Source organism: Pipra filicauda, unplaced genomic scaffold, assembly GCF_003945595.2.
Source record: "Pipra filicauda isolate LSUMZ 115617 unplaced genomic scaffold, ASM394559v2 scaffold179_size1759329_pilon, whole genome shotgun sequence".
NCBI classification, from domain to species: domain Eukaryota; kingdom Metazoa; phylum Chordata; class Aves; order Passeriformes; family Pipridae; genus Pipra; species Pipra filicauda.
The window spans coordinates 1059133-1131221 of NW_024104286.1; the positions used below are offsets into that span (position 1 = coordinate 1059133).

The 72089-nt window shown below is 38.8% G+C and overlaps 1 protein-coding gene across 2 annotated transcripts; it reads left to right on the forward strand.

Annotated features, from left to right (window-relative positions):
* The first annotated feature begins 9111 nt into the window (after nt 1-9111).
* Nucleotides 9112-57816, forward strand: GUCA1C (guanylate cyclase activator 1C). 2 transcript variants are annotated; one of them, XM_039379861.1, is made up of 8 exons: nt 9112-9191; nt 9270-9441; nt 10843-10966; nt 13341-13445; nt 22209-22378; nt 49087-49236; nt 52335-52422; nt 55318-57816. In XM_039379861.1, the coding sequence occupies exons 3-8, from the start codon at nt 10891-10893 to the stop codon at nt 55446-55448; spliced, it is 720 nt and encodes a 239-aa protein (XP_039235795.1). In that variant the 5' UTR covers nt 9112-9191; nt 9270-9441; nt 10843-10890; the 3' UTR covers nt 55449-57816. The 2 variants fall into 2 exon arrangements, with proteins under 2 accessions (XP_039235795.1, XP_039235797.1); XM_039379863.1 differs by having other exon boundaries at nt 13344-13445.
* The last annotated feature ends 14273 nt before the right edge of the window (nt 57817-72089 follow it).

Sequence of the window (72089 nt, forward strand, 5' to 3'; positions counted from 1 at the left end):
TGACAATACCACGGGTCCCCACCCTGCAGCCACGGCTGTCTCCTGCGCTGACGCGGGGCTGGGTTTTTACGCAGCTGCCTGTGGGCTCTCTTGGGACCAGCTGCTGTGCCCCCGTGGTAGCAAGCAGTTGCTTCACTAAAGCTCTGTGGGCTAAATACCAAGAAATTAAGGCAAGACGAACCTCCAACAGGTGTTTGTCATAGGGCTGAGGCTGATGTGAGGGGGCAGTACTGAATCCTGCTTGCTTTAGACACGTTGAATACTGGGTTTCTTGAAGGAGGAATTGCTCTCGGTATTTTTAAAAGGGTTCTTGCAGAAAAAAACCCCTGGCCTTAAAATGCTGTTGGAGTGTATTTAGTAAATGATTTTGTTTTCCTTTCCGACAACATGAAAAACCTTATTTCAGGTTCTGAGGCAATTTTTAAATAATTAAGGAACCATTGATTTTACTCAGGGGAATCTGCATTTTTGTGCACAGGCTAGACAGTCACTGAAATACAAGTTTTCCCTTTGTCATATGACAGAAAGAGGCATATGGAAGAGGAGACATAGTTTAAAAAAAAAAAAAAAATCTGTTCTATTAAATACCACACAGGGAAGACTCAAAAAATCAGATCAAGCAAAGAGCTGCCTCAGGTGCAGTTACAGAAACTTCTGTACTCTGCAAGAGGCATTTGACTTTCTAGGAAGAATTAACACATTTTATATTAAGCTGGTTAGGTTAGGTTTTAATGCATAAATTATAGCATACCTTAGCATTGCAACGGGTACTCACTTCCCTGGAAGAATCTCAAAGCCAGCAAGCAGTGTGTACTCCTATTGTTGTTAAACACCTATTTTCATGTATCTCTTCATTTGTTTGACTCACATTTACTGCACAACAAAACACAAATCCATGGTTAGCTGTTGCTGATTTTATCACAGTGGTCATTCAAGGAACCATTATTATTTTTCCCTCAAGCATACACAAGTTGGTCTGTCTTTTAAAAAGTTGCTCTCCTAATACCTTTATCCTGCATGCTGATTTAAGAATTGTAAATATGCTGATTAAATTTTACCGTATTTCATGTCTTAGTGAAAAGTTTCCTTGTAATTATAAGTACCTACTACAGGTTTTAACATCTTCATTCTGAAATCAGTTGCCAGTTCAGAGCAAGACACTGATTTTTTAATCGCCCTTGACATGGCTGTGTGAAATACTAGGTTCAGGAGCATGTGTTTGGTATATACAGTATAGTTAGCAAGTGCTTTGGAAAAGGATGTTGGTATGCTGAACCACAAATATTTCTACACATCTTTTAGCTCACGAATGATGATGAAGCTTCTCTTCTCTGATGGTAATTTTATTACAGTGATTGGATCAACTCAGGATTAAACCTTCTCAGATTTGACAATAGCCTCTTACACTGTGATACTATAGGTCATGCTTTTGACAAGAGGACTAATTGCATTGTTTCTGTGAAGGTTTGTTCCTATTTATGTTTTTTCCACTAAAATAGCACCGAAACCATTTTTTAGACAATTAGCTCACAGTACTTTTTTACCATTTTTTATTCAGAACAAAAAACTAACTTTTCTTTAATTAAGTTGTTCTCACATTCCCTCAAGTGTCAGAAAGATAGAACCACGTTTGTTTCAGATGGCTGAAAATTCCACCCCCACATATATCTTCAAATTTTAAAGGTGGGGGAAGGGTGTATGTGTGAACTAAATAAATGGCTTTGTCTTGGATAGACATCAGGCCTCTAGCACTACAGGTTTCATTCAGAATGTTAACGTATACAAAATTGGGAAAATAATGTGATATTATGGCTCCTATAATTCAACTTGCCCAACATTCCTGTGTTTTGCTAGAATAAATAGAATGTCAGAAAGCAGTAAATAAAGCTGTATGTTAGTACAAGTCTAAATTATAAGGCATGGCATGAGTAATGCTTTTAGTTAAACTGGCTGGGATAAAAACTTATTGATACTGTCAGTCTTCGTGCTTCAGGATGCACATTGATCACTCAAAAAGGCTGGGAAAAAAAGTGTGCCCCCATAGCCCATTCTTCCTCCTTTCACTGCAAGTTTATTGAGTATTAGCATCTTAATTGCTTTCTGGTTTATTTGCTTTCCCCTGTTGTTGACTTCTGCTGAAGATTACATTAAATATTGGTTTAACCTGATAAAATAATTCCTGTTCATATTAACAGCAAGATGTAGTGAGGAATTATGTGGCCACGTGTGAACTGATTAGAATTTTATTTGTTTTCTGATTTCCTTAAAAAGAGGTGTCAGATCTGTCTTAGGAAGATTAACCTGTCATTAACCTAAGTGCTATCAAGAAGATAAAGGCTTGGCAGCCTATAAGCTGTTAATTGAAAACTTTTTTTCTATAGCAGTCACTTAGCAAAAAGTAAAAGCATCCAATTTCACCCACATTTTTCTACAAAAACTGCAAGCAGGGTGTTGCACAAGAAAATGGTGCTTTAAAGATAGAGACCTCTATCCTGAGAGTTTGTTGCTACAATCAGAACTGTGAACTGGGGTACTTTAGCTCTGAGGTATGTTCATTCCCCAGAAATGCGATTTAAGATCTCTTCCATGCATCCTCGGCACAGAGGTGTAACTCACATCTGGAATGTCCTCTAAGAAACTCAAGACCTTTTTCAAAAAGAACGTATTCTGCAAGGTGACACAGAAGGAGACATCCCAGGATTGATTTCAAATTGTTAAGGCATTCAACATACGTGTTGCTAAGGTAAAAATACTTCCAGCCTAGCTTCTTTCCTATATAATTTTGCAGGTACCTCTTCCCAATCTAAAGGAAAACACCTGTTTTGTGAACCGTGGATGCTGTTACAACTGATGTGAAAAACAGTGATCCAGAAATTATCTCTGTGAGGAATTTATTTAAAATACCAGAACTGTTGTACGAGAATAAATCATATCAAAATTGGACACAGGGATGATGCTAAACCGCCTGCTGCTTAAAAAAAACATTTTTTAAACTAGTGTCTTATAGTACTGTACCATCATTGAAGATTGAAAGCAGTTGTGCACAAATACGAATCTACCAAGTTTCTTTTAAAGCATGATAAAAGGTCGTGCCGTGGCAGGAAAAGTAGCATGGATGAACTTTCAGTGTCTTAAAGCCAGTAATACTCTTAGTACGGTGACTGAGCACTCCAAATATCTGGCTTGGGATTTAATTTGCCTTAATTACTACTGGATCTTTTGTCTTAAAGTGCTGACTTCTTCTTGAAACCATAAGGTTGGGGATGTAGTGAAAGTCAGTCTACAAATCTGATGATGACTTCAATTAATACTTTCTTACAATTATTTACACAAATATAAACAACTTAGAAAAATATTAAGCCCTTTAAATAGTAGGTTTATCTTTTCCTCTCTTTCTCTCTCTCTCATTCTCTTTCTTTCCAGAAAAAAAAAAAAAAAAAAAAAAAAAAAAAAAAAAAAAAAAAAAAAAAAAAAAAAAAAAAAAAAAAAAAAAAAAAAAAAAAAGAGAAGAAAAAAGCTACTGATACAGTACATAGGAGGTGAAGACATACCTATTAACTTTCAGAAATGAAAATTTCATAGCCAGAGGCTAATTTACAAAATTATAAAGAAATACAGGAAAAGTAGTTTCTTGAAAATAGTGTGAATTGAACACCTTAGAATCAAGAGGGTGAAGCGTAAGAGGAAGATAAGTCAGGCAAAGCTTAGAAGGTATTAGCTGGTTATGTTCATGAATTTGTTGAAGAATTTCACTATAGTACAGAATGGGACTTTTAGGGTAGAAAGAGTATTAAAAAAATCCTAATGTCATTTTTAATTGAACAAAAGAAACCTGCACCAGTTTCTGGCACCTTTGGTGGAGAAAGAGAATGACTTTCAAATCAAGGAGCAGTTTATATAACAGAGTATGGATGCATAGTAGTCTTGCATTAGGAATTAGCAGTCAATTTAAGAGCAGAATATTCCTGAGCTGATTGGAAGCAAAATAATTCCATTAAACTAAATGTCAGAAACATTTTGAGTGCTTATAGCACACAACTGTTTCTCATAAGGGATACAAAGTTTGGCACTGAGCAAAGCTCCAAGGGCTTATGTTATTTATTATCAGATCTTGGAGTTCATCCATTTTGGGGTGATATCCCAGGAAGCTGTTTAGATTGCAGTCCTTTTGGTCAAGATGAATCATAGTTGGGTTACTTTCATTTACACTGTGTTCCATGTTTTTCCTGCAACTGAATACCTGCTCTATGCAAATAAAGTGATTTTTAACAGGCAGCATGCATGATAGAGCTGGATTATAGATTAGTATCATCTGGCCCAAGTTTGCAGATCTTACTTAAACATGTTACAAATGAAATCACCCACTCGCTGTTTCCTTTCTGCAATAGAGGGTCTGTGCTGCTGATGTGCAAGCAGAAGTTGAGTCTATACACTGTACTTAATAAGCTAAAACAACTACATTATTAGGACACCTGTTTGAGTTACACCAAAATTTTTGTTTTAGTGACCAAGGATCCGCCATAATACAAGTTTTACCTAATATGTATCATTTGACCCCAATCTTCCTTTAATTTTTGTTTGATAGTGTTGTGGTTGTCCGATAAATCATGAAGAGCTATAAACTCACTCCAAATGGTTATGCTTTGAACATTAATTTTAAAAATTACTGCATAATTCTCTCCAGGTATGCCACCCCTCACAATGCTTATCTTTTCTGTTTTCATGTGAGTTTCTTTTAGCTCTTATGCCACTGTCTCAGTTTGTTTAACACACATACACCTCTTACACTATGATTTGCCTTTCCTTGCCTAGCTCTCTGCACACAGTCTTTCTCTCATTTTCATGTTTCAAGCCATGCAAATTCTGGCATTTTGTCAGAATAAAAGTAGATAGTAATATTCACTAATACTAGGCCCAGGCTCTTCATAAAAACTGGGCTGGGTCTTCTTAAGTTCTTGGATATCTGGCAATTTTAAATGCACTGAGATCAGCCATTTAATCTGCCAGGTGGAATAATGTAGGATAGGTTTGATGGATAGTTTACAGAACACACATTATCCCTGTTTCATGACTAGCTGAAATGCCTGATACTCATTATACCCTGCTTTACCTCATTCTTATGTGTTCAGATACATAATTCATTACTTTTAACAACTTTCATCATGCCTGAATGGTGTCAATAATAGCTTCAGTATTGCTTTCTATTTGTAGGAATGTGTTGTTAAGAACTGGAGTAAGTTACATCTGTCTTGATCCTTTCCTTCCTTGGAAAGCATGACATCGCTTCCTTTCCTCATCCCTTTAATCATCTCTTTGGCCCTGTTGGCATTAGCTACATCAACACACTTCAGGGAAATGGCATAGCTAAGGCTTGTCTTAACTGAATTGAGAACCTACCATGGCCACAAGAGATGAACAAGAGCTATTAGTGCTCTTCATCTTGCTGGATCCTTTTGATCCATTAGCATCACCCTGCTCTTTTGGAGCATTTTGTTTTCTTTTCTTACCTCTTCTTTAATTCTGGGGAACTTGAGGTGGGATTTTTGATGTTGGGTTTGGCTTTTTGATGTTGTTGTTTGGGTTTTTTGGGGTTGGCTTTTTTGGGGATTTTGATTGGTTTGGTTTGGTGTTTTTTGCTTTAAGCTAGAAGCTTGCCTGTCTCCTTTCATGAGCTAAAATTCTTGACTTTCCATGACTCCTATAAAGAGATAGATCCATGATTAACTTTTGTGGCTGATCTGATTTCATTGTAGCTGATAATCAACTTTCTTTTGCCACAAAGAAAGTTACAGTACTGTTCAAAAACACTTCATAAAACCATTTTTCCAGGGCATCTGTACTGATAAGCAAGAGTGCACATGGATAGAAGATAACCAATGCCAGTTACACTGTGAAAAAGCCTCTATTATTCTCAGATGGTAACTCCTATCACCTCTATAATAAAGGCCTGCTACTAGCTCTGTTATAAATCCCTGTTCTTCTGAAATATATAACAGTTCTCAAAGTATACTTTAAGATAAAACTTGGTATAATAAACCTAATATTGAAGAGCAAGTGTGAAATTACCCACTCACTTTTCAGGAGGCAATCAAAGAGGGACGTTGAAGCAGTTATGTGCTATACATAAATGATAGGAAATTGTAGGCTAGTATGAATCTATACCTCTGATTCAACAGGGAATTCAGATTCTGTCTCCGATAGTCTGCACCCCACTGAGCGCTTTCCCTGCAAAACCAGCCCTGTTGCTTCTCCTTCCTTTTGGAGTTTGCATGTCGAAGGGCAGAATGAGTGAAGAGGCTGACCTGGTGCTGTCTTGAGCTGTTGGGTGGGAGGTTTAAGCTGCTTCAGTCAGCTTTTCACAGTGGCTGTGAATAGGTTTCTTCCACTCACATCAGTTCAATCACTTCTTTTAGAGATCTCTATGTCTGCTTATGATGTTATTTATTAACTGTCAGCTGATAGACATATTTAAGATCACTAAGTCAAGTTAAAGAACTTACAAAAAGCTTGATCTTTTCACCAACTCTGGTGAAATGCTTTGTGTGACCTTATATATATATATATATATCTTTGTTCTATACTGTGGCCAGCAATTGGGTACCCACCAGCCACTCGCTCACACTTTCACCCACCTCAGTCCCCCAGGACTTCGAGGAGGGAATGGGAACAGCAAAAATGAGAAAAATTTGTGGTTCAAGATAAAGAATGCGTCATAATCTGTTTCACAATAATGATGAGCTGGTGTCTGAAAATTTATTGGATTGAAATGGGAAATAACCTCTAAATATTTCTGTAAGGAAATATTTACACCTCAGCTCTGCCATTTTAAACCCAATAACATCAGTGGACCTGTTTCTGATGAAAATAGAAGCAAAGATAAAGTAGGACGCAGTTGCACCTGATGAACCAGTAGCACCTGACTCTTATTAGCTAAAGCCATGTTTTTAATCAAAACTTTGGTAGATTAACACAGAAAACTTGAATTTATTGTAGATGGCATTTTATAAACTTTGCTTCAAGATCAGACTGAAGATTTACTATAGCATGAGGCTTTTCCTAGATTTGAGTGTGATCTTGAGTCTGATGCATGGAATTTTTTCTTCCATACCCATTGAAATGATTATTTTATTCTTTTAACGATTTAAATCACGAGTGTAGCTAACTTTGAAAAACTAAAAATAATTCTACATGCAACATTTTTTGGAAAATAAATGCCTCTTCATGTAAACGACATCTATAGAATTCTTGTTTATTCTTGTTGTTCTTCATTTCCTGGTAATTTATTTTATAAATATAGTGTTAAGACAATAAATCTGACATTTTTGATGAAAACACAGCCTCAATTATTTTCTGAAAGAAGACTTTAAAAGCAGTGATTAAACACCTATTCCCTAAACTGCCAAAAAAACCAGAAAGGGTTTTTCTAAGTCCCTGCTGTTCACCCATATTATTAGAGTCAAGGACTTGTCCAAGGTTTCAGATCCCTTAATCGTGCTAGCTTAGCTTCAGTGGTACATTTTTAGCATGTAGTTAGAACAATATAACTGCTACTTTGTGCAGCTGTGAGAAAATGTAGCTGCTTAACTCCAGTGTACCAAACACAACATGTAGTCTTGTAAGGCTTGTAGCAACATCTGCTCTCATAAATTTGCTATAATAAGACTCTCTGGGCTGGGGTGCTGGATGTCTGACCCTAGTCCTGTCAGGGTGGTTAAATGCAATGTAGCATTCAGCCAACTGTCTTGTTCTTTGTTGGATAAATGTGTGTAAAGACACATAGAGTGTGCCTGCACGGAGGTAAGATAAATGCAAAAGGCTCTTCAGTAACACTAATGCAGGTACTAAAATAATGTTATATCAGAAGGGGGTGGTATCTGGACAAATAATTTTCCAGCAGTACCTCAGTCATTTATCTTTATGCGGCATCTTGAACTGCTGCTGTGTCCAGTATCAATTTCTGCACTTTACAATATGTATCAAACCCAGGAATTTTTGCTTTGAATTTTCTCATGTGCTTCTCTTAAAAGTCAGTGAAAGGAAGCCCACCAAATAAACCTTTATTTTAGCAGATTTCTCAAAGTAATTTAGTTTTTCTGGAGATGGCAAGAGTCAGAATATTGGCTTGTCAATACTGAAATACTAGATATTTTAGTGTAAAATATCCAACATTAAAAAAATCCAAATACATAACACTAGGTGTTTCTTAAAAATTTTAGTCTGTTTCCCATTTTCCTTATTTTTTGTGCAAAAGTACCTATTCACCTGCTAATTGCTCAATTTTGTGTGTGTGAGTTAATTAAGTTCTAAAGTTTCACTCCACCGACCACTTCATATTTGCTCTTTAACAAAATTTACAGCTCTAATTCACTTGTCTTCATAGTACAAATGTACCTGTCTCCTGTTGGATGAAAGAATATATTGAAGGATGCCTTCTGTCTATCCCTGTCTGACACTATTAGACTCCAGCGGGCAAAACAGATGATTTAATCAACATTTTCCTGGCTTACACTGTGTGTATCACACCCTACCCTACACAGCCAGGCTGTCAAGGAGACCATGTTTTTCAAGAAACATATACTCTTGTTCCCAAAGCAAAAGCAGATGTTTGATACCTGAGCTACTTTTGCTCCACTTCTTTCAAATTTTTCCAACCCTTTCTCTTCCTGAGAAGTATTAGTACTGCTATCATTTGGAAGGGTTCAAACCTACTTGACCCTACTAGCAAGCCTTTCTGTCAGCTCTTTGTTTTCACTTTGCTCTTACACTTCTAAATGCACTTTTTCTGCTGAAGAGGCTGGGGTAGCCACCCCTTCCTTAATCCCTGCTTTCAGGACCAAGTGAGCTTTAGAATCGTGCTGCAGGGTTGGAGAAAACCAGAGCCCTGGGACCAGTGCCCTAAGCCCAGTGGAGGTTTCACCTGCTTCCACAGCCTTGACTCAAAATTAAGGACAGTGTGGTTTCCATGATTTCAAGTTTTAGTTTGACACTTACTGTGGTCAGCTTTAGCATGTTAATTGCTAAGAAGGCAATAGGAAGAGTACCTCTAACTTTCTTTAAGTTTATTCTGTTCTCTGCTTGCTTAGTGTACTGAAGAAGTCTGTACCATTATATGGGAAGCTGGTGCAGTGACAGCATTCATGGGATTTGGGATCTTCCCTGTGCATGTGGAAGAGCTGAAAATGTCATTTAAGGTAAGCTTTTCTATGCAAATACTTAAGCAATCCTGCTCTGCTCATCTTGTGTGCTAGTGAGTTTGAATCCAATTTCAGTTTGTGTTTCAGAGTCTTATGAACAAATATAGAGAAAGTTTGAGCGCTGCGCAAAATGTCCAGAACATAGCAAACCTCTGATCAAGTTTTCACCAGCCTGGAATCAGTGCCCTGAAGTTTTACTGCAAGCAGAAATCCTCAGGTGCATAGAGATCACCTGGACTGTGCTTTTGTAAGTCTATGCGTGGGTGACAGTTGCAGTTTTGGGGACTTGGCTGCTGTTTGTTCCAATAGGGACAGTGCTGTTCAGCTGTGATTTTAATAAGGAACTGAGAGATTCCTCCCTTCGCACGCTGAATTCCTCTTTTACAACATTACATAACTCTAATCCTGGTTTCAGCACTTCAGCAGGATGAAAGTGGCAGGTATTTGGCTCTTTTCCTGTCACATCACCATAGTGTAATGGTGGATTTAGCAGGGTGAAATGAGGATTTTCATCTCTTACCACCTCTTATGTCTGTCTCTGAAGCCAGTAATAGCCATGCCCCCTGTGGGTGTTCAGGACTGTTTTTCAGGGGCTGAAAGACTGTTCCTTTTTATGGACAGTGAGTTGAATTAAAAGTGAAGCTGCAAGTAGTTTGTCCTTGGATGAGGGAGGAAATCTTTGGTTTAGTGCTGAACTCAGCAGTCAGGAAATTGTGTAAGTTGAATACATAAGTTTTTGGCAGATGCTGTGTTTCTATGAGATTTGGAGGAGGAATTGGGATTTGAGAGTATAACTTTGAAACACTGCGCTTAGAATTTAAACTGGATGCATTGCAGCAGCAGTGCTATTAAACTCTCTTTGCAACTCTCTTTCACTTTTTACTGCAGGAGCTTTAGATATTTTCAGCCTGAAAATATTATCTCCTGAAACAAAAAGAAGTCGTATACTAAGCAAATGACAGAATGAGGGACATATTCCACACTTCTGTTAACATTGATCATTAAAACTAAGAAGCTCTAGGTCAGGTCTAAAGACCACCTGGTCCCATAGTAAGTTTCTACTCTCCAAGAGTTTTTTACACTGAATCACTGGATATAGTTTAGTATAGTCTTCTTAAACTATTGAAAAAAATATAGGCTGGAACTAAGATTAGAACATCGAAACTTAACCAGGTTTCTTATTTAACAATTATCAACTTGTGAAGTAAAAAAGGTGGGGATTTGGAGAAGTTTTACAGGTAGTTATTAGCAAAGTGGTGACATTTCCAGTGAATATAGCTGCTGTGTCCAACTACCTCAGTAAGATTGTTAATATAATTACTCTGTCATTTTCTGAGATAAGAAAAATAATCTCTAAATTAGAAAAAATGTTGAAATCATTCAAAAATATTTTAGTGACTGATAGAGAAAAAGCTGTTGTGTTTTGTTTTGTTATTCTTTTATTCAGTAGATACAGTTTGTAAAAGAACAAGAGCACACTGCAGTTGAACTGCCAGATTTTAGTTCATGCGTCAAATGGTATCTTCAAATGTGTGTTCTAAGCATGATAAAGCAGCCTTATCATTATTATGTGTCTGAGACTGAGCAGATGTTCAATAAAATTGCCAGAAATACCAATGGCTCCCTAAAGTGACTTTTCTGCCAATAGGGAGAAATGCATTAAACACAGCCTTTCAACGCTATTCTCTGGGAAAAGATGACAGCCTTAAGGGCAGAAGTACACGCATCTGAAATGCTACCAGTGTTGGCCTTTCCAGTGAGACTTTTTGCAGGTAACATTAAGCTTGCAAGAAGCGGCTTCCATTACTCTCTAAGTGCAGTGGCATAATAACTGAATGTATACGGTGGGGTCTCACACAAGCTTGCAGTACAGTTTCCAGGTGTGTTAACCCTCTGTCTGTGATTGTGGCTGCACTTCATTTATTGAAATTACATCCATGATTGTTTTACATCCATCTTAAAACATTCAGTAATTCGAGAAGGATTATTAGGTAATGTAGACGAGGTAACATGAATATTCTGTCTGAAAGAAGTTCCTCCTTCATCTCTCTTCTCCTTTGCAACCCTTCCCTTCCTTGCTGAACTCACAAGCACTGTGCATGCAGTGACATGAGTAAATACACTGTAAATTGTTTAATGGAAGCTGTCACATCCTCACAGCAGGAGGCAGCTCTTCATCACCCCTTCCAAGGATGGAGGCAGAGAAGTGGGAGGGAATCTCATCCACAAAATGCCAAGTGACTAAGTCAGGTGTCAGATCTACACACACTACTTCTTGGCCCCACCATGGTTTCACTGCAGCTCTAAGACAAATCTCTTTCTGTGCTCCCACTTCTTATCTGAAATAAAGGAAGTGTTTTTTTAAAAAACTCTTTCCATCACAGATGTAAAATTAAAATAAAAAAAGCTTTCTGTTCTTCTGCTGGCACTGTGCGGAAGACATATTGATATCACAGACGCATAGTGAAGACAACAAAGAGTTGGCCTGCAGTCCAGTTCCTTAATTTTAGTCACAGCAAATTATACGCTATGGCTGCCAGATGCCATTTTATACAGCTGGTTAAAAAAAAACTGAACGAATTATCATAAAATTGAGAAGTTTTCAGCTACTTAAAAGTGTACTTATTTAGAAACTGCCCATTAAGGAAATTTTCTGCTAGTTCTTCTAATGGAATGGTGTGCACTCAAGCCTTGTAAGCATGCTTTGTGTGTATGATTTTAATCTTTCTCCATAAAAGCTCTGACCAAGTTACAAGAAGTTAAAGCCTTGGGACATTTAAAAGCATCGGTTTCATTTGTTGCACATGGTTTGTTTTCCTCCACTCTATCAGGGGAAAGCTGCACTGTGGTTGTCAGTAAAGATGCCCTGTCTGAGTGACCAGAACACATCTTTCCTGGCCTTGGCGCTTTAGAAATCTTCATCCCTCATATGTATTTGCTTTTATTGTCATTGAACTTAGACATCTGCTGTAGTTTTTTTCCAAGCATAAGCTATTAAGAGAACAGCTTGCCTGCACACCCCTAGGGGGTCTTACATCTATGTTCACAGTATGGGAACCTACAGCTGCCTGACTGTATTCACTCAGAATTTGAGTATCTTCCACTATAAAAGATCCAGAGTGATGTAATTTGGAAAAAAAAAAAAATAGGGAGAGTATCCCATTCTCTGACATACAGATGCAGGCAGAGTTCCTGTTTTGTTGGAAACCATGGTGACCCTGACTGTGGCAAGCCATACATAGACAAAATTTTTCCAATGAGTTTTGTAAGGGAAGTGATTGGCTCCTCCTGTTTTTCAGTGCAGACAGTGTTTGCTTTTGTCCCCATCCTCAGCTGCACTGAAATTTTGGTTGAAGCAATGTACAGGGGTACTGGTGGGGGGCTGCAGGGCTGGTGGGGAGTGGCCAGGACTGCCCCATGCCGAGCACAGCCGGTTCCAGCTCACTCCACTGGACCTACCCAAAGGCTCAGCTGAACCCTGCAGCCACAATGGCAGTGCCTCAGGAAAAGCCTGTGTGAGAAAGGGCAAAATGCTGCACAGCCAGTGAGGAGTGGGGGGAAGCATGTGAAAAACAGCTCTTCAGAGAGAGAAGTCAGAGAAGGAGGAGATGCTCCAGGTGTCCAAGCAGAGACTCCCTGGCAGCCTCTGGAGGAGATCACGCTAGAGCAGGTATGCACACTGAAGCCCATGGAGAGGATCACACTATGGCAGGTGGACAGACCCTGAAGGAGCTGTGGCCTGTGGATACCCACGCTGGAGCAAGTTGATCCTGAAGAGCTGTATCCCATGGGAAAGAGCCACCCTTTTTGCAGGAGAACTGGAAAATAGTGCAGAGAAAGGAGAGGCAGAGAAGAGCTGCTAAGGACTTACCACAGCCCCCATTTCCTACACTGGTCATGGGGAGGAAGCAGAGAAGTCAGGAATGAGGGAATGAAGTTGGGCATGGAAAAAAGAGACAGGGTGGGAAAGGTGTTGTTTTGTCTTTTTTTTCTCAGCACAGTACTCCATTTTAATTGAGAATGAACTAAATGAATTTTGTCCATGTCAAGTCTCTTTTGCTCATGACAGTAATTGGTAATCAATCTCCCTCTCTTTACCTCGACCCTTGAGCTTTTTCATCTTATTTTCTCCCCTGTCCTGCTGAGGAGGCAGAATGCGAGAGCGGCTGGGTGGGCACCTGGCAGCTGGCCAGAGACAACCCACCACAATCATTTACAACAGAAATTGTTACGCTTTAGGAGTCACTCTGGGTAAGTACAGCTACTCAGATTTATTTTTACCACTCCATGTTACATGTGTTTAGTTGCCATGTTTTGCCTCTGTGGACAAATTGCTACCCACTTGTTTCTACAACTGTGCAGATGTAGAATAAACTCAGAAGACAGGACTACAGTACCATTCAGAGAAGCTGCAGCTCACTCTGCCCCCATTAATAAGCTGCTTTTCTCCAGCTTCCGCATATTGCTAATTCAATTTAGAAGTAAAAGCTTTCAGACACCTTTAATGTGAAAAGCAAAGATCAGATAATTTCATGCAAAGTTTGAATAGCTTCCCCATCAAGGGCCCAAGAAACTTAGAGATTTGTTTTCAGGAATCTTTTTATATTTTGTCCTAATGCTGTCTTGTAGCATCAGGAAAGTCTTCTACCTGTGCCTGGGGGGCTTGTGTTACTGGGAAATGCCAGCAGCTGGTTGTCCAAGGTGCACATTCACATTCTTAGAGGTTTTCCTCAGCAACACACTTCAGTTTTTCAAACTTTTCCAGGAACTGTTCTAGTGTTAAACAGCCTGTTGTGGTTCTTCTGGTGAGTTTCATTTTAGATCAAAAGATATGAAACTTGTAATAGTGCTAGAGGGCAGGTTTATCAGTTGCCCTGGCCTTTTTCTCTGGTACTGCAGACTTATTATTTTTAGATACTCTAATGACACCTTTAAGGCATAGGAGGACAAATCAGCTATGAAAATGTCGTTATTCACCAGCTGATGGTAAAGAACTAGTTTTCTCAGTTAGGGCTTTCTTACCCTCTTGAGTTTAATTAGTGTTCTTTCCTTTCTCTGTTTGCTTTTGTTCTGTTGTTTCTCCTCTTAAATCCTTTTATACACACACAATACATTGTCAATGTAAATACTAATTATTTTTCCTTTCAAATAAGAACAGAGATTCGTCCTGAACAATTAAAGAAGTCAAAATCATGCCACACCCATGTAAAAAATTTTCTTTAAAATTCACTTCTATTCCAAGATGAAGTGGCACTATATAGGTGTTATTATACCTTGTGGATGCTTTTTCAAAAAAAAAAAAAAAGGCATTCTTTGATTTATATTGTTAAATTTATTAAGGAAGTATGTTTAATACTTCAGAGAGCCTGAAGTTATGTGAAGCAGACAAAAAGGTTAAGCCTAATTCAGATAACCTTTCTGTTATTGTTGCAAAATATTTTGGCAGTCAAAACTATCAAAAGGTTAATGAAGAAAGAACTTAGTTCACTTAAATGTTTTTTGTGGATTTTTTGGGGGAGTTGTGAATACATTAATTTCTTTGATAACAGGCTGGAAAATTTGTTCTCAAACTCAACAATGCAAAAGCAGGGTGCTTAATTTTGAGTAAATGTTCAGATTGAGAGGAATTTCTCTAGGAGGTGTATCCTGTGTCTTGGACAAATCATATCAACATGGTGATTTTTAAGAACTATGAGTGAAGTAAAATTAGTCTATTAGAGGTCAGTTTTTCAGGCTCATACAAACAGCTCTTGCTGTCAAGAATAGTTCACATATTTCAAAAGCACTGTGAAGTCCTGGTTTAGTAAGTAAATGAACTTTGGAGTACTTGGAATACTTTTTCCTTTTTGTATGTATTATGGAAAAAATTTGGTAAAATCCTTATACTCGCTGTTGTGTGCTGAACATGTGATTTTTAGGGGCTAAGAATTTTTTCCTATCATCCCATATCTTCCTAGTATTTTCTACCAATTCAGTGAATATTGTATTCTCTCAGAAAATGAAAGTTTGGAACAGATTAAAATGCCAGCTAACAAATTTGGAAGTTCAGATGAGGTGTCTATTTTCACCTAAGTATAATGGCTGAGAGGAACCTACTTGGTTTCACAAATGTAATATGTAACCCCCACTTCTTAAGCTAAAGAGCACATTTCATGAAATTAAACCTTCAGACAGCTTTGGAACATCAATCACTTTTTTTTTCCTCTTGGTTTCTTTTCAAATTTTGATTGTAAGTCTAAGTCAAATTTTTCAGAGCTTAGAGTACAAGTGGTTTACTCTTAACAACGAATGCTGATATTATGACCTGTTACGTAATGACGAAAATACTTTAAAAAAGCAAAAAAGAAATCTCTAATACATCAGCAAAATTGTCTGGAAGCAATGATCTTTACTTTCCAAACTCTAACAGATATCCTGTGCCTTTATTTTAATTGCATGTGCTGATTAAGCATTACTTTCCTCTTTTAAATGCACTGAAGTCATGCCTTCCTACTCAAAGAGTGTAGTTTCTTATTGTAAGTCCTGTAATGTGTAGTTTTGTCAGGTTTTCAGACTAAAACACAGAGGAATACTTGTTAAAAAACATTTGAATAAATGTTGTTCCTGCTGGTATTTTTTCATAAAGTTTCTCAGGAATTACAGCAGCTAGGAACTGTCTTGAGATTGCTGTGGTGGCATGAAACAACTTTTATGCACAGTCAGTGCTGCATAGCACAGTGGTGATGAATTTCCTCTTGAGGAATATAAACTATGAAAGGTCAAAAGGTCTTCACGCATCTTTCATTTAAATTAAATTCCATGCTGGTTTTATTTTTGTGTGTTGCCTCTCAGGATGTAATACCAAATGCTGATAGTAAGATAAAAAAAGATGTTGTTTTCCTTTTTGTTTCCTTCATCCTATCCTATTAACAGACCTTGCTCTCAACTACCCAGGGTTCTTCTGACAACAGTAAAGCAGGAGTGGCAAAAGTCACAAGTTTTTTCAGCCTGAACTTACTAATGTAAAAAAATGGCATTGTGGCTGGTCAAAGGTTCAGACTTTGGATATGCTACAAAGTTACTGTAATCACGAGTCCATTTTACATTAGTTGCTGTTGACCATACATGAACCTTACAGGCCACTGTTTGCATGTCTTCTGTTATGGATTATTAACCACAGTGAGTTAACTAGCTACTAATTCTCTACACGCTGATGAATTTTTATAGGAGTTCTTAGCAGAAATACATTTTAAAGGAAGTTCAGGGTTGCCTTTGTCTATGATATAAAACAAACCAGTCTGTTTAGATTATAAAGACTATTTCATACTGTTTAAAAATGAAAGAGAAAAATTCTATCTGTCATCATATCTACAAAGCAGACTGTGCTTACGAACTGCAGCAAAACTATGAGCTGCAACATAGCTTTTCAAGGAAAACTTAGTAGCCTGAAGAGAAAGATGGCAGAAATACTGCAGTGCCTTCATAGGGTAAACTACATTTGATTTTCAAATATTTCTTGTTATTGAACAAAATAAGAAAAATGTGGCTGGTCCTGGGCTTCCAGAGTAAGGAGCAAGTCCATCAATAAGCACAGATACGTACAGACAGCAGAGATGTCTATCTATGGATTATTTGTGGGGAGACATCCCCTGGTGCACTGGAGTTGAACCTGCTCCTGTTTACCACTGAGTCCCTCTGTGTCCATGTGCTCAGTGGGAAGATGATGCCTGGTGCACCACGAATTCCTCTGCTTGTTCACTTTGCGCTGGTCTTGCTGCTCAGGGAATTCCAGGCTCTACCCCAGGGAGGGACTGGCAGGTTACATGCAATTACTGCTATCAAATCAAATTATCTTTTCAAGGCTAATACTACTAAGCACGTTATGTATGTTTGTATAACCACTTTACAGATATTAATTGTGAAATTGTTTCATTAATTCCTTTTGGTGAACTTTATGATATTTAGTATCCCTCTGAAGGATATAAGTTTTATTTATCCTATCTCTCTTTCCCACGTAGGGTAGGGAAAAGGGGATGGTTGCCTTTTTTTTTTTTAAGATAGAACACTGTGTGTTGTGTAAGAGTTCCAGAAAGATTATGGATTAACGGTGTCACCTTAATACCTTAGAAAGGGCTTTAGTAGCATTAGAATATTACTTAAGTAACCTTAACGACAATTCAGAAACCACTTACAAAACTAATTTTAAAAGGCATCTAATAAAGTTTGAGAACCATTCTTTTGTCCCTGTATGCTCCATGATTTTGGTAGTAGATTTCTGCATATGTATTGTTTTGTCACTTAAGAAAACAGGTATCGGACCTAACACAATAACAAGGCACTAATTTACAGGTTTCTTACTGGGTGTTCAGAATTGCATATTTTCACATACAAGTACACTGAGAAACTTATAAGTAAATTAAAAAGAAAAGTGTCCTAATAAAGAAGCATTAAGCATGTGTAAAAAAAAATTATGGGAAGATGCAAATAGAAACTGTACAGAAAATACAATTTACCATCAATGCTTTTATGATAATTATGCAACTTACAAATAAAGTGAGTTTGCCTGTATTGTACCCAGACATCCATCTAAGACAGGACCCTCAGAACACCAACATTTTTTCCAAAATGACTTATCTTCAGTCTGACTACCAGCTGAATAAAGATAAGCCAGTTAAACACTCTCTGGGTCATGTCTGGCATATAAAAATAGCCACACTTCACTAGACAGGTCAAAGATACTTCAGGTCCACTGTCTTGTCTCTGGCAATAGCCAGAAGCACATGCCTAGGGAACAGACATTCCTTAGTCACACTCTGCTTCCAGCAGCCTATGGCCTGGAAATAAGTTCAACAAATGGGTTAAATGGACTTTTCCTCCATGAAATTATCTATTTTTTTTTAACTCATATTTACTTTTAGCCTCCATACCACCTTGTGCTAATCAGTCCCACATTATAAGTACAGACACTTTTTTCTTAAAGAAATCTGATTCTTTCTCAAACTATTTTGCAGGAATATTTCACAGAATTCCAAAAAGACTGTCTTGAGGTTAAAGGAAAGTAAGACTTTTCAGTTCAGTCACCTGTGATTTTTACAGCTATAGTTAAGGCTGTCACTGTAGTAAAGGGATCAAATGAAAATTCTAAATGGTGCTGTCTTCCTACATCCATAAGTCCAAACATCTTATTCCTGTGGCTTGTAGAGGCTGACAGTGCTAATACGAAACACTGAGAGAGACTTAGGGAGAATTTAGCTATGGGGAAAAGTGGGGGACAGAGTTTAGTCCCTTGAATCTTCTGTCTAAAATAGATGTGGATTTCTCTATCCTGATATTATTGTTCTCATTGTCTGCAATTTTGTGTTTCAAATGCTTCATTAAACTTTCCCCTATATCTTATGGCATCATCTGTAGAAAACTTGAAATTTCCTAGATACATTTTATCAGACTCTCAAGGGTTTTTGCTTCATGACATGTGTCAATAGCCTTGAGTCCCCACTATTACATATGAAGGTGCAAGTATGTCTAAATATTACATATGAAGATCTAGTACAGTGCTGAGAGATTCCACGTGACCTGGATGGGTTTATCCAATCATATTCAGTGGAAAATAAGTACATGGTGTATCTTTGATACAGACACTACTCAGACAATAGGTTTCTGTTTGCAAGTGTTGATGTTGGATTAAAGTCTATAGAATTAAATTCTGGTTTTTACTCTGATTATAATTTCAGCTTCTTCTTTCCATGCCTCATGTTTATGGCAGAATTTAATATAAAATTTTTTTATCCTTTCTTGAAGTGCCTTACACTCTCAAAGTCCTGCCAGTCCCTCTGCTACCAGTTTCTTTGCTTCTTCCAGTTGCCTTTCCTCCCCTTTGTATCACATTTCCTACAGACTTACAATGCAAGTTCTTCTCTACCTCTACATTCTCCCTCATTTTACTTCTAGACTTTGCTTGGAGGGTAATACACATGAAGAAATGTAATGCCCAGCTAACCTGGATATGGAGATGCAATAAATATGAGAAAACTGGGCTTTAAATAGAGAAGTAACTTTTCCTGAGTGAAAGTGAGGATTTTAAATGGCTAAAAAGAACAGTGTTGCCAGCATAGCCCTTCTAATCTGTGTGAACTTCATCACTATAATCCCTCAGTAAAGCTATTCTAATAGGAACGTGGCCAACAGAAATTCCTCTACAAGCAGTTTCTTCTCCTACTTGCACTTAATTCGAACTTCCATGTTTCCATTTTATTCTGGGTTATTGCACTGCTTCTTTAAATATTCTGGTTGTTTTCTCTTACTTCTTTTTTAATTACGACCTTTGCTGATAAGCATCTCATGCTTGTTCATATGCTTATTTTGTCAAATGCTTCAGTGTAAAATTTAAGTGGTTTTTTTCAGATTCATCAAATAGGTAATTTACAATAGCTTGAAGATTATCTTGAAGAATTATTTCAGTAAATGTAGATTTTTCTGACATTTTAACCTTGTCTTCCAGAAGAACAATCACAGCAGAGTTAGGAGAGTCTTCCATTCCATATGAAAGAAATATGCGTGTTTTCAAGGAATGAGATGGGACTGAGATGGCATAGTTTTTGATACTTGCATTTATGCTGTTGCTTTTTTCAGAAGAATGTTTGAAAATTGAAACATATAAAAAATTATTGCAGACCCCTGTATTTACCAAAAAAAAAAAAAAAAAAATCATCTATGGCTCCTGAAACTTATGTTCAAACCTTTGATTTTTTTTTCTTTTGAATACTGCTATTATTTCAGGGGATCAGGGAAAGGAAGTTTAAGTAACAACAGAGTTTTTTAAAACTCTCTCTTCTCATTGAACAAGCAATTTGGCTGATATACACCGGAAAATTCTCTGTCGGCATTTCCAGTTCCTAGCTGCTGAAAATTTAGATTTGATGAACAATAAGAGGCTGAAGATTGACACTTCAAGCTACCTTTCTTTTGCTTGCCGTTCTTGGTTATTACAAATACAGCATTCTTTGCCTATGAGTGATATTTTGAAGTGGAGTTTTTACAAATATCACTTCACATGTTTCATATTTATTCTAGTTTAATCAATATATCATATAGAAAATCCCTGCTGCTTCTCAGTATTGAAGGTCTTGATCTTATAACTGACAGCACATTAGTGGGCAGCTATTGTTGCTCTGGGGAATCTGTTGAAAGCGGTGCAAGGGAAGACTAAAGATTAAAAAAAAAAAATCACCTTTTAATGATAGCTATGGTATATGTCACTGTTGAAGTCCTTCAGTGTGCTTCTTTCCCTTTTCTCTGCCTCCTCAGCAGCACTGCCCTGACTGGCTGCACACTCTAGTTTATGTGGTTACAAATATGTTTTGAAAGTCTGTTCCAGTGACAGTCTAGCTTGTTGTCCTTTTGCAGTAAAGGCTTGTACCATTTCTGAGAATACCTTGCAATTCTTATCTTACATAATTAGCATGTCACAGCTCTTTGTTTGCCTGAAGAATTCAACTGACTTCAAAATGTCCACGTGAATCTGTGTGCCACGGCATAGAGCCTACCCTAAACCTCATGCAGCATGAGCATCTCGCCCATCTGACTATGCCACCCTCACTGCTCACACCCCACAGGTGCACCACCACTCATCCCTTTGGCACCCAAAAAACAGGTCTCATGACATGTCCAACAGCAGCGTTCAGTTTCTTTGCAGTTTTAAGATTGAATTTGTCTCTTGCGACTGTTGACGTGGCTTTTGCAACTGAACCAGCATGAACCTCAGCCCAGAGGAAAATTCATCTCGTGCAGCTGCACAGCACCCCAGGGCAGCCAGGCTGTGCAGAGAAATGCTGCTCAGGTGGTGCTCTCTGTCCTCTTGTGATGCACCACGGGAGTGCCGCTGGTGAGACAGCACCTTTGCAGTGGGCTGAAGTGTAACAGTTGTATTTTAACATTCTACCACAACTAGTGCATGCCACAGTATGCACTGTAAGGCTTAAAGCTGTAAAACTGTACAGTGCTATGTACCACAATACAGCACAGATGTTATGGCACTAGAAGTTTCCACAAACAATTTGAAGCAGCAGAAGCAGCAGTTCAGCACCCCTTCTACTGCTGGCCACCCTTTTCCACCCTTGTTTTATCTGTTCTCTTGTAGAACCCAAAGTTTTGTGAGACCAGGCAATGCAAAAATGTAAATAATGTTGTCTAAAGCTAACTATATTTTTTAGTATTCAGTCTATATTTATTAGTATCCAAAGCTTATTCAATTCAAGATTTTGCCTGGATCTGTCCTTATACTTTTTCCCAAATGCAACCACAAACATTCATGCTGGCCTAAGGGAAGGGAATGGATGGGATTGAACGGGCAGTGGCAGGAGCAATTTTTAGGACATTAGCTTACAGAAGACTGAGATGCTTGTAGAACTGCTGTCTAAAGACAATGGCAAGTTTTTTGTGCTTAGTGTACAGCTACTTTCGGGTTTTTCAAGTTATCCAAGTCAAATTGTGTTGCAGTTTTGATTTTTAAGGTAAGATTTGGATCAGGGTACATACAGAAGTAATAAAAATGAAAAGTCATTTACCACAAGGCAGCTGCACAAATCGTATCCGAGTATTAAAATGGGGTTGAAGTTTTAGTTAAAACTTTGTGAATTACTAAAATGAAGGTTTAGAAACTACTCTGAATATTCCTGCATGTTGCCCTTTCAATACCCATCCAGTTTAAATTATTTTAGCACCACAGGTGCCAATGCAAGATATAATGCAATGGTATAATCAGTTCATCTGAGGCTCTGCAGACTGACTGTGCACAAAGATTGTAATCAGCTGATAAAACCATGGGGCACTAAAACTGGCCGCCAGTAATCTTGCTAGGGTGCTATATTTACTTAGTCTATTCTGGTAGCGATCTGTAAGAGGTTTAAAGTAGCTCTCGAAGGCAGAGTTGGTGTTTGAATGATCATTGTTTGGAAGCAAGAATCAGCATTTGGATGAATAGATACTGAAAAAAGTTACCTGGTATGTTTGATGCAATGGGTGCTGCTGGATCAGCAGATGACATTAATGCTATGGAAATTCACCACTGGTACACAAAATTTATGAAGGAGTGCCCATCTGGACAACTTTGTCTACATGAATTTAAACATGTCCTGGATCTACACGGACTTACTCCGGAAGCTAACAGCTATGTTGAACAAGTATTTCACACATTTGACATGAACAAGGTAAGAATTCATTCCTGACTTCCTGGCTTTCTTGTGGCTGTATCATTTGATGCACTCAGCAACGTGTCTCAGAGAGCTGGCAATGCTCCCTACTCAGAAATAATGAAAGTGATTCACAGATGATGCAATAGAAAATTATGAGCAGATAAACATGAGTGGCAGGCAAACAATTTTGAATGCTCTGTTCCCCATTCATTTTGCCAACTTGAAAGTTGCGTAGTTATTCTAATACATGCTGATTGTTTCTCATCTTTGAAAGCAAGATTTTTATGATTATTTCCAGTGTGCATTAATAATTGAAATTTTTATTTATATAACTGCTCAAAAAATCTTTCTAAGTAAGTTGGTTTGGTTGGATTCATAGGTATTAATGTTTTAAGATTATGCAACGTAGACACAATATGATTTCTTCAGTTGCTGGATTCATTCTGAGCACCTTCTGCAGCTTAATTCAATCTCCCTTTTCCAGACACTTCTGTCTGCTTTAGATCCATCATCCCAATTTTACTGCTTCACATTCTAGGTCATCCTAAAGATACGTCCAGCAGCTGTTAGCTGCATTGCTGTCTTATGTTCTTCATACTCGGTGTTCCTGCAGGTTCCTTCTAGCCACAAGACTCATCCACAAGATTGTGCCTTGTTATTTTCCTCTTAAGCCAAAGTAACACTTTCTATCAAATGCTGCTAAGGAAGCAAAGAGTCATCTGTAATTCCTACAAAAGTATTTGTTCTTGGCTAAAATAAGGTTTAGGCTGAATTATCAGTACTACAAACTCAGCTTTCAAATAATAGACCAGATAAGTCCACTATGGTATAAAAAAATTACTTTAAAAAAAAAGCATTAGTGTTCTCTACCCACATAATTTATCTCAAAGAGTTGAGAGATGTTAAGGAAAACGTGTTATTACACTACACAAATTACTTTAGTGATAGGTTAAAACTGGTCCAAATAGTAGCCAAAACTACTCCAAACAGTTTCCAGCTCCAGAAATGGCCTTTCTGTTCTTCATTTTGGAAATAATTATATTTGTTTCAGAAAGTGCTGAGAGTATAAGGTACCTCATGTGCTCTTACATCCAACATTAAATTTCTTGTATGATGCCCAGCAGACTAAGAATTCCCAGAGTCACTAGCTCTGTTATACCATTTTCTCGTTATGCGTATTTCCACACGCACCTTCACCTCCAATTCAGCTTGATTTTTTGGATTTATGTGATTCTTTCTTGCATAATCTTCAAGGACTGTTCCTATATAATCAGGCTCATTGCATGCTCTTTTCTTCTCCCCAGATGGTTAAACATACAGGAATTTGATTAAGTAGCATCACCTAACTCAATTAACATGCTAATTACAGATCATGAACAAACTTCCAGTCCACAAACATGGAACCTGACTGACAGAAATTGTCAGCTTGCTATGTTCTTTTCAATTAATAAATCAATGTGCTAAGTTCCCTAGAAAAGCTTTATGAATGCTAACCTTGGACAACACCCTTGGACACTGTCTGAGCTCAGCTGGGAGCTTTTCCAGTTTAGCTCTAAAGTGTGCTGCAAAAAGCCCTTGACACACCAGTGCTCTTGAAATTATTCGGAAATACTCACAAAATTTATTTCAGACAAACAGTTTCAAAGCAACTACTGACTTGAGGACACTTCAGAAAGTTGAGCCTGCAGCTGGTTTTAGTTATTTTTCAGAAAACTGGACTGTGAAATAAACACTCCCTGAAATGAGGCTTCTGTCAGGAAGATAGTGTACCAGTGCAGGGCTGACCACAGGCACAGGGAGATTGAGCCCTTGCCAAGATGAGATAACCGAGGGTTTGAAGAGAGAGGAAGAAAGTAAGTAGCCTTCAGACAGTTTTGTGCCAACAGAAAAGCCTGGGAGAACTTGTCACTACTGCTGATACTGGTCTCTATATTTGGAAAATATCTATTGTACTCAGCAAATAGTGCATCCAGTACAGGCAGGTAGCACAAAATAAACCAGATAGCAACTTTCAGGGCACGGTTGCTTTTCAGCTTGCCCCATTCAGCTTTCTCCACCATTTGTAGTCTTTGCAATACTATTTGAAATCAAAATTGTTACAGTTTTCTTCACTTGTTTATATTACCTGTTTATATTACTTATTTATATGTACGTTGAGAATGTACATATAAACTGTTTATTCTAACAGTTGAAATGTTACAGTTGTGAAGAATACTTATTTAGTATTTAAGAGGTTATTTAAGAGTACCTTTCTGTAAGGAAAAACCATTTTGCAAATGTAGCTAGTAACTTCTATGAAGACAAGCTTTACGTGCGCCTGGGACATGCCTCAACAGAGAAAGAGCTCCAAACCAAAAAGGTGGTGAGCTTTGGGGGTCTTGGGGGTTTGGGTTTTGGGTTTTGTTATTGTTTTTTAATGGGACAGTGTCTTTTGGTTCATTAGTTTTTGACAAGTTACCAATTACAGGGCCCTTCCCCCACTATAAGGAGCTTAGCACCCAGGGAGCAGTTTGCTCAACTTATCTGATGAACATTAAGATGTATGCCTTAAACTTTTCAGGTCATATACACATCAGAGTTTGACCAATCAATCTCTCATCCCCTTCGCCAGTTTCCCCACAACTTTTTAATGAATTGTCATATTTCAACCCAATTTCAAAGAGTAGACATTTTGGTTTATTAGTTCCTAATGTTTTCATAAAATTTGGCAGCTGCATAGCAGGGACACACCCAGAAAGAATGCCCCACTCATACAAGATTCAGCTTTTATTCCTTGTTTAAGGCAACAGTTGGCTGGCAAAATGATCAGGCAATTGTTTCCTTTTGTCTGGTGAGGATATAGGGAGGAGCTGGGGTACCAGGATGTGAGGATTTAGGGGACAAAAGACATAGTTTGTGCTAATCTAGACTTTTGTTTTTCTGTTCCCAGAAGGGCTTGTTTAATTAATGTTACGTTTTAGACAGAAAAAAATGTTTCCATTTTTTATCCATCTGGAAGTCTTCCCACAATTTTAATGAAATTTAACAATGATTTGGCCTTTAGGGCTTCATAAAATCCACTATAAAACTGCTTATGCTAGGTTTATAACCTCATTACTTAATAATGAGCTCCCACTAAATATCTGATATTCATTTCCAGTTTTGCAAGATATTGTAACAATCCTCCATTAGCTACTGTAATCTTAGGCATAGATTTTATTGTGTATTTTCTTAATTGAGCTGTTGCTCACCTGTAGCAATAGGACCAGGTAAAGTTATTTAGAAGGCAGAACAGGAATGTCACATTTAGAATTGTTAAATACACAAGATTGTATAGTCTATATCCATTTGTAGATGGAAATAAAATGAAGGATGTGGCATCTACTCCCAGATAAAAGGCTGGCAAGTTTTAATATTTGTCCAATCTATTTGTATAATTTAGTCACTGGAAAGGCTTAAACGCTTAGAGAAATAAATCAAGTGAAACAGAATATTTTACCTGAATGTTTTACTTTTTCCTTTTTAATAATAGAAAAAAAATTATTTTTTATGAAATGGCAACAGTCTAGTTTTTAATGAAGTGGCAACAGTATAACTACATGATTCAGGTACAATACATAACATCTAGATAAGCTGTAGCTCAGATTTTTTCTTCTCTTACCTTGAATAAAATCTTGTGAAAGCCTCACTGAAAATCCTGTGGCAAACAAGAACCAGGACCTCTCAAGCCGCATGCCAAGATTTCATAAGCCTCCCCTTTGAGATTCACACTGCGTCTGCTTAGTTTGATATGATGTGTATATTTATCTGTTGTAATTTATGTTTCCTGTGAAGTCATTCTGTTGGGCTTCAGGCTGGCTTAGGGGACTGGTTTACGTAAGAAGAAGAATGAGCTGTTGGCATACCAGCTTGCCAAGAGTAACCCATTTGGGATTTTTATGTCTTGGCACTGGCTTTCTCAGTAACACTATCTTCATATTGTTCTTGATCATTCTGACTACATCGACACTCCTAACAAGAGCATGGCTTATGTGCAGTGCAATCAAAAAAGCATTTGTCTTCTGGATTCTGCTCTTAATACAAAAATCCAGCTCAAGACTCCTTTCCATGCTTAGCAGAGACTAAGGATATTATTTCAAGATGACTCAGCTCCTTTCAAGTTAGATGTACCAAGTCTCTCTGCCCTGCTTTATACATCAATGGGACAACAACCTATCTGATTAAGTCAGTGGAAACTAACTCTTTCTTAACAGAATAAACAGATTGTGAAAAAAACTACACATAAATTAAGGTTCTGAAATGGCATAACATGTGGAGATATAAAAAGTCATTATCATTCAGACTGTCTTGCCCACAGCAGTGCAATTATATTTTGAAGTTGAAAATTGCAAGGTTAGTTTTCTTTTGTTTTCTTCCCCACCCCTCTACCCCCTTCCAAATTCTTTGTGTTATTTTTCTTCTGCTGGAGGATCAGATTTTTTCTGCCGCCTTGATGGTAAAAATTGTTGCCAGATCTTTGATGTTAGTGGATGAGAAAAAGAATTGGGGATCTAATTTCTTGCAGCATGCATTTGGCATTTAGGAAGTGAGATTCCAAGCAAACAGACTTTGGTGTCTGCGAGCTTCTCCCTGATCCTGAAATTGCTCAAGGTGCCTCTGTCATCTTCCAGCTTCTATGATACTGAAAGTGCCATGCTTTAAATATTCAAATTTCTATCTCTGTATTATCTGAAAATCCATCACTGAGACTGCAAACAGAACGAAGAGAACGTGTGCGTTAAGTGGATTATGCAAATGAAGAATTATGATTACTTTTTAGTGCCTCCCCGTGCTCTTACTGTTTCAGAATTATATACATAAGGACACATTCCTAGTTCTTTTTAACCTTAGGATTATATCAAAAGTGCTTATCCCATGCTTAGTTTAGATAGGATGTTAAATCAAAGTATGTAGTTTAAATTGTAGAGTTATGAAGAATCTATTCTCAGTAAAAAGTCCCCTTCTTGAATTTCACTAGCTCCTTTTCATATCCTTTATTCAGGTTCTGTTGTGTGAGTTTCAGCACTGTTTGTATTTAAATAACTTGATATTTTCTGCGAGAGATTATCAGAACATTTTTTTTCAATGCTAATGGTACATTATTTTGTACATTATTTTCTGTTTGTACATTATTTTCCTTCATCTGGATGAATACTTACTGGCAGAGTCACCAGAGTCACCAAACACATCACTACTATTTTGCAGAATTCATGATTATGATTCTTCCCGTTTTCCAAGGGGTTGAATGCAAAGTCCTCCAAGCAAAGCACAGCAACACCATTTCACAATTTGGGAAGCATTCAAATTCATCTTACTGCATTTTTAGAGCAAAGCATTTTGAGTCTAGTAAGAGGGCCAAGGCTGCAAACCTGACACAGACTCTTACAAACATGAGCACTAATGTCATGTTTTGTCTTCAAGAGAATCCCTGCAAAAGCAGGATGAGCCCTGAGAACATGTCAAGTTCACTCCAGATGGAGAAGGACCCACCTATTGACAAGCTCTTCAAAAATTGACTGAGTTTGTTTTCTTGTAGGTGGAGCTGGATGAGAGTCTTAAAACCCTCATGTTCTCCTTTTCACTACTGGAAGGTTGTGTGAATATTGTTGTCTTCCCTCTCCATTTTAAAAATTACTTTCCCTGCCATTTCCAAGGCAAGATGGAAATAAATGTCCAAGGAGTGGAAGGAGGAAACAGCATCTCATCCCTTCTTTGTACGTTAATTGAAAACATCGTGGAACTGAAATGCAAGTTGCAGAGAAAAAGTGTTGAAAAGATAGTTAAAATCTTAACAAGAGATTCATTCTCCATCAGAAACAGAGCCGATACTTGGACAAAAGCAACACAGGGGGAAAAATGTGTTTGTTTGCTTGTCTGCAGTGAGAGGGAGAGGAGGCTGGCAGTGGCAGCCGCAAGACCCAGCCCCTCAGGGTGTCTCTCCGCAGGGCCTGTCACTCCACTGGCCCAGAAAAGCACTCGAACAGGGATTACTAGACAGAAATATCTTTAGCGACCACAACCAGCCCTTGTCTTTCGAACTCGGGCCACTAGGAGGTGCTCAGTGTCTGCTCAGTTTGGGAGAGACTTCAGGCACCCAGAAAGGAAATGTCTCCAATCAAAACGACGGTACCTAATTAGGGAAGACAGCCTCGCCTTTTAATTAAATGTTTGCTGATGACTCTATTGGCTTGGTTTTCCCTTTTCCAAAGTGCTTAACTCAGTGGATTTGATTGCTAGTAGCGGAGGGGAGAAAAAAAAAAGGGAAGGAAAAAAAAAAAGGATGATTTAATATCAAAATTTATTCCAAATACCTGTGTTGTGGTAGGCAGATAAAAACAGGAAGCTGGGATTTAGAGTTGTTTAAGGATCTACGTTTAACATTATTAAGTGGAAAAATCCAATTTGTCTAAGATGAAATCCTTCATGAAAATAGCCTGTGGCATCAAAATGTTGTTGGGGCAGGGTCAATTTGGAGATAGTACTCTCAACATGAAGATTTTTGGGGACCCCTCCTTCAGTTTATCAGTATGAAAAAGTTCAGGAATTTCTTTTCTTCTTATTTCTTCCAGTCGAAGCCAGGACATTTTGTTGACCTCTCAGATCTTCCCTGCATGAGAGGCCTCTTTCCCATCATTTTTATTAAGACCACTGAAAAATAACAGTTTAACTGTGGATTGCTACTCTCACTTGCAGTTCCCTGATGTCCACCTGGCAAGCTGCAGCCCAAGCTCCTGCCAATCATGAGTTCAGGAAAATCAGTGAATTTGCAATAGCTACAAAAACAAAGTATTCCTGACTTTTTCTCCTGTCAAAGGAGGATGCATCTCTTTGGCAACTAGAAACCTTGATGAACAGCTTCAGCAGTGGGCCCTCATTGTGTTAAGTCTTGAACTCCCAATGAAAAATGTAAAGCTGGTATCTCAGAGCTCTTCCCATAATCATTAAAACTAAAACAACTGCTCTACAAATGTTTCTGTGGGAAGTACAAGACTTGTTATTTCATTATACATGGTCTGCTCGTTATTTAAAGATACTGGTGCACTGTAGCATATGTGGTGAACAACACCCACAAAATCACGTCAGTAATTGGCTTAATGACCAAAAAAACATCTTAAACTAGATTGTTCACAACTAAGATAAGAACAGTTGACTATATCATCACCAGGACATGTATCATTGAGTAGATTCTTAATCCCCATGTCAGGAATAATCAAGCAGTAGTACAAAAAGAAATCAGACATAATAGGCTCCTATAGATATATTTTTAAATGGTCACTGCCTTTTTTTCAGTTTAAAATCCATACACAAACTCAAAGGGTTCATTGTTTGTAGAACTACAGTAGCAAGCACACAGGAATGTGGCTGTGAAATAGCAAAGCTGTGCCAGTGCTTGATCAGTGTTTTCACTGAGAGAATAATTAAGTAATTGTGTGTCCCACAATGGTGCCAGGGTTGAAACACCACAGAAATTAGCGATGACCTCTCTTTTCCCCATCCCCATGCTTGAGTTAGCATAAATTTGGTGAGTCCTGTCACCTCAGGCAGAGGTGACACAAATTAGGGGTTGTGTACTACTACAAATTTGCCTCATTGGGGCAAAAGCTTTCTGGTGTATGAGGGAGAGGAAAACAATCCTTAAAAGTAAGCTACATTCTGATGAAGATAGGAGAAGGAAAGGCCAGCTCGGTCCTCCTCCTTTTGTAATATGCATAGAAGGAGAAATGTGGAATTGAGAAGCTAAACACTCATTGAAATAGTTAGAAAACTGTAGAGTGGTCCATAGAGAGAAGATGGTCATTGTTGGGACCTCACAGTTTGGGTCTTAAAAAAAATCCCAAACAACAAAAACCCACTAAAACCTCAAACTGTTAAAGCCTTCATAGGTAAATTTTCTGACTAGGATAGGCCATTCTAGTTCTTCCTGGAGGATAACCTCCTCTTTCCACAATTTTATATCTTGTCCAGATGACTCTTTCACTTGGGCAGCATAGGTAGTCCCTCTGGAAACACCCCACCTTAGCTGGGAGGTAGGTTGCATCTACCTTAAGAGACATAAACGGTCACTGAAGTTGGCTACAGACGAGTAGCCACGTGCCTGTGGGGAGCTGGCAAGGTAGTTAATAGAGGGAGATGGAAGGAAACTGTGCTTTAAAGTAAGTTGGCTAGTCAGGGACATGGGAATGCTTTCTCTGGTCCTGCCCACACAGCTCCCCTCTGTAGCCAAAATGAGCAGCGGCAGATCTCCATATACACTCAGCACCAGAGGGATCCAGCATCTGATTGCAATGGAATTCTGGGAAGAAAGGGAATGGAGAAAGAGAGAAATGGGGCAAAATCCAGAAGCATGATCTGAGTCACAGAGGAGAGAGAAACAGCATTTTTTCAGAGCAAACACAACATAGAAATTACCGAGTAAGGAAAAAGGAAGTGAGACTGGATTGAGCTGGAACAGATGCAAAAAGTTAATTGCAAAGGCGACACAAATTTAGATAAAAGCCTGTGGATTAGCTTTTTATGCAAATGCATTTAAAACTTGGCACTTCAAGCACTATCAGCTCTCTTTTTTGTCTCACACTTCAGGCAGGTATCATTCAGCTGAATCTACTGGAGTTTCACAACACAGAGATGTAGTATCTGCTGCCTACAGCTGAGTAACTTCTGTTTTCACAATACCCAAGAGAAAGAGAATGTCATCTTTATTATTTTATTTTTCTGCTTTTTTATGTATCAAGGTAGCTCCTGACACCCTGCTGGGAAGCTTTGTTTTGTTGCGATATGCTTTTTAAAAAAGGCTCAACTTCTCCTTTCAAATGCTATCAAAAGACTACTTTTTTTTCCTTGTAAAGAAATCTGAATTACATCATCACTTCCAAAACTGAGATATTTTATACCATTATCAGAGCAGAACTAAGGAATGTGATTTTTTTTTTCTCATTGTTCCCTACAGAGAGGGTTTTGCAGTGTGCATTTCCTGTGTGCCCATGTTCTTGCAGTTTAGCAACAGTCTGTCCCTGAAGCAGCAATCTTTATTACGGGACTGTCATTTTCAGTGCAAGTGCATAGTCCCGCTGTTGCCTGCTTGTATCTTTTTCTTAATTCCCAGAATATTGTACAGACTCCAGAAAGCTTCTTGGCATCTCAATAGATACTGTAATTTTATCTTCATCTTTTAGAATCAATTTAGTTTGGTGCAGATAGTTCATTGGAAATTGCTTGACTGGGCTTCCTATATACAAACTAGCCTCTATACCCATTGTTTCAGCATTCTGTGAAATGGTTTTGCTGTATTAATTTATTCAGTTCAGCTCCACATTGTTATCAATTTTTCTATTTTTGTTTATAAAAGTAGAAGTGCTCCAATGCCTTCTGGAATAAGTGATTTCCATAGAATTTCTACTATCTCAGTACAGGCTTTGTCTGCGAGTTTATCAAGTGCTGTCAAACTATGCAGCAGGTTATAAATTTTAGTCTTTTTGTGCTCCATAAAACTCACCTTTCTTTTTATGTCAGCTGTTATATCAGCTATTATATACTGTTCCAGGCCCCTATTAGGGATGAGGGATGCTGTGAGACTAAATTATAAATCAGATCATTTTGTACCGAGGCAGTTTTGCTGTATTTTACATGTATTTTAATTATTCTTATTAAGCTAAAACGATTCTGAGAACAGGTATTCCTTTAAAAGCATTCAAACTTTAACTTAACATTCTCTTAGAAGTCTTTTACCAGAATCTACAAAATCTGACAAAAATCCAACTTCTAAGGCCCTATCTTTAAGGCAATACAGCAATCTTTCATGTGCCTCACTCACCATGGGTACATTTTCCCAAGACTTGCTATTTGGAAGCAACTAGAAGAAGGAGTGTGGGGGGTTTTTTCAGGGGGAGAGAAGAAGAGGAAGGGGAGAGGGATCAGTATACGTCATCAACTCTCAAGTTCCCTGTGCCTAAGTGGAATCCTGTGAATAGTGTTTGCACAAGATCATGGGAAGAGATGAGAGAGATCTGCCCAAGTGAAGGAGGTGAAAGAGATAAAAGATGACTAGCACTGGGTGAGTTATTGATGAACAGTTCTTAACCTACTCATATCACGTTCCTGGTACCCTGTTGTCTTGGTTTCAGCTGGGATAGAGTTCATTTTCTTCCTATATGTAGTGTTTATCCTAAGTCAAGGACTTTTCAGTGTCTCGTGCTGTGCCAGTGAGGAGGTGCACAAGAAGCTGGGAGGGAGCTTAGCCAGGACAGTTGACCCAAACTAGCCAAAAGGATATTCCATACCATAGAATGTCATGCTCAGTATGTAAACTAAGGGGAGTTGGCTGGTAGGGGCCCACTGCCACTCAGGGATGAGCTGGACATTGGTCAGTGGGTAGAGAGCTAATGTATGGTACATCACTTGGTTTTTTGGGGGTTATTCCTTTCTTGCATTATTATTATCAGTATTCACTTTATTTTAGTTCAATTATTAAACTAGTCTTAACCCACAAGTTTTACCTTTTTTTTTCCTATTTTCCTCCCCATCCCACCAGGGGAGGGGACAGGAGTGAGAGTGAGAGCACAGCTGCCTGGTACTTAGTTACCAGCTAGGCTTAAACCACACCACCTGTCTTTCTCTGGTGTTTGACACAAGGACTGGTTATTTAAGAGCAGGGCTGAGGGAGAAAATTCAGGATTATTGTCAGACTGTTCATCCCTAAGAGGTTTGTCTGATTATTTCCTTTCCCCTCCCTTGTCCTCACATCCTCTTCGTTCACCCTCGCTGCTCCAGACAGCACTCATCTGCAGAAAAGACGCCTGCGTGGGATTTGGTTTCACTCTCCCTCAGTCACTGGGATCACACAGCAGCTCTAGGGCTGGCACATGGTCTCTGGGGTAAAGGCAACACTCCAGTTTGCTCTGTTTTTTGCCTACTGAACCAGTCAATGTCTGTATTTTTCTGTTTGATCCTCAGAAGTTCATGGGCACCTGAGGAGTGTTCAAGTGTTCTTACTTATCTGCCACATTTTGAAGTATGCAATATTAAACTTAATGATGTCCTTGTGGAGACAGCTGTAGCACAGACCACTAAGAGTATGGGAGTCCTTCTCAAAAACTGACCTGGTCTTATAAGATATTTATTGTTCTCTGGCTGAAGTCAGGCTGGAGGACAGTTGCTGTTTTTCCTGGGCACTCACCACCTCACAGGACTTTGCTCTTTAACTCCACTGTGTGATTATAAATGAAAAGGATGAGTGGCAGTGTCTTTTTTCTGCATCACTAATGTCCTATATTTTTACACTGGTATTTATAGATCCAAACTTCTTTGTCCTGTAGTAATACTCCTGAGCCAATCTTCTCCTTGTATAAAAACTAATCAGTACAGAAGTATTACTGATACTTAAGCCCTTCCTTGAACTTCCAGAGGAAAAAGGAATTCAGCTCCTGAAAACTGTAAATTAAAAGCACGACTAGAGCACTGACCAATCGCAACGAAACCTTATTTAATTCACGTATCAGACTTAGTTGATTCTTGTGAAAGAAGTTACAATAAAAGATTTCTCTTCCACTCAGCTTCTGTCACGAGGCTGGTGACCAAAACTGTGTGTTGTATCTAGGAACCCATGCTGAGAGGGAGGACATAGGGTGCAATTGCACATAAATAACAGATACCACACAGCATATTTATGATAAAAAGTACCTCAGAAGGAGTTCAAAGGGCTCAATTTTTGGAAAGGCTTAATACACTTAAAATAAAGAGGATGTAATAATGGGCATTTTCCATCCTTATTTACAGCAAAAGTTACAGCTATTCCTTACAGGCAGTCTAGGATTAGACTCATGTATTGATAATTGTTTGTATATAATTCAAAATCAATCAATTTAGGATCTCCTCATTTTTCTTTTCATAACATGTGTGTTTGTAGTCAGTGGGAGAGTGGTGAACTACAATTTGAGCATGGTGGTCTTTGCTTCTACTTGAGCCAGATTGTGAAATCCCATCTATTTTAGAACTGGGTATTAAAGGTAATCTCTCACAAGTACCAATAGGCACTAAATAAAAATAGAAACTTATCATTGTAAGATGTTTAACGTGGCCATTTAAAAGCTGTATTAGCCTGAGTTGTGGTCATAAGCAAGACTGAACCTGGCAGATAGAAATGTGAATAGAGACAGTTTCTCTGTAATAACATGGGTTCCCAAGAATCTATACCTAAAGATGCCCCTGCTCAGATGCACCACTATTACAGCAAATTTATGAGAGAATGTCCATCTGGGATGCTTAGTCTGCATGAATTCAAGAGACTTTTGGATATTCCGGGGACGGATCCACAGGTTGATCTATACATTAAACGAGTGTTCGACATCTTTGATCTGAACCACGTAAGCCTTATTTTCCTTATTTATTTTTTATCTCATGCTATTGCTTTGTTTGTGAGTTGTAGCCTGCAGGGTCTTCTTTGTGCTCTGCTCCCAAAACTGCTATTGTGGTTGTCATTATGGTTGTCATTATGGTGTACTAGAGGTGAAGAAGTGGGACTGTGCTGTAAGGGCTTGGAATAGGAATTTCGTTGGTACTTTCCAGGGGCACTTAAAAAATGTCAAGAAACAATTCTGAAAATGAGATGTAATTTCCAGCTCACTGGTTATTCTTCTATCCATTACTTATCCTCTGCTTGTATATAAGCATATGAAAACATTGTTGTGCTCAAAGTTACTAGGTTCTTACAACAAGGTTAGACAGAGGGGAAATATGGTCTGCACTTAACCGAAGATGAAGCGCAATGTAGATAAATGGATTTTCCCAAAGTACTATATTGAACCTGTGGCAGAGAGGAAAATGTAACTCAGATGAGGTGATCACATACAGTGTACAAGTTAGAAGACAAAACAGACTACTGAATGAAGAGGTCAAGTAGTTTCTCCAGGCTGTATTTCTAATTTAGCCTCCCTCCTACTGCAATAACTACTTGTGATTGCAATCAGCTCTCTGTAATGTAGCTGGCTCCCACACAGACAACATATATTTTCCTTAGCTGAAGACATGGTCATCTGGTACTTCCATGTAGCACCTTTCACTAGGTGTAGAAAACCTTAGTCTACGTGGCTGTGGAGGGAAAGAGCATTTGCTCACCTTTAGTTGCTGTGGCAGTGGCCAAACACATTTAACATAGGAACCATATGCTAATTGTTGCTTTTCTATCTGGTGTTACAGAGCTGTGTCGCCCTGCTCTGCAGGCAGTCATCACTCAGGTAGATCACTAGCCTGTGAGCATTTGTAAAGGTGTGTTAGGTTTTTAGAGGATCAACCTGGCTAGGGAAGGATGTCAGACAAACAAATCTAAAACCGGTTTATTCAAGACACAAAAAAAAAACCAGAAAGGAATAATTTGAGATGCAAGATTTAAATCCTGGGCTCGCAACAGCTTTTTACAGAGCTTTACAGGTTTGTTGTATTTTAATCTCTATTCAGCACAATGATTATATTCCTGTTGCCATATAGTCTTTTTCTTTTTCTAGCATTGTTAACACTGCTCTGTTTTCTTAACTTTTTTTCCTTTATTACAGCAACTAATGACCACTATGTTTCAGGAATACCTTTAGAAACAACCAGCATCGATCAAACACTTTTCACGTACAGGGCTGTGACAGTTTTTATTTAATTAAGCTGGGAATAAATTGGCAAAGCCCAGCTTCTCAGGGCAAGAAAAAAGGAGTGGTTTATGCTGTTGATGAGGTAAACTACGATGATCTCTTTATTCCATGCACTCACTTTTTGTCCTATAACCTTTCTACAGCTTTTTCTCCTCCCTAGGGCTTTTGGCAAAAATGTAGACTTTGATCCTGAAAAATGCTTTTTAGTTAAGTACAGTTGAAGAGTGATCAGTGGATGGCTGACTGGGAGTATCACACAGTGGGCTCTGAAATGGCAGCTATGATTGTACAAAGGGGACAATATCCTTCCTTGACATTATGTAGAACATTTAGGCACTGTGCAGTATTATACAGATGATAATCTTTCATCTCCAAGCCATAGAAATTAATGAATGTAAGTGGTTGCAAGCACAATGCACAAATTCAGAAATAATTTGGACATTTGAGCTTTTGCTTACGTTCAGTTCCTTCAGTGCTATAACAACTTCTCCAGTAAGTAGATTAAAATTTTGTTTCCTTTGCTACTGTATTCTTGTCTGGTTTTTGCTTTCCAATAAAGGGGTCACTATTCCAGTGAGTGGCAAAGTACACAAAATTTCTTGATAGAAATTATTTCCTTCCTCTTAATAATACTCTTTATATAGAAGTGTTGTTAGACAGCTACCATAGTCACAGTCATAGAATATTCTGAACAAACTTGGACCTTCTCCCATGCTTCCTCCAGCTGACTTTTTGTAGATATATTAGCTGACCTTTTTCCTTTTCTAACCATGGCTTAATAGTGAGGGTTTACTGTTTAAAATTGTTATGACTTCTATTGCTTAAGTTTATCATAAGAGCATATAGTTAACAGTTGATCTAAATCTAAAGAAACTCATAATGGAAAACTTGAGTCATTTAATATGGTCTTCTACTCTCAGCATAAAAGATACTTTTCCCATGTAGGCTTCCGTTTCCTCAAAATAGGAATCTGCTCAGAAAGCTCTGCTATATAGGGTTAGCCCTGAGATTAATCTACAATTCCTGTTATAGCAGTCTAATACCTCTTGAGTTAAGCTGGGGAGATCCATGCTTGGAGGTATTCCATCATAGAATAAAATGATAAAACACTCATGGAAATGTGCATAGACTTTCTCCTCTGTGTTTCATGTATGCCCAGCTAAAAACCTCTAGCATGTAAGGTGTAGAATATTAACGTGTATCGTGGGATGCCAATGGGACTGTGGCACAGGGAGGTAATTACAGTTGTGACTTGCATTTCACCTCCTCATTAGCCTTCCTGCTTCCAGCTGAAGCCTGTTACAGACATCCTTCTCCTTCTTAGGATTGTTATTTAAAAAGAAAACAACTTTCCAGTAGATTGAAAATAGTTAAAAAGGAATTATGGCAGCACGGTAAGTTTTTTTGACAATTTATGATTGATTGAAAGACCAATCAAAACTTGCGTCACTCAGGTTGTCCAGATAAATACCAACAGGAATTCAGTTGCAAGACAAGCCTTATCATTCCCTGTATTTCTTCAGGTTGGAGATTTCCCCACTCATGGAGATTACTATGGCCAGTGGATGTATGACAGGGAAGGGTACGTCTTCACAGGGCAATTCAACGCCATGCAGAGACTGAGGTCAGCTCTGGTCTTGGCAGCAGGCAGACTGTGTAAGCTCAGAGCATTGCACTAACCGACCATGCCAAAATGCTGCTGTGGTGGTATGGCTTCTGGGACTCAGCTCCTGTGCTTATATGTGTCAGAGCATAGGACTGTACAGGGAATCACACCTCTGGCTCAACAGTGTGCACTCGCTCAATGTACAAAGGCTATTTCCAGTCAGGGCCTGTTTCTGTGGGAGGTTAGGGACAAAGGTAATGCCTTAAAAACTTTCTTCTCAAGAGTGTACTAAATAAATGCTAACCATTTCTGGTGTCTCTCTTGTGCAGATCACCAGCAGATATGTAATTAAATGACCTTATACACCAAGTACACAGATGTCTTCAATTTTTCGATATTTCTTAAAAACAAGGGCTATATGTGAAGACTTTTCAGCCCTTATTTGACCTCTGTGGGATGTTTTGCTAATAATTAAACAAACAAACAAACAAACAAATACGCTAACAAAGTTTGAAAGTTGTTTTCTTCATCCTTCTTTGCGGCACTGAAAAATAAAGATGCTGAATGTTCAGAACTGTAACTGGAAAGTTAACTTTCCTGGAGATTATCACAAGCAGTGCAGGAGGTGGCATTTCAGCAAAAGTTTTTATTGATGACTCATACATGAATACTTGTAAGCATTATTCATATAATGACATTGGCAGTATAATAAATGGTAGGTTTATCTTCTGCCACAGCTTTCCAATGAAAACCTTCGAAAATAATATCTTTATTAAAATACAAGTCCATTGAAATTAATTTTTTAAAGGACCCTGTTTATTAGATTGTAAAAGAGTCCCTCTTTAGGGAAAAATTATCTCAGTCTTCTTCAACCTTAAACTGTTTGTAATATAAAAATGATAAGTCTGCAGGTACATACAAATAAATTTAATTCTTCCAACTTTTTTATTACCTCTGCATCTCAGTCCACACACAATGTCATGCAGTTCTGGTTCATGTATCCTACTGATGAATTTTAGAGGGGAAACAGCTATGTTTATCTAAAATACCTCAGTAGTTGCCAAGTATACTGATGTATATTTGGGTTTCTGTAAGAATATGTATTTCAGAGTGATTATATCTGTCAAAATGAGGTTCCACTGATGTTAAAGGAGAAAACATCTAGGAAAATAATGTCTGCTGTATCCATAATATAGTTGGAAGTGTTAGTTGATCTTAAGCAGAACTAAGGAAAAATTCTATAGTCAGCACTGCTACTATTTAACACTTATTCTAAAATACCTTCTTTCTTTAAAACAGAAACCCAGATCATTGCCATTCACTCTCACTGGCTTGCAGATAGGTTTTGCCACTACTAAAAATAAAAACTGAATACTGTGATAATTGATTGATTGTGTTCTTACGACCTGTGAAGGACAAAATTTGCATAACCATTTAACGTGAAGATACCTACTGAAAAGGGGATGTGCTATTGTAGTTCTCTTACTGCTTCTTTTCTCATTAATTGAAACTACTTACAGGAATATCTGTCAGTTGCTTTGTAAGAAAATCGGATTTTAAAAGGTAGGATTACGGTGAAGAGCAAAGAAGATTAATAGGTATGTGGCACTGAAGGAAAATTATGCAAGTTCAAGGATTTTCTGTTAATATTTATAAAGCATTGGACAGACCACAAGCACTATTTTTTTCTACACTTCGTATGCAGAGATAAAGTTGGTAGATGCACAAAAAATGACACTCCCCAGCAGTTTTAGAAATCTTTAGATAAGGCACCAGTTGATGTCAATCTTTAATCATTTTTCTAGCTTGTGCTTTTCATTTAAAATTTAAAGTAGTTCTCTGATAAAATACAGTTCATCTGACATAATTATGCAGATTAGAATGATAAAAAACATTTTAAAAGGAATCAATTTTAAAATATAAAGTTTAAAGGGCTGTTTGATGTAGAACAGATAATAAGGAAAGCAAAAATGTGTCACTTCAATAGATCTTCATTGTGTGTCAATATTGCAATGTAAACTAAATCTCAGGCTACCTTTTTTTTCCTGAAGAATAATTGTTTCCCTTCACTCCATGTACTTTGCACAATCCTGACAAGTGTTGGGAGGTAGACTACCTTTCCTTTTTTTTTTTTGTCCTAGCTCCTTCCCCACTGTCCTGCTGTGTCTTTATAGTTTAGATTTTCAGGTAGACTTTTCATCACCTGATTTTGTGTTCTGTATATAAATAGATGTTATCTTTGGTTATAGGGGCATGAATGTGATTAGCCAAGTGCATCTTCTTTGGTATTGTAGTAGAAGGACATAAGAGCCATTTGGCCATGAAATTCTCTGTGAAAGCAGTGGCTGCACCTCATATTCCATGAAAAGCATGCAAATGTTCACAGAAAGATGTGATATTTCTCAGAGGTCTTTTGTCGATTATTGTAACTTATTCTTCATTTGACTTTCAGTTGTTTTCTCCCTCCAGTTTTTCCCTCTTCTTAAGAATTGTGAGAGACAGAAGAATATTATTTTCATCTATATGAGGCAATTGGTCTAGAGATTCTAGTGAAGACTATTTTGTTAAAGATTGACGTGGCCCAACTTCGCAAGAGTAAGCTGGCACTATGTGTTAGCTGCCTTCCACATATTCACAGAAGGTAGGAAGAGCCCTTAAAGGATGAAATAAAATGAGTGCTGGTGATCAGTGCTTCAGAAACTACCTAGAATCTAAATCTTAAGTGTTTCCACCTCTTGTGGGATTAACTATAATGGCTCAGGGCATCTTGATAACTCTCCTTTGCTAGAAAATATTATTTTCAGTTGGACTTTCTTTCTCAGATTGTCTTGCTCTGATGTGTCCTCAGAACCAGGAATAGTTGCTTTGATATGAATTTTCAGGCTGCCTAAGGAACTGCTTAGCCTGTTGGCTGCATCCTTATATGTTTGCAGACAACCAAAGCTGATACAATAAAATCAGGTGAAATAGTTAATAGTTATGCAAAGGAGGAAAAGTAAGGATGATAATCAGAAATATTTTCCAAACTTTCCTGAACAGCTCTCCTCTTTTGTATCCTAAGTCACTGAATAGTGGTGCAAACATAAGTTCAACAACACCCATAACGTTAAGGAAGTTTTCAGTCTGAAATGACTCCCTGGACACTTTTCTTAGCTTACTGTAACCAGCCAGTTTAACCAAGGCAATAACGTTGCAGAAGCAGCATCTGCATTACACACTACACTGTGGGGCCGAGAGCCACATAAGCTGATCTTGTGTCAAGGCAGGCTATGTTTTACATTATTCCTTTTCCACGGTTCTTGTGTTGGCCCAGCACATGTAGCACTTCCACTTTGCCCGGAGCTGTTTAACTCTCACTTTTTCTTACTTTGAAGCCTTTTTCACTCTCACAATTGCCTCCAATAATTCCTCACAACAAGAAATGCTTAAAAAATTTATTATCATGACAGTCACAGCAATAAAAAACTGTGTCAAAAAGTTAATCAGCTTCTAAACCAAGGGTTAGAAGAAAATAAGAATCTAGAGATGTCTTAGCCAGAAAGAATTCTTCTGTCAGAAGTAACAAAAACAGTTCTTACTTCCTGAAATATTTGGACATTTTGAAGGTGAGATGTACAAATCCTTTTCCCATTAGTTTCAGGCACAATCCAACCAAAGCAACAAAAACAACAAAGCCAAATAATTTGTTTCTCTTTAATCTGGAGTAATGTTGCATAAAATTATCTCAAATGTAAAGTGACTAGCCTGATTACTGTAAATGAGGAGGTTAAATTGTGCTTTGCTGTGTGCAAGGCAGTGTAGTTATATAATTTTTCTCAGCATGCTTAAGTGCCTTTGAAAGGTGCAGTACCCTTTTTAAAAATTCTATGCAATAAGGACTATGTTCTATGAATATTTCACCTGGTTCCATGAAGCACTATTTATTTATAGACTGGTCTTAGGAATGTCTTTTTTCTCCTTCTGAACCACCTCCCACATTTTTTATGTTCAGTTTTATATATTGATTCTGTTACTTTGTAAGGACGTTCCACAATTATTGGTGCAATTTCATAATCTTAATTTTGTTTCCTAGCGGTTTGGCACAGGACTCACTGCTCTGATAGCGCAGACTTATGCCGTAATAACGTGTAATTACCAGCTAAAAGCCTACATTATCATTAAAATCATCACTTGCTTAATTTAAGTACAGTTGAATTCTTGACTATAGGATTTGACAGTATGTGTTCTGAGTTATGACATAAAAGTTTTGGACCAGAGGTAAAAAATGCCTATTAGTGCCACAGCACCATCAAGCATAGAAAGCCAATTCTATGGGACATTAAAGTGATATCTGTCTCAGATTTCCACTACAGCATTGCACAATTTAGTGGCTTTTTCTTTTTTTTTTTTTTTTCCTTTCAAAAAGATAATCTGAATTTTGAAGTTTTTCTCTTTAAAAATCCTAATTTCAAAATATTCAAACAGACAAGTCCTATTAAGTAATATTCCGATTGCAGTTTCCTTGCATCGCACAGCCTTGACACGTAGCTGGATTGGATTAGGTTATGAGGTGGGGCAGCCCTACTCACAGTGCACACCATGGAGTGTCCCCACCCCACTGAACAGCCTCTTCCTTGCCATCTTTGCACAGCGTGCCCAGGCTCACTGCTTTTGCCACAGAGATTTGCTACACTTGGGCAGAGGGTCCATCCCACTGTAGAGGATGCCTGGGCCAAAGGCATGGTTTGTGCATAGGGCAAGGCTTAAGCTCTGCCAGGGGAGGTTTAGGTTGGTTATTAGGAGGAAATTCTTTGCAGAGAGGGTAATCAGGCATTGGAATGGGCTGCTCAGGGAAGTGGTGGATTCTCCATCCCTGGAGGTTTTTAAGATGAGACTGGATGTGGCACTTAGTGCCATGGTCTGGTAACCATGGTGGTAGTGGATCAAGGGTTGGACTTGGTGATCTTGGAGGTCCTTTCCAACCCGGCTGATTCTATGATTCTATGATACTCCATCCACCCATGCTTTGGCAGGTGGCTGTTGGAGGTCTCCTTTCACAGCAGGACACAGCACCTGAGATCTGCAGGTTAAGGAAGCCCAGCCCGCAGGTCCCGTATGAAGCTGTAATGCTGACCACGTTGCACAAGAGACCTAGAGAAAATGAATTGTTGCCAAAAAGTACTGACAGTGAAAATCCAGCACCTAGAGGTTTGGTCAAGCGATTCTTTGGCTTTATGTTTTTTTCTTTAACATGGATTAAATGTGTATCACATGTATTTTTACTGAATGTCCTCCAGAAACAAATGTAGCAAAACTCAATGTTAGTCACTATAGAAAGGGAGGAATGTGAAAGAATGATGAATTTCAAATTTATTTAAAAGTAAACTTAATTGTCTACACAATCTCCTATTGAGCTGTGCTACATCTGTTCCTATACTCCCTGACTGTTTTTAAAACAAAAGAAAGGGGTTAGAGTTGTTTCCTCCACAGTTACTCAGGGACAAAAATTATTCATCAAACTGAAGCAACTACACTTTTCTAACAAACATGTTTCTTTGAAAATTTAATTTAAGTGTAAGCAAATTAGCTTGTACTCTGCAGTTTTCACTGAGCTTAAAAAGCATTTGGAGCGCATTACTACCATTACCAGCTAACACTGTAATTTTGTCACTGTAATTTTGTGAATAGGCAATGAAGATTAACTTTGTACAATTAATCATAATTGCTTTTAAATATTACATGTTAAATTATGATGTATATAAAGGGGAAAGTAATTTTAATATGAAAAATTCAGGAATCTGCTTCTTTTATTTAAAGACATTTTAAGCATTTTTTAAAAGCACAACTATCTTTTTTTTCTATTAATTTCCTTATTAATTAAGAATAGAGCAGTAAGAGGTTTACATTTTCTTCTTTTTCCCCTTTATCATTTAAGTATTTATTTAAAACATAAAAAGTATGCAAACATGACTCACATTTGCTGGTGACAGTGTTGCTGGTGAGAAACACTTTAAAATACTTCTTGCAGAAAAAATGCAGCAGAAATTGAATGTGGTGGTTTAACTAACATTTTACTTCACTGAAGTCCTTTATCTGATAATACCAAGTAGTTTAGGCAATGAAAGTATATGTGAGTAACTTTTAGGAGTCTTTTTGCACACATCCCTTGAGATTCTAACAGCATTATATAAATGCATCTGACATACTCTGCCAAATAGAGCATCTTTGCTGCTAAGAGATGTGTATGTGTTCAATGTCCTTTTCCTGGAAGTTTGTCCTGTTACATATTTGGGTTTGTCAAACAAGAAAAATTTGCTTGAATTCTCAGCAAGAAATTTGCTGGAAAATGTGTTACTGTGGTTATATTTTTTGTGGGATTTCTTTCTCTTTTGCCTACTGCTTTGTTTTAAGTTGGGAAAGATGCTCCTAAAAGCACAGGGAGAAGCTCAAAATTAGAAAGCTGAACACCACCATCCAGGAGAGGATGGGAAAGGGCTAGGTCTTTCCAGTACAGCCTTCTCAGGCACTACTATGCCATGATGCAGGCTGAGCAGAGGCCACAGCCCAATGCCTCGGTGACTTCCCTGTCTCTCTGCTTCTCCAGTAATCTGGAAAGAAAATTCTGCTTGATGGCAGGGAGTTGGGGGGTAGTGGTTAATTTTAAAGAAAGAAAACTGTTTGTCATCTTAACGTTTAGGATTTCACCAGGTTTTACCAGGGGAGTGTACAAGCCAGGACGCAGAGCTGGTTCTGCATTTCCAACTCCTCCGACACAAAGGTCCAGGTAATTTCCAGGTCGCCAGACCTTGCAGGTCCTCTTCATCTGGGCAAAGCAGAACCTTGTGTAACAGTCTGGTCAATACAGCCTCATCTCTTTATGTAACTGTTGGTGTGCAATGATTACAAAACCGCTTAACAAGTCTGCAGCTCCCAATTCCCTGCTTTGTTCTTCATCCCTCTCTAATAGTCTTTGCTTGCTGAGGTCTCTCCCGCCTCATGACAAATGCCAGCTTTATTTACTTACAAAACCGGTGATTCTGGCCATAGCCTGTAGGGTATCTGGAGCTCTGTCCAATCCCCAAACTCCAATATCAGACCCTAGGGATGTGTCAAAGTAACAGAGGTACAAGTAGCTGTGTATTTCTTCAATAATGTGTATGCAAACTTTGAGGAACAGCTGAAAGTATTAAGAAGGAAAAACAAAGGAAGGATGGTTGGACTTAATGATCTGGGAGGCCTTTTCCAGCCAAAATGATTCCATGAAATGAGGGAAGATGAAGTGGAGTGAAATGAATCCTCCTTTAGATTTCTGAGGGCAGAGAAAGAAGTGTTATATTTGAAATAGGGTGCAGAGAGAAAAAGAGAAGCACATAGGATTAGCTATAAATTTCACAGTTATTCTGAGCTGTTGATCTATGCCTCCTCCCTCTGTCTTAAGAGGTTTAAGTAGTATTCTGAAAGACAGGGGGTGGGAAAGGAAGGTAGCTTAATGACCTAAGCCCTAGGTTTGAAATACCTGGACCATCTATATCTGTGCACTTATTAATCCCGATAAACCATTTGAGCTATTCTCCTGGTCTCAGGTTGAGTTCAGAGATTTTTCAGGAGCAAATTTTGGAAAAAAGGCACTGCTTATTTTGTATAGACTCTTGTTAGAGTCCTCCAAGTAAGACGATGAGGTCACTCACCAGAGGGTTTTGCAGGGACAGAAACTGTCCCTTTCCACATGTGTAGCCACCATGTGTGGCGGGACATGGCTGACTATCCCTGTAGCATTGTCACTGTCAGGAAGTCAGTCAGGTAAGAGCTAGGCAGCCAAAACACCAAGTTCGGCTCACTCTGGCGCAAGCTTTCATAACCATGCTGTTTCATATCAGCTACGTATTCATAGCTGACAAGTCAATTATTTTTAATCTCTATAGTTCATAGTCATAGTCATAAGAGTTTTTTAAGGATCTGTGAAGATTAGCAATGCTATTCTGGGAATGGAAGGGTAATGCCCTCCTACAGATCCAGGGCTGGGGTATTAATGGCCATCATGTAACACGACGATGTCTCATGGTCTGGCTTTGTCCTCAGAGGACACACAACTCTGTCCTCACCCAATAATGGTGAACAGCCTCCAGCAACAGCATGTAGACTGACATTCCAAAGCAAAAACCTCTCATAAAATGATAAAATTAAATTCCTTTCTCCTCGGGAGATCCAGTAACTAATGAAAAACTGAAATAGGCCCTGGACCTCAGGCAGCGGCAGTCAGAGCCAGTGGTGCCCTCAGAGTCCTGAGGACCAATTTCACATCATCAGTAAACTTTCCTGTCATTTTTGGAGCCTCCCTTTGTCTTTGTTGTGTGAATCAAACTGTTCCAAGTGGCTTAAAAAAATCACTTATCAGCGAAAGCAAAACAAGTTACAAAAGTGCAGTATCAAAGGGCAAGTAAATTATATAATCCACCACTGGTAATCAGTTCTGCTTATTATGTTGTTGGGATTGTTTTTAAATTTTATTTTCTTACTATTTATTTTATTATTTTTACAGTAGCCCTTTCCTTGTGAATTAATGACGTCCTAACGAGCAACAGATACTTTACTGTGCATGCTGCACATAGTGATGTTTTACAGAGCCCAGAGATACATAAAGACTTACCTGGATACTTGTAATGTGAATTATTATAGAGCAGCAGATAGGTAAATCAGCACAGCAGTATTCTTTTAATAACATCATAACACATTTATTGCATTATTTGTTGTACTCACAGAACCACAGGATGATCTTCATAGGTTACTGTTATGATTTTTTCATTATTTAATAAGCTATTTTGAGATGTTACTGTAAAAAGTACAGTATTTATCTGAGAAAACTCTGTATACGTGCAACAAGATCGCTATTCTTTTGCATCTCATAAATGTTTCCTTTTCTACCTACAGTGTATGTTTTTTAGTGTAGAAAGGAAAACCAGTACATTTCTCATCAATGCTTTTATGCAATGCTTCTGGTTCCACATCATGTAGACAATCATTCCTACCTTCTCAGTATTTCTATTCCTGGTGGACTGACCGCTGTTTAACATGTTGCCAGTGGTCTTTGCACAACTACAAAATGTGACTGGGGCTTTTTTGGCAACTACCATTTCTCTCAGGTGTTTTTCAGAGGTGTGAGTTTTTTGACCTTGCCCTTCAGTCCCTTCTTGTTTGGGACAGGCCATATGATCCACCAGATCAGAATTACATGCCCAAACACATTAAGCTGATTCTTACATTGTCCAAATTTCTGATGTTTTGACAGGACAACAATAGTGACACCAAGATGTAGAAAGAAGGCAAACAAAATAATATTTTCAAAAAACCCAGGTGAAATGTAAGGGAGAAAGAACAAAATTAATCTAGTCTCAGACATTCAGCAATCCTAAAATTAATCTGTAGTTTCAATAAGCAGTATGAAATGCAATAAAAAAGCAGCAATGTGAAATGCATCTAACCATATTCTTAATAGATACATCAAATCAGATGATGGAAATGTAATCAGCAAATTACATTTTGTCCTCCAGCAAAATACTTTATGAGATCCTTCTTGAAATAATACTTGCAAAAATTGAAATTCAAGCTGGTCTGCCAGAAAGAAGCATAAAGTTTGTGGTGCATGATATGTCATGTTTGGTAAAGCATCTGCTTTTAATACTAGGCCTAATTTTGTTTGAAAATTACATGCAGTTACTGTCAAATTTCATTTAATCCCAAACAGTGGTTGAATGGTGCCTTTGCCTTTGCAGTGTTTGCTGTGATTGCTATTAGCGTAAAACCAGCAACCACAACAGAACCTGCAGAGAGTCTGTGAAGCAACAGTCAGTCTGCACAAGTTATGCACACAGCATTTCTGCATGTACACTGAATCCAGTGTGTTCGAATACATTAGATTTCTCTCTGAGGTGCCACTCTGCCAACAGCCTTGCACAGAAATCAAAACAAGTACTACAAGGTGCTGCTAGGAGCTGCGACGCAGATCAGCATCATATGGTCACAACTCTGAGGAATCTAAAAAGACAATGAAGAAGAGAAAAAAGAGGATGGACCCCTATTTAAAAAATTTATTCAGCCTTTGAGAACTCACGTTCACTAGGCAGATAGATGTGTGGGGACAGGTTTATATTTGTTTTGGTTTGTTCTCAGCTGAAGGTAGACAGCAGAGCTCTCAATCTCAGTATCTTTTAGTCCTTGTAAATTCCTGCTTGTTGACATTTTTTGCATGCTTTTGTGTTTCATTCCTTGTCACCAGAATATACTGATAGTGCCTGGAGATCTTCAAAAGACATGTCAGATGTGGCATTTAGGGACACAGCTTAGTGATGGATTTGGAAGTGCTGAGTTAACTGTTGGACCTGATGATCTTAAGGGTCTTTTCCAACCTCAGTGAGTCTAGGATTCTCATTATGGCAGTAAGTCACACTGCAACCTTACAGGACTTCTCTGCCTTCAGACTGAGGATACATTAATGCCTGGTGATTGCAAAACCTCAACTGGCAAGATGTGTGTTGATATATGACAATAAAAATAAGCAACATGCTAAACCTACTAGACACTCATCCAACCTTCTCTTTTCAGTCATAGGCCCTCTGAAACTGATTACCGTCTTTCCAAGGTTTTCCAAGCAATTGGATTCTGACCAACATAAAGATCACAAGACTAAATTTGCCAGCTGTTAATTCCTTTATATGCACATGGAAAACAGTTGGAGCAAGTACTATCCAAATTCAGCAACTGTTTCTTCCATCCTAACCACATTTTTACAGAAACAGAAGAACCTGACTATAGAGGCCTGTCCTTGACAGCTTCAGAGAAGGAGTCAGAATGAAATCAACCTGAAATGCTCTTTTACCTATGAATATCCCCAATCCTCAATATTTAGAGCCTAGTTTATGATTTGAAGGCTTTATATCCCGCGCAAAATGTATTCATCTGAGAGACCTGATGTTTATATGGATAAACCACAGTACATGGGGTTCATGCCAGATTATTATTATTACATGATCTCTCAGATTAAAAACACCTGGGACAGCTCTGTTGTACTGGAAAGCATACGTAGTTCTGCAGTATGGATGTAAACAACTCTGCTGTACATACTTCATTAGTACCAAACCAGATATCCCAGACTCCTCTTTTTCCCATGTTGCAGTTCCCCACAAAACCGTTTTTTTTCTTTTCTTCTCAAAACCTGTCAATAACAATTGCTCAGAACAGATTTACCCCTTGCCTACACTGCCCCCAGCTTTTAGGGGAGAACAAAACTGTCTTTGCTAACACCTCTTCCTATAGATCTTCCACTTGAGTGTATCCTTTTTTAATACCACAGGAGATTTCTATCTTAAGGTGCTTCATAAATCAATTGTATTGTAGTGATTTTGATGACCTGTTTCTGTGCAATTGCCAGAATGAACTGAAAACCAGCATTATTAAATAGGTGTTTGTTTTTTTTTTCTCTCTCTCTCTCTTAGGATGGATTTATAGACTTCTTGGAGTTCATAGCTGCAATAAATTTGGTTATACGAGGGAAAATTGACCAAAAATTGAAATGGTATTTCAAGCTATACGATGCTGATGGAAACGGATGTATTGACAAAAAAGAACTACTAAGCATATTCTCGGTAAGCAAGTTATGACCAATAGCAAGAACATTTGACATAGTGCATTGCCCCCGAAACAGTGGTTCCTCATGTCCTGTAAATGGATTGTCTGTACTTTACCTAATGTTTTACAGTTCTAAAACCAGAATTTACAGTGGCTAGTGACACTCCTGCCATTAGTTTCTTCCCTATTTGAGCATATCAGGTTAGCAAAGGCATACAGTGCTTTTGGAAAACTCCACAAAAGAGTATGGCGTAATAAACGCTTGAAGAAAAGCACCAAGATCAGTGTTTACAGAGCCATAGTGCTGTCTACTCTCTTGTATGGCTCCGAATCATGGGTCATCTACCGCCACCACCTGCGTCTCCTAGAACGCTTCCATCAACGCTGCCTCTGCACAATCCTAAACATCCACTGGTCAGATTATGTGACCAATACATCTGTTCTAGAGCAAGCAGCTATCACAAGTATTGAGGCCATGTTGATGAGAACACAGCTGCGATGGGCAGGGCACGTCTCAAGGATGAAGGACCACCGCCTCCCTAAGATCTTGCTTTATGGTGAACTTGCCACTGGCTGCTGCAAGAGAGGAGCCCTGAAGAAAAGATACAAGGATTCCCTGAAACAACACCTCAGCCTTGGTCATATTGATCTTCATCACTGGTCTACTCTGGCCTCAAATCGGGAGGCCTGGAGACACACCATCTATAACGCAGCTGTCTCCTTTGAGAACACTCGCAGGGTCACTCTCGAGGAGAAAAGGCAACGCAGAAAGAATCGTGTTCTGCAGAATATACCATCTAAGGAGTCTTTCTGCTGTGCCTTTTGCAATCGGATATGTTTATCTCGTATTGGCCTCATAAGTCACCAACGTGCCTGTAACAAGTGTGGTTAGAGCCTTCCCAAATCTTCATTCGCGAAGCCCAGCCATGAATGAATTGAGCATATCTGAACAGTATTTTACTCTACGCAATAGTTCTACAGATAAAATATTTTACTTAAAGTGAAAAACTGTAGAAATACTAGAGGCATTACTGTGATAAACTATACTATAAGGCAGGGTAGAACTGTAGCAGCATAATGAATAAAACAGATGGTTACAAGTGTATGTGCCAGTCCATTGTGGAAAACTGACTTCTCAAAGTGAGCTCGCAGCAAGAAAAATATAGATGTCAACAAAATATTGCAATATTTTAATTGTTTGAGAGGCCTTTAGATTTGTGTACTACAACTGCCATTATCCCTATTTTAAAACTTAATCAGGGAAATATAATTTTACTATTAAATCACATAGTGACAGTGGGATAAAAATATTGCCAAAATGTTGCAGAAAATGGGTCCACTTCAAACACACAAAAGCAAAGCAGTGCAATTCTTTCTTTAAAATTATTTCTGTATTTTTCACTTGCTCTAGTGAAATAATATTTTGAACTGCAGTAGCTGCTTTCATCCAAAAGGTATGTTAGGGTTCCTTGCAAATACGTCTGGCTTAATACTGCTCCCTAAATGTACAGGACTCATTACAGATCAAAGTAACAACATAAACAAGGAAAGTACTTTTCCTGGAATTACAATAAATGTCAGTAAAAAAGGCCTTGTCCAAAAAGATATGTCATATCTGAGACATTAATTTAGAATCGCAGAACTCCTATTAAAACTTCATCTGTCTCTACAGCTATGCAAACTTTGGACCAACAAATCATTATCAAAACTCCTTCTAGATAACCATGCACCCTTTCAATGTCAAGTTATTTTGTTTTACTATTTAAGGTGACAGTGGTAGACAGTGACTCAGATACTTCAGGAACCACTGCCTTACTCTTAGCACTACAATAAATTTAACTGTGGCAGAAGTACAACTTTATTCTGAAGACTGTAGCAGAGTCAGACATATAAAACACCAAAAGTATCTAAAGTATGAATTAGTAATACAAATAAGTTTATGTACCCATTTTTGCAAAAATTCTCATTTCCTTTTGAAATGGACAGGAATTTTGGGCACTTTGGGGGTTGGCATTTTTATGGTCTTATTTGATGTATTAAGGTTACTGTTTTTAAAAAGGTGTAAAGTAAAATAAAGACAGTGACAGTCAAGAATTTCACATCAGTCCTGAATAAGTTTAACTTACATTTTATTTAAATACAATGATTTCTAATATAATATCAGAAGTACCAAAAGAAACAACTGGCACATACAGTGATTTTTCTTACACAACACAGTTCACCTCAAGATCATTCAAGTGTAGAAAAACAAATTCTACAGTATGCCCATTATAGAACATATATGCATGTTTATATATGCACATATTTTCCCAGTCAATTACTAATTGGGATATTGAGTTTGAATCTAACTCTGTAAACACATCCTTGTTGCATCTGAACCACTGGATGTTAACGTGGAGGCTCTTATTTTATTAACCGGAATGATCACCACAGTGTAAAAATTACCGTCTCAGTGAATGGGATACAATTTTTCAAAAACATTCACTTATACCTTTACTCCAAATATTGAGTCCTTTTCCTACAGAAAAACAAACAAAAGAAAAAAAAACCACAAAAGAAAACAAACAAACAAAAAACCAACAACAACCAAAAAACAAACTAGAGGGGATACTTTTGGTTTTCTTAACTTCTTTGGAGGTCAAGTACATTCTGCCAACTTCCAGGACTGCTGGTCTGACTTTGTTTGTGATTACTAAGTTAAACCTGTCTTAATAGAAAAATAGCTTAGGCTTTCTCTGCATGTGCTTTCAGCTGTGAAAAACAGTACTGTATTTAAATCACACAGACCATAGGGCACTTTGAAGACACAGAACTCTCTAGGGCCAGTTAAAAATGCTGGTGTGGAATCTAAAGTGTATTACAGAGCAGAGGTGCCACATGGTTCTTCAGACTTTCAGAGATATGTAAATTAGTCTGCAATCTTCAGGCTGTGTTATGTTAATTAAATTGCAATCCTCATTACTGAAGATTTACTTGAAATAGCTATTTATTTAGTATTTTTTGAAAGGGTCTGGGAACTAAAGAGTTGCATTGCAATTACAGGTGCTGCCAGTGTATTGTTTTTACAACTTGATGGAAAAAACTCTGAAAGAATTTTCTGTGTTTCTGCCCTCAGGCTATCCAGGCTATAAATGGCTACACCAACATGAGTGCTGAAGAGTTCACAAACATGGTATTTCAGAAGATAGATGTGAACAATGATGGTAAGAATCTAGGTTTTGTTGGCACTGGCAGGGACTTTCCTCTGGAAGAGAGGGAGTTGCACACACTACAGAAGAACTGATTGTTTTAGATTAACTGAAAGCCAAAACTCTTTTTTACCCATACTATTTCAGCTTTACAGTGAAGTGTAAATCAGTGACATAGGAATTACATGCAGTAGGTGCTAAAGCACAGAGGTCTTGCACTGTTCACCAAAAATGCCAGTTCTCTGGTTGCACAGCAAAATGAAAGTGTGATTGAGGGGTTTTTTTAGTGTATTTGCGTTGGCTCAATCTATCTGAAATCGTTAAAAAATACAAATAAGATGCACGGTTGTATATGCTCTAGCATGTTCTAAGGATTGGACAGCATATTGGATGTCCCTTGAAGGCTGACTGTTAACACATGCTAAAACACATGCTACTGTTTTTTTCCTCAAGATAGCTAGATTAAGCCAATTGGACTTGCATTTGTAAACTAAGACTTCAGTTCACTGCTTCAGCGTTGTTTCTAACAGAAAACTTCTCACATGTGAATATCTCCCCTCAAACTTCTAATCATGAAGATCCTCCTTCCACTGACAATTACATTTTACATCAATTGCTGCAATCATTGACAAACTAGGAATATTAGGAAAGCATTACAGAACAAAGTGAAGTCACAGACAGGAATTTTGGGCATTTTGGGGGGATATTTCTATGGTCTTATTTGGTGTATTAATGTTACTTTTTTAAAAAGCTGTTTACAATATACAGAGTATAAACAGTGATCTTGTGGCACATATGGAGGATACACTAGCAGACAATTTTTTTCCCCCATCTCCTTGGCCCATTCTTTGGGTGAAGACAAATTACAAAAGGACTCCAAATAACACAGTCAGGATCTAGCATCTAAACCCAAATTCTATGATTATTCTCCAATTTGACCAGATATTTACTGCAAGTAACAATTGTATCTGAGCTAAAACATCAGCTGGAAAAATAATTTTGTGTCATACATTTTAGCAAGGAAAAGCCAGAACATGATTTATTTAGAATTATCTTCATAATAATTCCCTTTCAAACTGTTTTCCATAGTTTGTTAGTGTTTTAATTGCTGCAAAGCAACAGGACTAGCTCCACCTGAGGAACGGGCCGAGTTTTACCAAGTTTAGCTTCAACTATGCTGCCTCTCTGTAGCTTCTTATTAAAGAAACGTGCAAACAGACAAATAAGTTGCAATGTCCTTCCTTACATGAAACAACAATAAATAATCCCATGGTTGTAAAGAACAATTCTTAAAACAGACCTCCTGTTGGTTTTGCAATTTATTTTCATTAGCTCGAGGAAATCTGATGCCCATCACGGCAGCAGCGAGCCTGGGCCTGCCAGTGCAGCCACATCTCACTGGCAACTGCAGTGCGGTTTGTGCTCTTGTGCGCTGCTGTTGGTGCTTGGAAATGTGCAGCCTGGGAACAGAAGGAGGGAATTCAAGACCAGTTGACCTGAATAAACATGAAAATGATGCCACATGTCCACGTGATGAGTCCAGGAACCCCATCCACCCAAAGACCTCAGTCAGAGGCAATACAGAGGGAAGGGGAGGGGAACGGAAAGGAATGCCTGGGGATAGGAGGAGAGTTCATCAGAAGTGAGAGGATGAGTGGCAAAGCAGGCGATACATACAAGCATACAGACATGGCTTGTTTTGTCTCTGCTTCTGGAATGATTATGTAAGGGGAGTGCTATTGAAAGAAGCAGCACAAACAATCTCAGGGCACTGCATGCCAGCCCCTGGACAGGGTCTTAGTACTTTCACTGAAGCCTAAGAGACAGGACTTCTGTCAAATTATGTCCTTCCTCTTTATATGAGCCTGTCACTGGTGTAGCAAGGACACATGTGACTAAACAGAAAGCAGCCTTTACTGACTATGGGTAGAAAGTGGTTTTCACATTTTTCAAATGCTGATCGTTTTCCTTTTTCACATCAAGTGAAGTTTCCAAGGCTGCCATGGACAGAAACAAAACCACCCAAAAAATCCCTACAGGTAGTACTAAAACCTGAAAAGAGCCAAGAGTCAGCCAGCTAAGCATTCACCAGACATGTACATGACCTGAATTCCTGCTCCCCTGCACCCTGGGACCCTAACTCATCCAGCTATTTTCCTTTGCTGGCCTTTTGTCATTTCTTATTTTAATGAGAAATCATTCATTGTTGTGAATTTCACAAGAAACTTTAAATCATTCTCAGAGGAAAGAATCAAGCTTTTCTTATTAAACCAAGCTTTGTTTTTCCTTCTCAAAGTAAAACAGTATTCTGATTTTTCAGTAGAAGAGATTTTAAAGTTGTCTTGCACCTTCTAAGTTATTAGCTGATTTTGACATGAGCCCAAAAAATCACACTCTAAATGACCATTTCAGTTCCCTGGAAGAATTTATCCAATCAAACCACTTAGCCAGTTTTTTTTAGTATATCCGATCATGGCTCTAAATAATCCTAGTAGTCAACACAGGTACTATGCCTAGTAATCCTCAGCAAATCACACTCTAATCTCTGTTAAAACCAGCTATAGGATAAATCCCAGTTAGCTCACTGAGAATTGGTCCATACATCTAATTTCAGCCTCGATACAGGCTTCATTAGTGCCCTGTTACACACATTTATGAGCACTTACAATTGTCTCAGACTTCAGTGAAAGTTGTGTTTGACCTGTTTTAACATAAAAAAAAGTGAGTCTGAGTTCTAGGATCTGACTGATGCAAAGCAGGAAAACATTATCAAATGCTCTACCTGCATTTGCCTATCAGCAGAGAACAGAAACCTTCCTAAGGGATTCAGTCTGGCATGAATGGCCTTGTGTTGGATGGAGAATGATTGCTGGGTTTCTCAGTTCCTAAGGAGTATTTTCTTTCTTTTAGGGGAACTGACTTTGGAAGAGTTTATCAACGGTGTGGAAAGCGATGAGGACCTAATGGAGTTGATTTCGAAAAGTTTTGACCTTTCCAACGTACTCAAAGTCATACAGAACGGCAGGAGGAACAGCGTCTGAAGGATCTAGTGACAGATGTGGCCTTTGTGTCATCATTTCAAGGAAGATAATATTTGATATATTCAGAGAGTTTGATGTTGTTAAATCCTGCTCGGGCAATAGCGAGCAGCCTGCTCCAGGAGTAACAATTTTCACTCTTCATATATCTCCTTTTTTTTTCTTTATTCTTTTCCTTGCTCATGACTGTGGCAGCCACACGGAAAAAAACCAACTTCGGCTGCCTATAATAGAAAAGGTATTTGATGCAGTAAAAGTAACTTACTTGGTCTCTATGAGCATGTTGTCATTAAACCTCAGACAGCAACTAAGCACCACCCAGCTGCTGGCTCACTGCACTCCAGTGGGACGGGGAAAAGTAAAAGTGCAAAAACTTGTGGGCTGAGATAAAGACAATTTAAAAGGTGAAGAAAAAGCTGTGCACTCAAGCAAAGCAGAACAAGGACTTAATTCACCTCTCCCCATGGGCAGGCAAGTGTTTAGCCAGCTCCAGGAAAGCATGGATCCATCAAGCATAATGGTGACTTGGGAAGACAAATGCCATCACTCTGAACATTCCCTCCCTTGCTTCTTCTTCCCCAGCTGTATATGCTGAGCATAACACCATATGGTGTGAGATATCCTTGTGGTCAGTTGGGGTCAGCTGTCCCAGCTGTGTCCCCTCCCACCTTCTTGTGCACCCCGAGCCTTCTCACTGGTGGGGTGAGAGGCAGAAAAAGACTTGATGCTATGCAAGCACTTCTCAGCAGTAATGAAAACATCTTTGTGTTATCAATGTTGTTTTGGTCACAAATCCAAAACACAGCCTCATACCAGCTACTATGAAGAAAATTACCTCTATCCAAGCTGAAACCAGCACATTCTCTTCTGTTCAGATAAATCAATAAAATAATAAAAATAATACAAAATACAACCTTTCTAGATGACACAGTTAATAAATTTCTTCTTTTAATTCTGGGGTTTTTAACCCTACTACCTAAAGGGTGGACACAAACTTCTAGGTAGGACTGGGTTCTATCTAGATCAATTAAGAGCAAAGCCTACTTTGTATTAATCTAACATTTGTTCTAATCAGTACTCAAAATTGGATTACAGTCTCTGGGAAACACCTCAGTCAGCTTAATATTCCCAAGATGTGTATCATCCTTAACAAGCCTTCTACAACTCTTGACTTTATTACATCCGTAAATTAAAATAATGTGATATTTTGATGTTTCTTTCAGGCTTCAGTTACTGTTCTTTCAAGTTAACCTTCTATAAAAGTGCTGGAATTAAATTTTTTATCTTTCTAGAGCAAAATTAGAAGTTCAAAGAATAACTAAAACCCAAACCATTTTGCAAGCACTCCAAGAGATTTGTGTCCTTTGACTTGTATGTCCTCCTTTGCAAAACAATTTGTTTTCACTGGCCTCACCCCTGAGTATGACACTGCTGGCTTCTCCAAAAGAGACAGCTTTTCCTGACAGGGAGTACTAATTTAAGTATCTTTGTCCTGCCCAGATACCTGGGTGAAAGCTTTTAGCAATTGAGTTTCTTTGAGATTTTACCTCCTTTCAAACTGGGTTGCAATTGTCTCTGAAGGTGGTAGCTGTCAGGAGTGAAGGCATTTGCAGATGGCATGATCACATATTACTCATTTTTTAGGAAACCAGGCTCAAAACAACACAACTTTACTTTATAAATAATAAGATTAATTCTATGAGCTGAGATGGAATGGCATGAAATATCTGCAAAGGGAAAATTATAGTTCTTTCTGGTTCTATTGGGATTGATTCTCAAGTCTGTAACAAGTTTTATCAAATTACTATATTATAAGACTAAGTTCTCCTTGGCTGACAGTGCCCTGTAGGCATCACAGTAATATTAGTTATTGTTAGAAGCATCAGTTTTATACAAAGTAATTTGTGCAAGGATTGGTGCAGATTGAACAAAACAATTTTTAAGACTTCGATACGAAAATGTTTTTCTTCCAAATTCCCTTCAAATCCATGTCCACTGCAAATGAAATGTACTCCATCATCTACCATTATTATCCCAGGTTCTAGGTATAGTAAGAGCATGCAATATGCATCACTTGACATTATAAACAGTCCTGACATTATAGTTCTGGCATTTGAATCTTTTACATCCTTCAAAAAAAAGAGAGAGAGAGAGAGAGAACGATGTATGAGATTGCTGGTGGTTTGAATATTAAGTTCTTGTATTTATTCATCATTGACACATTAATATGTCACTGTCAGTATCAGTTTTCTCACACCCAGACTTCAGAAAGCCACTTCTCTTAATCTAATGCTTTTCTATTTGAAGCTGATGAGGGTGGTGTCCTTCAGAATTGCCTTTACAATATGTAAAATAAAATGGTTCAATCTAAGCAGCTTGGGCAACTGTGTTTTGGACTTCTGGTTTTAAACTAATGAAGTGATGGACTTGGAAAAATGACTACTATCTACGTATACTGACTTTTTTTTATAAGGGATTTTAAAAAGAGCATTTTAAATTTGCTTAATTTTTCTGTGTAACTGTAATTATATGAAGTGAATTACCAATTCAAGGAGAGTGTTGTGTTGCATTAAAAAATGATAAATATAAGGAAATTCTTTGCCATATTTTGTTAAACTAAATTTTAAAGGTGTAGATGACATGCTCATTTTCTACACTTTAATCTAAAAATCATTTAGCAGAAACCTGTGTAATTAGGAAGCAAATATCTTTCCACTTTAATGTAAACACTGTGGCACATAATTTCAAAAATTATTTACCTACAGTAACTCCGCATGTTTGGGACCATGCATAAGAGTCTATCTAATTTATAATTTTTTTTAAGTTCAATTCCTTTCACTACTTAAGCACAACTTGACAAACAGCTGCTTGAGATAAATGCATCATGGTCACAATTTCTATTGCTCTTATTTTTATAAACTTGTCAGCTGCTCATCAAGTGTATCAGTGGAATCAGGTGGCACACAGAAAACCTGCCAAGTGTGAAGCTGCAGCTCATCTTTCTGGACCTGCTTTGTAGTCACAAGGGTAAGCTGTAAGTTGACCTGACTATCAGAATGTCTATTACTAGTTTAATAGAGAGCAGGAAAAAGAAGCCCAGTGTTGGATCATGTTATGTGCACACCTTAGCAAATACTTATGTGGTTTAGGGCAGTGCTGAGCTGCTGATCCTGAGGGCTGCTAGAGCCCATGGGAGCGATTTTGCTCAGAAGCCCCACACGGGAGAAAAAAGACATTATAGCAGATGCTCTCAAGAAGTGTCTTTGTCAGCAAGATTGATGCAGACACCAGCTGTGAGTGTCTGGAGAAGCTGGACTGCCTGCATCATCATCACGGGGGGTAGGCTTTAATTAAGATGGATGTGCACCGAGAAAAGCTAATCATTTTGTCACGATATTCACCTTGGAAAGAATTACAGGTTTTAAATTCACTCTGTGTAGCTGGGTGAGCTTTGCCAATCCACAGGGTAATTGATAGTTTCTTTTCTAATATAAGTTCTTTTAATGTTAAGAAATCCTTATGACTTACACTTTATTGCATCCAAACAGCTAGCAGTAATTAGCCTGACAGTCCCCTTTTTCAAACAATTCCTAATTGTCCTAAAATTATCTCCTTTTCTAGTGGCGCAATATGCTAAGAAAATAAATAGGTACTTTTTTTTTTCCTGAGAATAGAGGAATTCAAAGCCACAAGTAAATTGCCTTTTCTAGTAGATATGAAATTAGCATTAACAGTCAGGATTAAACCTTATGCTATGGTCATGCATCCATGACAAAATGGGATGATAGCTTGCCATGATGTGAAAGAGATCTCATAGTTGCATTTAATTTTTGCTCTTATGTAAGATTAGCTGTACCATACAGACCATAAAAGCTAAAAACTCAGCTGAACACCCAAAGCTGGAGTCCCTGTGTGCAAGGGAGTATGTCCATTTACTTGGAGAGATTTCTAGAAGTTTTGCATGATTATAGAACTTGCTGAAGATATCAGGGAGAGATTTTTAAATGCCATTTTGAAAACTTCTGCTAAATACAGTATAATACTCAAAAAAAAAAATAGGAAATCTATGTAGTTTTACACTGTACTTTTTGACCTGCCGTTATTATAAACCTGACATAAAAAACCCCATAAGTAATGGTCACTCGCCAAGGCAAACAGCTCCAGTGCAGGCACATCACACAGCAGAGCAGGGAATCACTGCAAGCAGGGGGAATTTCTAGAGCCAGGGAAACTGCAGGAGATGGCCAAGAGCCATGTGGAGCCAGCGGCTTTTGCCCTGGAGCGGCTCCCTGAGCATGGGCTGAGTCAGCTGTTCCCACTCTCTCATAAGGGGCCCGTAGGCAAGTGGCAACAGGGTGTAATGTGGGAGTTCACACAGGCAGGGTGAGCAAGAAGGGCTCCCCTCCAACCATCTGGGAGCAGCCAACAGAGGCGCTCAGATACAATCAGATTAACAATGTCACAAATAAAGAATCTGAAATAGTGATAATCTGCCCAGCAGTTTCTTCTACCTGAGGAGGGGCACTGGTGGTATTGCACCTGATTTCTCAAATAGCAAGGGAACTAACCACTCAAGATATCTTTTGTTTATTCACTGAGAATATTCAACCATCCAGAAAAACAAAAGCACCTTTCATTGTTTCTGTCTTATTTTCATTAGCCATGCAAGTTAGCAAGGTAGAAATGGGTGCATTGGCATGCAGAATTTCCCATGCTATGGAAAAACTGCTTATTTAGGAAACACAGTAAATTCTTCCTCACAAGTCACTAAATGTTCTCTGAATGGCAATTCTCAATAGAGTCTGAGCAACTGATGTAAGAGAAAATGGTCAATATATTATTCTCCTATCCCATGAGCCATCTAGTCTCTTGGCTTTTTGAATATACATAGCAATTACAGATTTTTTAGATTTCACCTTTCCTGGAAAACTCAAAGTACACTCAGAATGATAAATGAATATGAACTTACAATCCATTTGTGGTCCCATATAAGTCAATGATCCCATTGATTGCAAACCAGAACAGAATTTCTTCACACTGACATCTAAAGAATATATCAAATTCTTGATTTATTCAGACTCTTATTAACCTTTTATGTAGCACAGCATTTCTGTGGGCTATTGCAGAAGGATGTAGGGAAGGAATGAAATAAGTATTTTGAAAACACTTTTTTTAAAAAAGTGATGTATTAGAATCATGATCATTTCCCTTTTAAAAACTAATGAAATATTCATGGGGAAAGGGTTGACACAGTTTTGAGTGTATCAAAAGAAACTAAACTCCCATCAGGCTTCAGGCAGAGCTTTTCATTCTTACCATCCGTTCATGTGTTCCTTCCATCTCTGTCCCCAAAGCAATAAAAATTATGTGGGTTTTTTTCACACTGGCAGCATACCTCCGGCACATAGCTTTAATGGTTCTGGACAATATTGGAAGAGTTTGCACTTTTCCTTCTCTTTTTATTTAAATTACAAATATTTGACAAACTGCTTCTATCCTGGAGGATTTCAAATCCCCTCAGATTTAAAACACAGCTCACTTTTAAAAAGCTGCTAACAGAGGAAAAAGTTGAACATTTGCAATTAAACCTGGGTTTATTGTTCTTTCATTGTTCCTTTATTATACTAAGGGTGCTTATATCAAAAGAGAATCTTAATTCCCTTGTCCTCGTTTATTTTTTAATTAGGTCAGTCTTCCCTTTCATATCCCGTTCACCAGCTCAGCCTCTAATGGCACTGTCAGTTAGCAATCAGCTTCTAGGAAAGAATATAATAATTTAGTAATCTTCTAAGTAATGAAAAAAACCACACAAAAAATCCAAGCTTTTTAATTATCAGTCAGTTTTTTATATCTAAGATGGTGAGATTCCCAAGGACCCAAATTAGGAACTGATTTTCCTTAGATCGTCAGTGGGAAGAGGAAGTTCTTGTAGTGAAAGGTCAGCACATGAGATCTACCACCTAAAAAAGCTGATATAAAAAATCAAACAAAATAAAGGTGTAGTGCTGCTCCCTAAGAAGGGAAGCTCCCAAAAACATGTATTCTGCCTGTCAGGGTTAGTAAATGCCTCTGGAGAACACAATTATAAATCTTACCTTGTTATTTTCTGACGGTTTTGATTGTTGCAGAAAGCACATTCGTGCCCATTCAGATACAGGATGTGTTTTGCTGTCACCTTCACTGCCTCCTCTCCAGAAATGCCAAATGCTGCCACATCTTTGAAGAGAAGCCAAATGTGAACAGTATGTACAAAAGTTAGGTGGAAACTGTTCGACAAATCATGGAATCATACAATCATGGAATGGCTTGGATTGGAAGGAACCTTAAAGATCATCTAGTTACAATCATGTCATGGGCAGAGACACCTTCCACCAGACCAGGTTGCTCAAAGCCCCATCCAACCTGGCCTTGAACACTTCCAGGGATGGGGCAGCCACAGCTTCTCCAGGCAACCTTTGCCTCACCACCCTCACAGTAAAACATTCCTTCCTAATATCTAATCTAAACCTGACCTCTTTCAGTTTAAAGCCATTCCCCCTTGTTCTGTCACTACACGCCTTATACAAAGTCTCTCTCCATCTTTCTTGTGTGCTCCCTTGAGGTACTGGAAGGCCGCAATTAGGCCCACCCCAAAGCCTTCTCTTCTTCAGGCTGAACAATCCCAATTCTCTCATTCTTTACTCATAGAAGGGGTGCTCCATCCCTCTGATCAACTTGGTAGCCCTACTCTGGACTTGCTCCAACAGGCAGATGTCCTTCCTGTGCTGGGGACCCCAGAGCTGGATGCAGCACTGCAGGTGGGGTCTCACCAGAGTGGGGTCAATGGGCAGAACCACCTCCCTTGACCTGCTGCCACACTGCTTTGGATGCAGCCCAGTGCACATGGCCGAGTCATGTCCAGCCTCTTATCCACCAGCACCCCCAAGTTCTTCTTGCCAGGGCTGCTCTCGTTCTGTTCATCCCCCAGCCTGGATTGATACTGAAGGTTGCCCTGACCCAGGTGCAGTACTAGCACTTGGTCTTGTTAAACCTCATGAGATTCCCATGGGACCACTTCTCAAGCTTGTCCAGATCCCTGTGGATGGCATCCTGTTCTTCAGGTGTGTCAACAGCACCGCTCAGCTAGGTGTCATCTCCAAACTTGCTGGGGGTGCACTCAAATCCCTTCATCATTAGTGAAGATATTAGATAACATTTGTCCCAATACAGACCCCTGAGGGACACCACTTGTCACTGATGTCCATTAGGACTCTGAGCTATTGACCACTACCCTCTGGATACAACCATCCCAACAATTTCTTATCCATCTAACAGTTTACCCATCAAATCCATCTCTGTCCAATTTAGAGAGGAGGATATTGTAGGGCACGATGTCAAAATCTTTACAGAATCCAGATAAACAATATCTGGAGCCATTCCCTTGTCCACTAATGTTATTTCAGACAGAAGAGAAATCCTGAAATCAAAATCCTTCTAGCCCCTCCCCTTTGACTTCTCCTGAAAGTCATTATGGCAAGGCATGTTTGTGGCAAGCCAGTCTGCTGCTGGCAGAAGGGAATATTTATGTGATGAGCAAGAAAATCAGATATGAATGGGTTATGATGGGTTGTTTGTCCATGTCTTTTCTCCTGTTCCCACTAATTGGTCTGCTTGTGGCTGAGGTGGCTTTTTCCCCCCTTCCAAATCCTTTCTGCTTTCTTCTACTTGTTCAAAGTACTACTGCAAGCTTGAGGGAGAGGGAGTCAGACCCTGAGAACAAGCAGAAGGGGAGAGAGAAAAATGGCTTTTTGCATCTGAAAGTACTTTCTGAGTAGCTCTGCAATGGAGAAAACTGTTTACTTACATATGTGCTACTTGTGCTGCTTACTTTAATTTCTTTCATTTCTGCTTTGCATTGACATTCAAGGCACACTGAGAAGATGAACTTTCCTTTTTACTAAAGAGATATAATAGAGCATATTTCCCTATATATCTAAAACAGAGACATCTGGAAATGAGAGCCATGGTACAAGGAGGCCTTGTGACACTATTCCCATGACAAGGCTCTGCTTATCAGACTGAGAGATGCATTTCACATGTTGTAGTAATTTTGCAGTAAAAATTTGCACAGATGGTGTTAGTTTTTGTGGAGTTTATGTGATTAGTATTTGGCTACAGATCAATCTCCATGTTTCCGTGATACTGAAAAGAGTGCAGAGATAGAGCAGCCTGAACAATCACAAACTTTTCTCAAACGAGATTTTGTTCAGCCAATTTCACTACAACCTCTGCAGTAATATGGGGACTGGACATAGTGAGCTTTATAAATCCAGCTCCAATTTCCCCTCTAAAAGTAATCCTATTCTGCATCTGTAAATGATTCCTCATCATCTGTTGTTTCCCCACACGCTGCTAATCCATGTATGGTATCACCTTTAAAATATATAAGCAAAAGGTACAACCCCTTGACTAGCAGCTTCTTTGCTTCCTCCCAGCACCCTTCTCCTCGTTGAGACAATCTTACTCCCCACCTCACAATATAGGTCTGTGTCCACCTTACCAGACCTTCTCTAATCACACAGAAATGTCTAAGAAAATAAATCTTAACCTCATGCATCATAAGAGTAAGGCAGAAAAAAGTGCAAAGCAACACTTTCTTTTTCTTTCTAAATTATTTGATTGAATTGTGCCAAAAAGCAAACTGAATCTTTAACTGAGCATGGTGTTGTGTGATGCTCAAAATGTTGGATTAAGTGATGGGGAGCACAACATTCACCTCGCCAAAGCAGCACAATGAACACACACAGAGCTCAGTCACACAATAAGCATTAGGGGTGCTGCTGGATGATGTGTGAAGGACTGGGGCATAACACTGTAGGCTGGGAACTTGTCCTCAAATGGGGCATTTCTAAGCATAGGTGCCATCAGGAAGCATCGTACTGGCTTGTGCAACAGGTGTACAGCTGCAACTTGGGGTACTCTACTATGAATCCATGAGTGTTAGATGCAAGATTGGATAAGTCAATTTAGGCAAGGTGCCTCAGGACAAAACAGCTCTGCAGAATCCGGTGCTCTGCACTTGCCACTTTGACTGTTTCCTTCCCAGATAAATCATAGGAAGAATTAGTTTATATCTTCTTGCTGGTTTTGTTTTGGTTGGTCATTTTTTTTTGCTTTCAAATAGAGAAATGTAGTTTCTCCTTCTTGCTTTGAGAAAAGGGCCTCCAAGCATCCACACTGTGTGCATCTGTTGATGGTTCAAGAAATTTTTCAAGGCTTTCCCTGTTCCTCTTGGCCTTGCTCCTATTTGTATCCATCTGCACCCAAGCTACCCCTACCAATGCATCACAGGTTTTTATTTTCTACCCTAGCTCCAGCTGCCAGATCTTTACATATCCCCTTTGATTTTATTTTTTTTCTGCACCCCAGTCCTTCAGTCACCTTCACAAAGACCTTATCTTAATTTTAAAGTATTCTTCATATATGAAATTTCCTCCTACATCCTTGAAGAGATCTCACAGAAGAAAGCAACTGAACGGTTGAGTGTAAGAAAGAGGAAGGGTAGAAATTCAGAACTCCATGCAGCAATGCAACTGTCTTTTTTGCACCTCAGAAGTGACAGGCCAGACAAAGAAAATTGAAGCCTATGAGTCCAGATAGGTTTAACTCCTCATTTTGCAGTTCACAGTCATCAGGAGTCAGGGTCTGAGACAATCAAGACATATCTGTGCCGCCCACTGACCTTTTAGCCATGAATTCTTATAAGTTTGCAATGGTGGAAGGATGCCCAGCACACCTTATTCTGGGTAGGATATAAGTCAATTTTACAACACATGGGTGTACATGCCACACAACGCTAACTGAGCCAAAAATCCTTGGAGAAGAATACTAAAATCCTTGAGAATACAGCAGCATGTTTAAGGACTCTCACACGTGTGTAGAGGAAGTGTCCATGCCCTGTGGAACCCTACCACCCTTGCTGGTGCTGCAGTCCCAGTTATTTGGAAGCCAAAGCCAACTGAGATACTGCTACCCCAGCTATGTTCACATGTTCCTTTGCAGGACAGACCCAGCAACACCTGACGTCCATAAAGACTACCACAGAACTAAGAGAGGCAGAGGACAGAAAGAGTAAGCGAAACATTGGCTCAGGCATAGCTCTATTTTCTTCTTGTTCTCCACAGCAGTGAGCTTAGCTTAGGCAGGTGTGAGTCTGCAAAACTGCAGCCCAGAAAAACTATTTCTTGTTTACTCCTGGCAAATACTAACTTCTTCTGTGATCTTAGACCCCATACAACTTTTATAACCGGACACTGCCGCAGCACTTGTGCCAAAATATGCCATTCTGAATGTGGCCTTTCACTCTCTGCACACAGTAGCTCTCTCAGGCAACTGCAAATGTCTATCAGCAGTTTTCTAATAAAGACATAGACACATTCTTTTAATGAAACTAATCTTTTCTAGCTGAGGAATCGTTCTAATTTCATCTGATTCGAGGGACCAGGCATATGTTGTTGAAACATGAAGATTAAATATTTGTTTTGACCACTTCAAAAATACCTTCGAGGCTAACTCGTTTGCCCAGCTCTTTGTTAAACAATTGCAAATGAGAAACATTCAAAAAATCACAGCCTGTTTGTGCATAATTTGTACACTCAGTGCAGAAAGCGCCATGTATCTCAGCTAAATCATTTGCAATGAATAATTCCACCATTTGGTACAGATGCAAAGCATTGGAAGTTTACAGAACATTATGGAAATGTATCTTCCGGCCTCAGGAGATGGGGGAATTTTAATTCCTGGCACTGAAGGCAGGCTTGAATGAGAATATGATTAAACTTTTATAACTGCTTGATGTTTTCTTGGCTCAATCAATATTCTTTTCAATAAGCCCTTGGCCTGTTTCGGAAGCACTGCCAATATTTGTTGTTGAGTAAATGTGGTTTTATTCTTCACTCCCACTGATCTGATCAACAGAATGACATTGATCACAATGAGCGCTGTGTTCAAACATTTTAAAGCAATTTAATCTGCTCATGCAGGACACAGGTTAGGTAGCAGTGCTGATTACAGCACATCTTTTAGTGGCTTCTGTTACAGATGGGCATGCTTTGATACCACTTCCAATGTATCCTACTGCGATCATTCATTTGTGCAAGCTGGCAGGAACGGATGAGGTCACACGCAATGGTTGCTTCCCTTCCTTCAAAGGAAGATCGGATAGGACATGACAGGCAGTCATGCGTGCCTCAGGAGGACCAGCAACCTGGGGATAAATCCTGAGCCTTCCACACTGGTGTGTGTGAAAGCACCCAGGGGAACTGGCTATGAATATTTAGATGTTAATACTGTCAAGCAGGGGGATGCTAGACTAGAACTGTATATGTGCTTACAGCCTATTCACCAATGTGCCACCAGCATGCACAAAACTGTGGGCAATTCACTTAGCTCTGTGCCTTGAGCTTTCTATCTCTCAAGCAAGGTTAATAATTCTCACCATGTTTTGTGAAACAGTTTGACATCTGTGCAAGAGGCATGATGTGACTGTTGAGTTGTGGCATTTGTTCAGCACATTGGTGACACTCAGTTCTTTGCCAATCCAAGCAGGAGCTACTTCCACAAAATGCCAGAGAGAGTGAAGGGTTTGGAGCAAAATTTAATCCAGACAGTTTTAGCAGAGGCTGAGAACTGAGGAAAGTGGTGAGTAATGAAAGGGAAAAGAATCACTCATTCCTTTTCAAGGAAATTCTCATCCTTTGCTTCAATGATAGTACAATGCTATTAGGTCAGATTCCTGAGGTTTGTGCCCTGAGCCCTCAATGATTAAAAATTATATTTGTTCTCACTTCTCCATTCCCACACGTGATGGAAAAGAGCATTGACCATTTCAAGGTAATTGCTGTCCTAGTAATTGCTTGTTCCTCAATTCACAGACATGGTGCTTGAACGTGGGACCTGCCTTTATAAATGAGCTTACAGTCAGTGACCAGAAGGCTTCAGAAATAACCAGCTTCTGTAGGTTGAGTCCCACCAGCAGCCAAGCACCCACATGCACCCCAGTGGGGCAGGGGAGAGAATAGGAGGAGGAAATGTAAGAAAACTCAAGAGTCAAAATAAAGAAAATTCAGTAGGTGAAGGAAAAAGGGAAAACAACCCCATGAAAATTAAGTGATGCAAAGGCAATGATTCGCTACTTCCCACAAGAGAGGTCTCCAAGCAATGGCCAACAAAAATCCCTCATTTTCTTCTTCCTCTACCGCAGTTTTTATTGTTGAGCGTAATGCTATATGGCATGGAATATCCCTTTGGTCAATTCAGGTCAGCTGTCCTTCTGGGTCCCCTCCCAACTTCCCGCCTAGTCATACTCACTGGAGTGGGGGAGGAGTAGGACAGTGGGGAAAAAAGAGAAAGCCTTGTGTTTGCAAGAACTGTTCAGCAACAGCCACATAATAAAAGTCTTACCAATACCATTTTAGCCACAAATCCAAAAAACAGCACCACAGGGCTGCTGTGAAGAGTTAGATTCATCCCAGCCAAACCCAGTATACTAGGAAAAAAAATTAAAATAGTGAAGTCCCATTCTGGCAGAGAACTGATTAGACTGGAACTAATAAAATTACTCAGAAACAAAATTACATATGCTCTTGACAACTGAGGGCAGTACACAACCCTCAGAAAACAAACAATCCAGCTAGCACAGCCTTAGAGCCTGCTCAAATGTGCTTCCAGCAGGCCTGCACACTATTTTCAGAAAGAGGGAGCTAAATAATGTTACTCAACCTAGTACTGTGTTTGGGAACTCAGCAAAGTATCTGGCTTGACAGGCAAGATTTTTGATGCCTTCCTGATGGCCAACTGTGTCTGGTTTTTTGTTTTGTTTTCTTCTATGCTTTATATAAGCAGAGTTATGGAGTGGTTGGGTGTGTTAAATTATGATAAGGTTTGGAAACATTTGTCTGTTTAACAGACACTCATGCAGGGGCTGCCTTATGTGAGGAAACTAATTTATGACTTTGGATGGGGTTGTGAGCAAGGAGGAGTAAAATACTACTTTCTCTCCTACCTCTTGGAGAGCAGGGAAGGCAAGGCTCCTCACAGAGGTGATGGTACACAGCAACTGCTGCAGGACCTGACCTGTGCTGACTCGTTTACTGCGGTGTTTTCCTGGGATGCTCACGCTTCCCTTTTACACAGGCAGCCAGCTCTTCTGTATGCCTACAGCTACTACCCTCTCCACACTTCTCAGTGTTTTTGCACAGTCTCTGAATCCCTAATTGTATTCACTGACTTGACACAAGCGGAGTTTCTGGTAAACAGCAGTTATTTTACGCTTTCATACTCTGTTGTACGAAGGGTGAGAGCGGCATGCAATCCGGAAGAAATATACTGAAGAGAGATGAGTTTGTCATTTCAATAGTCAATGTGATGTTTTGGCTGTATCTGAAGATCAACATTTACAGAGAATAGATGTGTAAATTGCTTTTTATATGGTTCTTCAGAGGTTGTTTTCAGAAAATTATTTATTATTCCAGATGCCTACATAGTCATAGATATTGACTGACTGGAAAGAGTTCAGAGCAGAATACTAAAAATGATCACTTAGTGCAGATGTTCTGACCTATAAAAAAAGTGATAAAAAGATTAAAAGGATAAAATACAGCTTGAGGCTGGACTAAGTAATGAGCTGGAGAGGACACAACCCTCTCCAAATATGAATAAACAGCATGAATAAAACAATTACATATGGCAATAAACCACAGGGTAAACAATGGCACACACAACTCAGTCCCAAAAATTATCTTCTACAAGTCAAACTAATCAAAGAATAGTTGAGGTTAAATCTCCTGTCAAAGATTTCTGCAGAGATATACTCAATAGAAGTGCTGAAGATGGACAGAACAGAGGACAAACTTCTAGCACTACACAGGCACCAAAGAAGTTTTCTTCTTGAAATGTGTGTTTCTGCATCATATTAACATATTCTCTTATAATGGCACAATGTTCACTGTTTACTTAGTCATAAGATTAAAAGAGGGTGACTGTCTTCAAGCTGTAGGAAATTTCCTGCTGACAGCAACGTGCCATTTCCCAGTGGCAGAGCAAGAGTGAGAACCCATCTAAGAGCAAAGACTCAGAAGTCTGGCTGTGTACTGACTGTGCGACCGGAACATTTTCACCTCTCCACTGGTACTGTCCAAGATCCCTGCTTCCTCATGGTTGTTACAACCTGGTTTAGAAGCTCCATGCTTTACCAGGTGTTACACTTTTATTTCAGGCTTTTGATTCTTTGGTACCTTGACTTCACATTTGGAGAAAAACTACACACTTTTCTCTAAGAGACTTCTCTTAATTTGGTGAGAATATAGGGGTTTTGGCAAAAAGGGTTTAACAGAAATAATATGCAACTTCACAAAAGCATTACAACAGGTTACTGAAACTACCAAGCATTGCTATAGTAAAGAAACCTTTGTTAAACCCAGCAAACACAAACTTAAGTGAACTACCCATAACTTAAGTGAAATACAGACAAATTGCCCACAGGAATAAAGGAAGAGAGATTAAGAGAAGGAAGAACAGAGAAAGAGAAGAGAAAAACGCAATTACTACTATAAAGGTCACATCTTGACAGGTAAGGAGGGCAGAGGCCAAGGGGGATGGACACCTCATGCCTGTCTACTCATAGACTCTGGCTATTGTGGCCACTCCTCCTAGGCAGGACCTTTGGCTCACCACCACTCACTGTCCCCCCAGCCAAGGTGAGGGGTGCCACAGACAATTAGAGGCTCCAGGGGGTGCGATGTGGGTGGGCCACCAGGCAGCCTTACTGATTGCTCAGCCGGGTGGCTTTCCCTGCCAGGTGCTCTGCATGGTTGCACCATGTTGGCTCCAGGCCTAATCCTAGCCCTTCCCCCCTCCCCAGACAAACACACAGGCAACAGTTTATTCAACCCATCAATCAAATAATCCGGTGAGATATGAATCCGGTCTCTGACAACGGCACATAGCACAACTACACCTGTACAACACAGTCACTTCCACTCAATGAGGACTGCAAACTACTGCTCCCAGTACTCAGCTTATTCATGACTTCAGAAATAGTTTCATGATAAGTATCTTTATTGGAGCAGAACTGAGACAAGGAATTTGACTCAGGTGCTGCATCAACATAAGACAAATGGGAAGCCCCTGTTAACTTACAGTCTCAACAAGTAAGCAAGGGATGACGAGCAGCAGACACAAAAAGGACTACAGAGGAATGTTAAGAAAAAATAGGTAATTTTGGTCACACAAGACAAATTAACAGCTGCTGCTTCCTATAGGGATGTGTAGGGACCTTACATCAAGGTTTTAACACCATAGCTCTTCCTTGTTTTCTTTCTTCTGCTTGTCTGAAGTTTGATGCACTACCTTGCTTCGCAGTCTACATAAATGCACCCAAGCATTAGCTAGTTTTTGTTGACTTTGTGATTCCTAAGGTCATAGAGTTTGAAAGTTTGGTTATATATTATCAAATCTACCAGTTACTGCTGGTTTAGGATAGTCTTAATGCACAACTGCTGAATGTCACTCTCATTTTCTCAAAGGGGTGGTAGAAGAAATTCTTTGCAGTTGAGTGCTCCTGTCACTCTCTTGAGGTGTAGCATGAATTCAAAACAGCCAAAAGTATCTCCTGGATAGATTCGCCGAAAGACTGATCTTCTACCAATAAAACTGACATAACAGGTTGGTGATTACCTCAAATATAAAATGCATAGGCGGATACTTATATTATTTCTAGTATAAAAGTACCTATTAAGGAATTCAAAGACATTAAGGTTGTAAAATGAGTGAGTCCTAAGCCAGGAAATGTCAGAGAAAAGTAATTCATCACATCCTATGTGTGCATTGTATTTCAATCTTTAGTTATCAAAGCACTGCAAGGGGATAGTAAAACACCACAATGAAGGCCATGATGACCCTAAAACCTATGGTGAAAAAACCCAGAGACATTACAATGTGCTTTTTTTTCCCCACAAGAAACTTAATGGTGTATTTTTTCCATGCAATTAGCACTTTGTTGAAAGAATTTCATAGCTGGTTACCCAATACTTTCTTTTATCCTTCTTTAAGTGTGAGGCATCAGGTCTTTTTCTTCACGTCATATAAAGCTTGCCCAAATATATATATATAGACTTAACTTGTCTACTAATAAAATTTCTACTACTATTCCAAACTATGCCAATGTTGAAAGTATCACAGAAATTATTTTTCCTGTATTCAGGGGAGTAAAATTAGTAGTATATTTTACCTATGGAAAGGAAAGCTTATAGGGACTCAGTTCAAACTACTAAGTGCCCACAGTTTTTGTCAAGTCAATCTGTGATACAGAAATTCTGATTTATTCATGGTAGTTACACTTTATTTATTATTTTCAAATCTTAGGAAGTTTATATGAGTTTATAATAGATTTGTCATATATTCAGGGTACAGCTCCCATTAAAGTGAATATAAAGTGCTGAGAGCTTCTGCAAATCCACTGCCAGGTGGGTATCAATAAAATAAAGAACAGGCAATTAGGTGATCATCAGTGAGATTCTAGCAGTTTTTTTAGATGATTTGTCCTGCATTCATCATGATGGGAGAAGAGTGACAAATATAGGAGTGAGATCTAGTCTGTCAGCTTGG

What these genes read in the sequence shown, in the direction of transcription:
- GUCA1C (XM_039379861.1), top strand. Translation starts at nt 10,891, where the DNA reads ATGACAGCCTTAAGGGCAGAAGTACACGCATCTGAAATGCTACCAGTG. An exon ending in TCCAGTGAGACTTTTTGCAG is followed by an intron (nt 10,967 to 13,340) that starts GTAACATTAAGC and finishes TGTCCTGCTGAG; the next exon opens with GAGGCAGAATGCGAGAGCGG. An exon ending in AACTACTAAGCATATTCTCG is followed by an intron (nt 49,237 to 52,334) that starts GTAAGCAAGTTA and finishes TTCTGCCCTCAG; the next exon opens with GCTATCCAGGCTATAAATGG.